Source organism: Gobio gobio (genome assembly GCF_949357685.1).
Source record: "Gobio gobio genome assembly, chromosome: 23".
NCBI classification, from domain to species: domain Eukaryota; kingdom Metazoa; phylum Chordata; class Actinopteri; order Cypriniformes; family Gobionidae; genus Gobio; species Gobio gobio.
This window is the reverse complement of record NC_137119.1, coordinates 13,391,541-13,442,108: the sequence shown is the minus strand read 5'-3', so window position 1 is coordinate 13,442,108 and position 50,568 is coordinate 13,391,541. Positions and strand designations below refer to the sequence as shown.

Here is a 50,568-nt window from a genome sequence, read left to right as displayed (position 1 = left end):
CATGAGTAAATTATGACAGAATTTTCATTTTTTGGGTGAACTATGGGGACTAATAGCATACTTTTAAAAATAACCAAGCATGGTGCGGCATCTAAAGGTATTAGTCAATTGCCTCTGTCTAATGACCAAGACTGATGAGTTTGTGATTTTGAGATCCGTATATTCGTCTGGTTCAAGACTCAAAAGTGTTATAGGAACCTGAATGAATGAGTGTAATTTGAAAAAAGAGAATAATCGAATAATAGAATAATCAAATGTGTAGTTAAACTATTACACAAATTACCAATAGTCAATTAGTTTTTTAACCTAAATTCGAAGTTGTGATAAAATGGAATCATAAAAAAAGTTTAATTGGAATTAAATTACTTTGCCACACTGAAAAGACAGAACGCACAGGACACCTTCACCCGCTCTATTGGAAACTGTCAATGGGCCATTTGGATGGGCTTTGCACTATTAATACCCTATATAAAAGTGTGAAAAATGTTGACTAAACCAATTGACAGAGCCAGAGGCAGCTCATTTTCCACAAAAGGAAGTTTGTTCACAACAGTCTGGAGAGGCTGAGCTAAAGACCGCCTATAATACACCAAAATAAAAATCTTTTATCATACCCAGGCTGCTGTTTTCAAGGGAACACACTATATTTTAAGGTTTATGAAATTATATGATGAAGCTGGCACACACCATTGGAGCACAATGACTGGTTGTTGATTGAACACAAACTGTACTCGATCCAATCATGATGCTGGTCGAGAGTATGTGAACGTGAAAAACATTGCCACACACATGTGAGTTCCACCCTGAATACTTGACCATGCCTTAGATGACCAAGATGACTGAATGGCTTTTTTGCCCATTTTAGACTGGACACAAGAACTCGTATCACTCCACTGTCAATGAGAATGAGAAAACCAGACATTGGTAGAATCTCCTACTACAGCTCTTGCCATATTCCTGGCTATTGTAGAACTTGCTGCTAAATTATTTTCATTTGCCTGCCTTCTTTGAAAACATACGGTCAGCATACTATGGACTGCTGACTGATGTTGCGTAAATCAGACAAACACAAGCCTATTTACCTGAGTAGTTTATCATTCATGACGATGATTCAAGAGTGAAACAGCTGGAAACCAATCCAAAGGATTTCAAATAAACTATATAAATTTAATTACAAGCATACAATATATCCAAATAAAATGGTGGTTCTACCATCTGCTTCAAACTTCACAATTAAGCACCATTCTTCTGCTTTCAGTAAAGTAGAATGGAACACAATTATCAGCTCATGAGGGAAAGGGAAATCAATTAACTTCCCTATTTGTACCAGCCACATATTCAAGTCTAGATATTTTTATCCTGCACCACCAAGTCAAGTCAAGTCACCTTTATTCATATAGCGCTTTTTACAACGCCGATTGTTTAAAAGCAGCTTCACAGTGTTAAAAAGGAAAATAATGCAATATAATTTGACTCGGCTGTACAGACGCTCTGGTGTGAACGGTGATGTCATCAGCTCATTTCAATTATCATATAGTGACAATGCAGGCAGGGGTGCATTTCCCGAAAGAGGCGTTAGCCAACTATGGTCGCAAGTTCCGTCGTTAGCAGCATAGTTCAACGAGTCAGTGTTTCCCGAAACCATAGTTCCAACGAACGTTCGCAAACAGCATCGCAAAGTTGTGTGGTTGGAACGACAGCTCTCGACCTGTGGTTAGAAGCATAGTTTCTTGTTTGCAGGACATGTGGACTTCATAAATCCTTATCTTGAGCAAAATAAGCAAGCTGACATTATTTATAATACAAACAAATGTCATTAACATCTTTTAGTTTGTCAAGAGATTTAAAGCACCGTTTTTAAAGAGTGCGCATGCCGCATGTGCTTGCTCTACTACGTAAGGATGAGACAATGATTGAATCTGGATATAAAGCTAAATAACTGAGAAAAATTAGAATTACTCCACAGATGACGTTCATAATTTATAGCAAAAAATCTAGCATTAATTCAACCTCAAACAGATCCATTAAAAGAAGTTATTACTCCACCACCTGCGTGACATCATCAACCAACGTGGTTGAACGACAAATTTGCGACAATACAGTTTCGGGAAACAGTCGTAACTAGCTAGTTGATTTCTTCAACGATGCATCGTACTATGGAAGTTAAGCAGTGAGTTACGTCGTTGTACGGGAAACGCACCCCAGATCAGTAATTTAGTTGAACATTTATTTGAATATTTAGTTGAAAATGTAGTGCCCCCCAACTGAGCAAGCCAAGCCAAAGGCGACAATGGCAAGGAACCAAAACTCCATCAGGTGGCATAAAGGAGAAAAAAAAAACTTGGGAGAAACCAGGCTCAGTCGGGGTGCCAGTTCTCCTCTGGCCAACGAACAAACAGTGTATGATTATGATTCTGGCAACATTACAGGTCAGAAGTCATATTAGATCGGAATATTCGAAAGATTGGAGTCATCACGCTGGAGACGGGTTTATTGAGGATGCCATGTTAATGAGGCAATTATTAGATAGGAATATTCAAAAGATCCGAGTCCTCACGCCAGAGACAGGTTAATTGAGGATGCAGTGTCGATGAGGCAATTATTAGATAGGAATATTCAAATAATCGGAGTCTTCACGCCAGAGACGGGTTTATTGAGGATGCGGTGTCAATGAGGCAATTATTAGATAGGAATATTCAAATGATTGGCGTCATCACGCCAGAGATGGGTTTATTGAGGATGTCGTGTTGATGAGGCAATGTCAGTGTGGAGTCTAATTCAGGGGGGTCACCAAAATGTCCCTTTTTTAAAAATGAAATATATGTTTTATATTGTTTTGTTGTTATGTGATATGTTATGTTATATGTTATATGTTGTGTTATGTTGTGAAGACATTTTTGCGGCTGAAGCCACTTCCATGTTTTGATGAGTTGAGAATGAGTATGAGTTGAGAATGAGGTTAAAATGTCACAAGAGCAACATTTTTGAGGAGGTTAAAAAAAAACAAAAAAATCCAGTGATGTTCCTTATAAAATTGGCCTGGTTTGTGCATAACCTCCGACTGTAGAGCTTTGTTAAAAATCACTGTCTTCATCAACTTCAAAATCGAGCACATGCAACTCATTGTTCTTCTGTATCGCTTCTTCCTCCTCCTCCTCTGTGCTGTTTTTGGTTTCTCTTCCATCCCTCTTCACAATCTGATGATATTCCTGATAGATTCCAGTCAGAGCCTGTGCTGCATCGACAGATACTTTCAGCTTTCCAACCACATCCTGCTCTTCATCTGCACTGACAACTGAAAGATAAAAACAGATATTAATGCATGCATTTCTTATGCATATATTTCAAGTATATTTTCATCTCCTTTAAATGGCTGAATATTACCATTGATCTGTTCTTCAATAACATCATTTCCAGTCAGAAGAAGTTCTCTTAAATCTAAGTAGGCATAGCCAACATCTTCACATTCTTCTTGCTCATTCATGGGCTCACTGACTACTGTGAACTTTAACCTAGATGATTGGAGGAAAGACACCTAGAGGTTAGAAGATCTTCTTTATAAATCTTTCATTTTATTGCCATGTGAAATTACTATTATTAATAATTAATCATTTGTTACATTTATATAGCGCTTTTCTGGATACTCAAAGCGCTTTACATGGAAGGGGGGTGGGTCTCCTCAACCACCACCAATGTGCAGAATCCACCTGGATGATGCGACGGCAGCCATATTGCGCCAGAACGCCCACCACACACCAGCTTATTGGTGGAGAGGAGACCAAGATTGTTACATCTATCAGTATCATGTTTTCTCTGTTTACCTGCCCTGGTTGGGGTCAGTGCCTTCCAGCATGGTGTAGAGGTAATGTCTCAGAGGAGCTGCTTCCAATGAATCCACATGAATAACTGACAACAAATAAGGGAACATATACATTATGTTGATTATGTGTTAGTTTTGTTTTTATCACTTTTTAAAAAATGTATCATACCAAGTTAAAGTTACATTGACAGCCCTACAATATATATAATGTACTTGTAGATAAGATAGACCTAATATAAATTAAATAAGTGGCCACTTAAGTGTACTTAAAGAGAGATCACTTTCGTGAGTATGTTTCCTAACACACTTTGGAAACAAAGTGCACAATGTGCGCACAAAAAATGCACTACAATCCTGTCAAAAGTAACGTTTTATTTTAAAGTGCCTTTTTAATAATTACGTCTTAATAATATTTTGTCATGCTTTAAAAAAGTACATTCATTCTGATGATGTGTTGACTTGCACTAAACTTGTGACTAAAGCAGATGTTAAGCAATTGATTAGAATTTTAACTTGTGTTATTTAATATTACATTTAAAAGTTAATACATTTTATTTGGAGCTTCATCTTTACAGGTGTGTAATTATGTGTAAATATAATATGTAAATACATTTAAATTCATACAACATATATATATTCTATTTTCCTCTATTCCCTCCCTATTCTAGCTTATGCTACTCTAAGTAATGTCCAAAACGTAGTATTTCAGCCACTTTCTGTGTTTCTTCGCCTCTTCATGACGGATCGCTTCCTGTATTCCATTGTAAGTCGCTTTGGATAAAAGCATCTGCTAAATGCATAAATGTAAATGTACATATAAGCTTCAATAGAAATTACATTCAATTATTTAGTTTACCATAAATGCAGTACATTCAGATTTACACTTTGACCATATTTTAAAGACAACAGAAATAATTATTAAATCAAAATATAAGGATGTACATAAGTCCTACTTCAGTAGGTGGTCAAAAAAACACTCTAAAGTTAAGCTAATTGAGTTTAATATAAATGTAAACTATAAAACTAATAACATGCAATCAGTGTCCAAAAACACAATATTCAGTTTGTAATATAGTTTTTGTGTATTATTGTATTATTTTTGTGTATTATTGTTTATAAGTTTTTATTGTTTATTATTTCTGTTATAAACACTCTTTTTAAAGGTATGCTAAAGTGTATTTAATTTTTACAAGGGTGGGTCAATAGCATCTCTCTTTGTAAGTGACATTTTTATTCCTACTACTCAAATCTGCCGCACATCATGCTAAACCTGCTATCCGTTTGTCCTAATCGAGTGTTCTGTTATTCCATGCTGAAAGTTCAAAAATCACAGTCTATTAAAACATATGTGATGTTTAAATTAAACAGTTTAATATACAGCTACTGCATGTTGAACGGAAGTTTGGGCCAATGAGACGTCAGTGTGGGTGGGGCTACACAGAGTGATGTTAAAGGTTTAGTTCACCCAAAAATGAAAATTCTGTCATTAATTACTCACCCTCATGTCATTCGACACCCGTAAGACCTCCGTTCATATTCGGAACACAAATGAAGATTTTTTTGTTGAAAGCTGATGGCTGAGAAAGGCTTCAGATAGGCCTCCATTGGCATTCAGTACATTTACACTCCCAAGACCCATAAAAGGCACTTAAAACGTCGTTACAAAGTCCATCTCACCACAGTGGCTCTACAATAATTTTACGATGCGACGACAATAGTTTTTGTGCGCAAAAAAAAATCAAAATAACACCTTTATCCAACTTGTTCTTGTCTTCCGTGTGTGCCTCCACGACTCATGCTTTTATGGGTCTTGGGAGTGTAAATGTACTGAATGCCAATGGAGGCCTATCTGCCTTTCTCAGCCATCAGCTTTCAACAAAAAATATCTTCATTTGTGTTCCGAATATGAACGGAGGTCTTACGGGTGTCGAACGACATGAGGGTGAGTAATTAATGACAGAATTTTCATTTTTGGGTGAACTAACCCTTTAAAGGTAGCAGATGGTTAGGACCAAGGCTTTTACCATGGAAGAGCATCCGATCAAGACACATAAAGGTAATTCATTTAATTTCAGTGACCTTACCTCGTGTAAAGTTATAGTGTATTTCCTCCCCGTCTATTGGTTTACGCAGGGACATGGGCGTTTCTGTTGTCTCCATGGGAATACCTAGAAGGCGGTATTCTACATACACCTGGTGCACTGAATGGTCAAGTGCAACACTGGAAGAAGGGTTAAAAGAGAGTGACAGGATTTCCACTCTGAGTCTGTCTCCCTGTAAGACACAAAGACAAATGTTAGATTTTACAATGTTAATAAAGAGCTGACTCTTCCCATTTAAGACCAGATGCAAGAACATACCCTATGCACGTACATGAAAACAAATGTTTCAGCTACGCCAGCTTGATTTCATGAAATATTGCTCTGATGCTCTGGCAAACACCTAAGCATTCAAACGTAATTAAGTGATTTAGATAATAGAGATTTCTTCCAAGCGACAGTGTACAGTACTCAAAAAAAAAAATCAATGAAGATAATGATTGGCTGTCTGAAACATAGCTGGATGTCAAAGAAAATGATGTCAAGTCACCTTTATTTATATAGCGCTTTTTACAATGCAGATTGTTTCAAAGCAGCTTCACAGTGTTAAACAGGAAAATAAAGCAACAGAATTTGATTGGCTGTACAGCCGCTCTGGAGAAAACAGTGATGTCATCAGTTCATTTCAATTATCCTACAGTGAAAATGTGGGCAGATCAGTAATTTAGTTGATATAGTTAATTTAGTTTAGTAATTAGATTTAGATTTAAATGTGAGTTTAACATTTTCCAATTCTAATTAGCAGTCATTTAAGTAGGGATGTTGAGAAATATAGTGTATAGGTTTCATTTCAATTAGTAGTGTCTCTGATTTCAGGTAGAATGACTATAATGTGATGTCATTCCTTAATGTGTTAAAATGACTTGTATCTTGGGAAAGATTTAGTTTAAAAATGACTTATATTGTGATAAAGATTTTGGTTGTAAATGACTTGTACCGTGGTAGGGATTTTGGTTGAAAGTGAATTATTTTGTGGTAAAGATTTTGGTTGAAAATTAATTAGGGGTGTAAGAGTCGGTTTTGGTGCTAAGACAAAAGCTGAGCTACACACCTCAGTAATTGAACAATAAAAGTCACTAATCTTGAGGAAAAGATCTCACAGAAACTGTGACAACACCCTGACAAACATTCCTCCCCCCTCCCCATTTTGCCCTCTCCTTGTCCTGGTTTCAAGTCACCAAATGCAGATATATCAGTGATGATGTTATTTGTAAATCTATTGTTTAATCCTTTTCATGTTTGATGTCTTTTTAAAGGTCTCAGTGCGAATGGTAAAATGGTCTCAGTTTCACTGCAGTCACTGGTAGTATTAGAAAGATTGGAAAACTAATGAGAATTCAGTTCTCCTTTGAGTAGTCTCTTCAAAGATATCTGATCCACTCCCCCAAAACCAGGTGGGGGTGTTGCAAATATTTACAGCCCTTTTGTTCTGGTTGGAGTATTTAAGGCTGGATGTTCTAACTCTCTGGGGGAATATTCTGCAATCAGACCCCCCGTGCAAACTGCATGTAGATGTGCCAGACATGATGACTCCTTTAAATTGTTTTCATATTGCTTTGCAATTGTGTTTTATGTTTTTACGCTGATCAGTTGTGTACCATGGATTCTTGCTTACGTATTTACTTTTCCTGTCTGGCCAAATAAATGTTAACCTTGATTTCTCTTGTATGGTTCCGAAATCGTTATTCTAGTATGGATCGATGTAGAGTCCTTTATTACCGCAAAATCTAGGGTTATGATAGATCACACCGATGACGCCACGACTGAAGCATGGAGCGCAGCGTGCGCGATATTCCGATTTCTGACTATCGCTGGGTTAGCAAGTTGTAGTCCGTAGATATTACTAAAATTACACTTTTTGTTGAGTGAGCATGTGCAACCACTTAAAGGTAAAATATTCACCCTACATCCTCTGACTAATCACAGAAGTAACCGTTTTGTGTCCGTGAGCGCGCGAACCGGACGCGTCATGTCTCTGTGCGATTTAGGGTCTCTCGATGAACGAATATAAAAACTAGGAAGATATAAAGAAAATCAACGATCTAAATTAAATCGCGACTAATCGTAAAATCAGCTGATAAACTCTAAATGTAGCACACTTTATGGAGTCACTTAGAATTGGAGTCAGATAAAATTATTAATGGAGTCAGATTTAAAATGAGATATCAATAAATTAAAAGAACTTCACCGAAAGGCTGAAAAGGCTTACACGCAGAATTCCTTTTGACCACGTCATTAGTTTTCGGTTTTTGGGCTAATGGATGGAGTTTTACAGTTGGTGACCTCGACGTGATCTCCCGGTGGCGGCGAGTGTCTTTTCAGCTAAATATTGGGATGCCACAAGCGAGAGGTTTGATCTTCTTCTCTTTCTTCAGCTGTTATGGTAAGTCCATTCTTATTTGCCTTTTATAAATGTTGGGAGTGTATAGTACTGAATACTGTATAAATCTGATGGGGCGTGAAAAGAAGACAACCATATTGCTTATCAGGGACATGAAAGCAACAGCGTAGAGTAGAAATGATATCCCTTGCTTTAAAATTCTCCTTGTTTGCACACGCAGCAAGAGAGGAAATTTTATTTCTGTACTCAAGAGAGCTCTGTAAATTAAAACCTTGAATTCTGAGGAAAATGTCCAGTTACATTTGTTAATTTGCTTTGCTGCAACAACGCGACAAAGAAAAAGAACAAATGGTCACGTTAACTTGTGAATGAAATCTTGTGAGTAGATGAGCTAAAATAACATTGACACGATCTCACTGGAATCCTTTGTGTGTAAAATGTGAAGGTGGACAAAACTGGTTCAGGTCTGATGTCACAATTATAAATGTCTTATAAAATATAGCGTTTTACTATGGTCTTACTTCAGACTTTGCAATCACTGCACTTTTGTGTGTTTATTAATGTCTCAGAAGAGACTGAGAAAATTAACAGACCAAAGATAATCTTTGGCTTTCTCCATCAGACCTGTGTTTGTCAAACCTTCCTTTTCATATGCAAATAGATTCCCCAAAGAATGCAATTGATAACTTCTCAGCCCAAAACAAGAAAATTGTGCCCAATTCTATATTGTGTGGTCACAAAAATCTTTGAATTGAACAATTATTTGGTCTATGCTCTCAGTGTTTGCAGTTTATTGAGCGTTCACAGCAACTAAGTTTATAACTGGCGTCCAGTTTGGTCTTATTGCTGTGCACCCAATGATCAGGCCAGCACAGCAGCAGCTGCAGGGCCAATCTAAAGATCAGTGAGATGATAACAAATTATTCTGGACAAATGACTCAGCAGAGATCCTCTTGAGACCAGCAAATAAAATGATTATTTAATTCATACTATTTTAATATAATATGATTTATATTATGATTATAATGTAAATTATATTATAAATGCCAGAAATGGTTTTAATCTCAGGATAAATTCAGCATTATTTAGAAGAGGAAAGAAGGTTGGGAAAGTATGAGAAGGATTAGAATGTAGAAAGATGGGATGTGCAAGTAGGGAGGCAAGAGCATTATTAGTGTTGAAATGATGGGAAGGAGAATATAAATGGTTAAGGAAAGAATTGTGAAGGAAGAAACTGAAGAGGGAAAAAACCTAAAGAGAAAGAACTTCTGTACCTTCTATTTGTGCAATAATTTAAATGAGAAAAATTACAATGCCCAGTTAAATGAGTAACCTGATTGTTGTAACTTGAATAGGCTGAATTCAGGCAAGGCCTAAAAATTTACATTTCATTGATCTCAACCCAATGAGAAAGGGGAGGTACAAGTTTTCCATTGCAAAGAAACTCGCAAGTGTTAGCAAATTCCCCTCTGGGTGCGTCAGATTACATGGAACCTGATTGGGGAAGTCATTTTACTGGGAATGTGATGAAAGTTGTGTGTTATGTTAACTAAAGGCATTCACTCTACAGGGGACACACAGAGATCCAAAGGGTCAAGAGTTCAAATGACACCATAAACACCTGGTGACGAATGCTCTAAACAACAGATCTGACTTGTATAAACAGCATCATTTAATGAGATTGCCCCAGGGGACCTGGGTGTGATAAAAGCACAATGCAGCAGATTGTGTAAACACAACTGCAACAGCAACTTAAGGTGCAACTGGTCTGACTGCATTTACACGTAGTCAGATCTGACCATTATAAATCAGTTTATCTAACCTTTTCTTCACAGAAACATGATCAAGATAATGATACATGTCTTTGTAAACTACAACAAATTTTCTCCTAATGGCATAAAACCGTAACAGGTTAAAGCCATCTACAACAATCTATCTGGCTAAGACCAGTAAAGAAAAATAAGATAGCCTCATCTATCTTAATTAAATTTGTGTAAAGGTTCAAGATTAAACTGTATTTTCGCTCTGTGCTTGTTTTCCTTTCAGGTGAATGGCTGCCACCCTTCAGATCCAGATTCCACTGGGTCTGAAGTCAGGACACACACACACAACTTAACATCTAGGAGATGGGTGAGACTTCATGAAGCCATTCACACTTCACAGCACACATAGTTACATGGCTTCCCAGTATGAAAACTGGAATAAAATTATACAACACAGATTATGGTAGGATAGACACCACCCATCTCCTATACACATCCATACACAACACACATCCTTAATTCTATCCCCGCACAACACATTTTTCCTGGCATAGATTATGGGACTATCCAGGCCAAAATCATACACATAATGCAAATTTATCATACACTATTAATCTTCATACATACAGGACAAAATGAATTATTTTTTATAATTCCCTTTTTATTTGGTTTGAACAATTTTATTTTCATAATTACCTTTTATTTGGTTTGAATAATTTTATGGCTTACAGCCATGTCAACTTCCTGTATGTAAACACTGCAAGATGCATAAAACATGTGCATGGCTTTGTCACACATTAATTAATGGACAATTAATTGATCAGTAAACTGATGGACAAAATGTTTAATATGTCCAGTCCTTAGCATTGTTGAAAACTGGAAGGGCCCCTAGTTTCCAACATATGGCTAATGACAATAAAATATATCTAAAGACTTAGATCTGGGATGCAGGCATTTCTATAAATTAAGTAAACAATTCTCAGTCAGATCTGCATCATTGAGTGTGACTCCGCCTGTACATCAAATGCGCAGAAGATGAGTACAAAAGTTTAACTAAAGATTTTAAATCTCTTTTTCTGTAAATCTCATTCTCTAAGGAATCTGATTGAAACATAAGAATTGAATAATGATTTGCATTCAAAACAACTGATACAAACAATTTTATAATGGCAATTATCCAATTGTGTATTTCCATGTTTAATTATGTGATATATTTTAATTATGCATTACTGCTGGTAAATATACTGTTCTATTGACGGTTTTGATACCCTTCCTTCAATTCATCCAGACCATGTATAAATTCCACTTCAATATCACTAATGGTATTGAAGAATCTGGCGGGCAAATGAGACTTGCTCACTAAATATATGACACTGAGAAATGAGACCGTTTTTACCACTCGCACTTCTGACAGGAGTTTATCATGTGTTGTTATTTTGATGTTCTTGTGATTATCCAGCAACTCTCTTTTTCCATCTCACAATAACCACAAAGTCATCGGTGTTCAATTATTGCATGGTTATTCAGAATTTGTTCAGGTGTCTAGCACAGGATGGAGCATCATCAGTGAAATGATTCCTTCACCCATGGAGATCTGACCTGCCCGGCAAACCAAACCTTCTGCTTGAAGGTGACCGAGGATTTCTCTAAGGGTCAGCTATTGATAAGAATCCTGGGGAGGACACAGATGTTTCCTCAAAGTGTCACTTTGACACTTTCCACTGACACTTTCTGCTCATGCTTACTATCGCAACTGACTTGGGACAACAAGTCATTCTACAGACTGAAAACCCTCACAATCATCGGCAGGTGGAAACAAACCTGACCAACGGGATAATAGATATCCTGCCTAATTGCTACAGCATCCAATCAGCACAGTACGCCTACATCTAAAGGGACTGTGCCACTGAGGTGTATTTCAGCAGTGTTTTCATCTTCATGTTCAGCCTGTCTTAATGTTGTTATTTCAGGTGACTGCTTGACTCCGGCACTCATTGATTTGTGCTGTTAATTCCAGGATCAGCACCATGAACACTTCGGAAAGTACATCCAAAATATGGAAACAAGGAATGTCCAAGTATGTCCCCTTGGGAACTAATCTGAATTTGTCCCAATGGGCCAGGGGCCGTCTGTAAGAGTCGGTTTTGGTGCTAAGACAAAAGCTGAGCTACACACCTCAGTAATTGAACAATAAAAGTCACTAATCTTGAGGAAAAGATCTCACAGAAACTGTGACAACACCCTGACAAACATTCCTCCCCCCTCCCCATTTTGCCCTCTCCTTGTCCTGGTTTCAAGTCACCAAATGCAGATATATCAGTGATGATGTTATTTGTAAATCTATTGTTTAATCCTTTTCATGTTTGATGTCTTTTTAAAGGTCTCAGTGCGAATGGTAAAATGGTCTCAGTTTCACTGCAGTCACTGGTAGTATTAGAAAGATTGGAAAACTAATGAGAATTCAGTTCTCCTTTGAGTAGTCTCTTCAAAGATATCTGATCCACTCCCCCAAAACCAGGTGGGGGTGTTGCAAATATTTACAGCCCTTTTGTTCTGGTTGGAGTATTTAAGGCTGGATGTTCTAACTCTCTGGGGGAATATTCTGCAATCAGACCCCCCGTGCAAACTGCATGTAGATGTGCCAGACATGATGACTCCTTTAAATTGTTTTCATATTGCTTTGCAATTGTGTTTTATGTTTTTACGCTGATCAGTTGTGTACCATGGATTCTTGCTTACGTATTTACTTTTCCTGTCTGGCCAAATAAATGTTAACCTTGATTTCTCTTGTATGGTTCCGAAATCGTTATTCTAGTATGGATCGATGTAGAGTCCTTTATTACCGCAAAATCTAGGGTTATGATAGATCACACCGATGACGCCACGACTGAAGCATGGAGCGCAGCGTGCGCGATATTCCGATTTCTGACTATCGCTGGGTTAGCAAGTTGTAGTCCGTAGATATTACTAAAATTACACTTTTTGTTGAGTGAGCATGTGCAACCACTTAAAGGTAAAATATTCACCCTACATCCTCTGACTAATCACAGAAGTAACCGTTTTGTGTCCGTGAGCGCGCGAACCGGACGCGTCATGTCTCTGTGCGATTTAGGGTCTCTCGATGAACGAATATAAAAACTAGGAAGATATAAAGAAAATCAACGATCTAAATTAAATCGCGACTAATCGTAAAATCAGCTGATAAACTCTAAATGTAGCACACTTTATGGAGTCACTTAGAATTGGAGTCAGATAAAATTATTAATGGAGTCAGATTTAAAATGAGATATCAATAAATTAAAAGAACTTCACCGAAAGGCTGAAAAGGCTTACACGCAGAATTCCTTTTGACCACGTCATTAGTTTTCGGTTTTTGGGCTAATGGATGGAGTTTTACAGGGGGATAGTGAATTTTTTTTTTAATTAGCCCATGATACACTCAACCTCAAGCCATCCTAGGTGTATATGACATTCTTCTTTTAGACAAATACAATCGGAGTATAAAAAAATGTCCAGGCTCTTCCAAGCTTTATAATGGCAGTGAATGGCTAATATGTTTTGAAGTCCATTAAAGTGCAACGATCCATCATAAAACTGCTCCACATAGCTCCGGGGCTTTAATAAAGTCCTTCTGAAGCGAAGCGATGCGTTTATGTAAGGAAAAATATCCATATTTAAAACATTAAAAACTAAAATAACTAGCTTTCGGCAGACAGCCTACGCATGTCGACTTACGGCAAAAGAATAATATAGGACACAGGATGTAGGAATACATCCCGCCTCTCGCAGTTCACACAAATTGGGCTGGGAAACTAACTCAAGCCCCTCTTCTCTTACATCAAAATCCTCTAGCATTTCTATTTAAAAATTCTCGTTTTAGACTTCTAATTCATGCCCAGTGTTTCAATACGTCATGCGTCAGGTCAGGGGTTACTCTTTCGCCGTAAATCGATGCGTACGACCGTCTGTCGGAAGCTAGTTATTTAAGTTTCAAATATCACAGTTTATAAAGTTTAAAATATCTGATTGTATTCGTCTGAAAAAGGAATGTCATATAGACCTAGGATGTCTTGAGGGTGAGTAAATCATGGGGTAATTTTCCTTTTTGGGTGAACTAACCCTTTAAAATAGTGGTAAAGATTTTGGTTGAAAATGACATATTGTGGAAAAGATTTTGTTTAAAAATGACATATTGTGGAAAAGATTTTTGTTGAAAATGACTTAAATCTTGATAAAGTTTTTGGTTGAAAATTACTTATGTTGTAGTAAAGATTTTGATCATATTGCCCACCTCTAAGTAGTCAAAATATAGGAACCTATAAAGTCAACACATAATGCTTTAATCCACCTTACAGTAAGCAAGCCAGAGGTGACAGTGGGAAGGAAAGAAAATAATCATTTTGGTGTTAGCATGAAGAAAAGAAAAGAAAAACTGGGAAAAAACAGAGCCAGTTCTATAAAGTATGTTTTTGCTTTTTCAATTCTTTTAGATTCCGTTTTATGTAACATGTCCATTAGTCAACTGTGTGATCATCATCACCTTTTTACATGGCTTTGGAGGGTGAGGAATTATGATGACATCACTTCCATTTGAATCTCTTGATTCATCAGACTGAAGGGCGTCTACGTCACTTTGTGCTGTTTTGGACAAACAAAGTTTAATAAGTAATAAGTACTTTATTACTTGTGTAATGAATAAGTGACTAAAAATCTCACTTCTATCTTCTGTGTCTTCCTCTTGTTCATCTTCCTGATCCTGCTCCTCCATTTTTATTTGCTTCAAAAGAAACATATTGAAGACATGTTTGAACTGACATATAAATCTTCCTGTTACATTTCCTGTCACCTTCGCAGTTCCTTACCTGTGCTGAGTCGCTCCGATAGCCCTTGTGTCTACGAGGGGTGCTCAGCTCTGAGTCAGAGGGTCTGAAGTCCATTAATTGATTGGACTTAGTTGGCTTAATAGACATGGCAGGTGTTGTAGGTTTGGTTTTGTCCTGAATGGGTAAAGATGCAGTGCGTCGTTGCTTCCTTCTAATTGACCTTGATGGTTGACCTGCAGTAGATAGAGGTTTCTGATGATTCGAAGTGGGTTCAGACACCCGAATGGTTGGAGACTGAAGGGGTAAGAATGAACCTCTTTGAGGGTTTCTAATGGCCGTCGATTGGTGAATGTCAGTGGTCTTGGCTCCATCGTCTAGTCGAGGCCGAAGCTGAGACTGAAATTAAGTTGAAAGATTGAATTTTTACTGTTGTTGAATTACTCTGGGCAGTTATTGGCATTCACAGACACTCACCCTGGGCTTTGCGATGGGTCTCTGTGACACCTCAGCACTCGGCACAATCCTCTCTTTCTCTGCTCCTTCTCTTTGCTTTGACGGTGTCTCGGGTGACTGAAAGGGGTACTTCCACCTGAGAGTGACCCTCACCATTCCTCTTGGACTGCCAGCAGGGTCTCTAAGCACATAATCACCTGACAGCAGGGAACAGAGTAAACATTATTCACCAGTTAACCTTTGCCTTAGTGAATATTGCAAAAAGGTTCTAAATTTGACTCCCAGGGTAATATAATGTTTGTGTTACTTTTATTTAGTTCTCTTGGATGAATCTTGGATATTTGGTTTCAAAAATATGAACTTACTAAATATACAAAAGTTAAAAATAATTGAGATTTTAATAATGAAGAAAGTCTCTTATTTATCTTAATACGTCACAGAGACAGCATTTATTTGATCAACAATATAGTAAAAACAGTAATATTGTGATTAATATTGTGAATATTATTTTTTTTTAAATTACATTTAATATATTTATTTTTAAATATATTTAAAAATATAACTTATTCCTGTTGTGGCAAAGCTGAATTTCCAGCAGCCATTAGTCCTGTCGTCAGTGATTATTCAGAAATCATTATAATTGGCTGATTTTATGCTCAAATATTAATATTGTTTCTTATTATCAATGTTAAAACAGTTTTTGTTGCTGAAATTTCTGTGGAAATCATGATACAATTTTTTCAGGATTCCTCAATGAATAGAAAGTTCAAAAGAACGTTTATTTGAAATATATATTTTTTTATATTATAATTATTATAATTATTTTTATTTATATTATAAATGTACTGTCTTTTTTTAATCAATTTAATACATCCTTACTGAATAAAAGTAGCCTATTAATTTATTTAAATATAAAAGTCTTACAAACCCCAAACTTTTAAATGGTAGCATGACACAAATATTAAGCAGCAAAAACAATCAACATTGATAATTGTAGGGAAGCAAATTTTTAGAATGATTTCTGAAGGATCATGTGACTCTGAAGACTGGTGTAAACGATGCTGAAAATTCAGCTTTGCCATCATATAAATAAATTAAATTTTAAAATATATTAAAATAGAAAACTGCTTTAAATCGTAATTTTTTTTTCCACAATATTACTGTTTTTACAGTATTTTTCATCAAATAAATGTAGCCTTGATGAACATAAGATACTTATTTCAAAAACAATAAAAATATCTTAATTATTCCAAACTTTTGACAGGTAGTGTATGCACAGAATTAAATACCTACGTGTTTAATTAAGATTCTGTTTAATTGCATTGTGATCGTAATGATTACCTCTGATTGGTCTGCCTGCAGCAAGAGCTCGTAGTGGAATTGGTGTCTTTGCCAAATAAGTGTGAGGAGTCTGACTTTCGCTGTCATCAAACACATACACCCACAGACTGCCCACATTCAGGTACTCTAATACATCCGTGGTAACAGCTAACGGATAGCTCGCTGAGTCTTCAAAGACAGGATCCATGCAGCACTGAATTATGGGGGTAGAATGAGGTTGTAGGTCATAAAGGCGATACGTTAAGTATGCATCAGGAAGTAGTCCTGGCCAACGGGTACTGAGGCCCACACAGCGCTCCAGTACCACCTCAAGCTCATTGGGTATCCCTACGCCATAATCATGCATCTCCTAAAACACACAAAAATAAAAAATGTTAACAGTTTGAGGTAATAAATTCAGTCAAATTAAGCAGTTCTGCACATACTGAATTCATATTACAGAAGACTGAAATTAGCTTGATACAACATGTGTATGTCGGCTACATAATATGGACGTTCAAATGTAATCAGTCAACTTAAATAGAAAACATTTCAACATTTACTCGAACTATGAGTTTCGTTCTACCTGCAATACAACTGAAAATGTTTAGAAACTCTAAGCTGCTCTTTCCATTCAGTAAAAGGGGCTGTTGAGTTTAAAAAATGATAAAGCACAAAAAGTTAAAAACTTATCAAAGTAGTCCATATGTCAATATTAAATATTCCAGGTTATCTGTAGCCATGTGATAAACATGTAAATGTATTAAATATGTACATGTGTGAATGATAGTTTAAAGCTACAATGGAGGGCATCATTTAAACAATGCCTTTTGAAGTGAAGTGAAGTGACGTGTGGCCAAGAATTTGTGCTCTGCATTTAACCCATCCAAGTGCACACACACAGTAGTGAACACACACCCAGAGCAGTGGGCAGCCATATTGCTGCGGCGCCCGGGGAGCAGTTGGGGGTTCGGTGGGTCTCACCTCAGTCATGGTATTGAGGGTGGAGGAGGGCGCTGGTTATTCACTCCCCAGTTTTTCCCCCCAAACCAGCGGAAATCCCGCCCTGCAGCTAACACTGTGTCTACACCGGATGTAAGCGGTGCTATGCGACGCAACAACAGACATTATTAAAGGATTAGTTCACTTTTAAATAAACTTTTGCTAATAATTTACTCACCCCCATGTCATCCAAGATGTCCATGTCTTTCTTTCTGCAGTCGAAAAGAAATTAAGGTTTTGGATGAAAACAGTCCAGGTTTTTTCTCCATATAATGCACTTCAGTGGGACCCAAACGGTTCAAGGTCCAAATGACAGTTTCAGTGCAGCTTCAAAGGGCTTTAAACGATACGAGACGAGGAATAAGGGTCTTATCTAGCGAAACGATCAGTTTCTGCGAGAAACCGAGCAGTATTTATGCTATTATTTTACCTCTTAACAGAGGAACGCGATCGTCTCTGAGCTCCGCCATTACTTCCGACATGGGGGTGAGTAAATTATCAGCAAAAGTTTATTTAAAAGTGAACTAATCCTTTAATTCTATTTATGACGTGCTGACATGAAGGGCAAATGCAACGGTCGCGTTGTCGCGTCCAGTATAGACTTCTAGCTGTTGCTGCAGTGTCACTTCAGAATCTCACCAAAAGTAGTAGGTCATCCGGGGACTTTTTGCCTACTCTTTTTTACGAGTACTGTGAATTTGGACATACTATTCGTGTCACATAATGTTTTTCGCCTACTATATACATAGTAGGGAAGTATGCGATTTCAATTGCAACCCTACACTCTTGTGAAAAAGAAGTGTGTCTAATGGTAGTGAAGGTGCACTTTTAGTCTTCTTCAAATCTTAAAAGTATATTTTTAAAAAGTTGTACATGCAGATAATATAATATTAATGAAATAATAGGCCATTACTTAAATATATATTATATAATGATTGTTCTTAACAGACTTAGTACACTTTTTAAAAGCGCACTTTGTAATAATGTCAAAATAAAAGTTGATTTAACTTTTGTTAAGTTTAACTATTGAGTTTTAATAATCTTTTGTTTGTTCTTGAAAGATGTACACAACATTTTGTACAACTGTACATTTTGATGTTTTGACTAATATTTATTTGACTAATACTGTTATTTGATATTACAAATAATACACCCCCACCCCCCGTAGCAGATATTATCTAGGCAGGTGGTGCTGGGGAGGGAGAGGGGCTAAGAAAATTCCTGTGGTGTGCTGCTCTGAGTTGAGCCATTACATTTAGTTCCCATTTACTGTAAGTATATTCTTTTAAAGTATATTATTTCCATAATAAGCATACTAAAGTGTACTTTTCCACAAGGGCAGGTTTGAAACTCAATAAGTGTGAATAAGAATTTTTATTTTTGGGTGCACTAGTTATCAAGGCTTTCCTAAAAATTGTTCTCCTCATTATGTGGTACTGTATATGGTGGCTTTTACCTCTGTATCCCCATGAGCCCATTCCAAACCTCTGGTGTGTCTTACAGCTGTTCTGCTTGTGGCTCTTTCCATTTGAGGTTCTGTGAGTTCCACCTGAGGGTGTAAACATACCCAAAACTCAAGGAATCCTATAACTTCTCCTTCAGCCCCTGTAGGACAAAGAACAATGTACAAAATGCAGCGGCAAATATTATTGCAATAAAAAGCTGCAACAACAAAAAGAATGTGGAATTGAACCCTCGTACATAAGTATTATTTATATGCTATTTTAATTTCAAAGTTCATGTGACCTCATTTTTCTTACCTGTGATGTTGGTTCTGTTTTTCATTCGTTCACCTCTGCACTGTAGCGCCCCTACCAGAGTGATGCTCGCTCTCCCACGGGTTATAAATTTTACCCCTCCAAGTGCTTGGTGCAGTTCAACAGTGATGGACCCACCTTGAACCCTGAGCTTCTCCAGGTCAAAGGCCGAAAGGGCGTAATGTGACGTGAAGCCATAATTCGGCTGACCACCTGACATTAATGAAGTTGAGAGGGTTTCAAAGTCAAGAAAGCCACAGGTGCAAAATGTTGCAACCCCTTGGTGATCTCCTGTGCCTTGTCCCATGAGTCTCAGTCCCAGCGGCGTAAAGGTGGCTCCTGCGAGATGGATCTCCAGAAGGGATTCTCCTCCACGCAGATGTGTGACTATGGCGCCCTCTGCTGTGAGCTGGACTGATTCTTGTGCCAGTCCTGTCCAGGTGTACTGCATGGGTATGGTCCGTTTATTGTTTCTAGGGCTGTATGCAAACTCTTTGAGTTGAGCTAAAACAATGGAGGAAAAATATGGTCATCATATGTGGATTGTTAATTGAAAATAGGGGAGAACGGGGCTAGTTGTCACTTTTTACTCTCATGTATTCAGTGTTTCTCAGTGTAAGTTTATGTTTAAAAGTCATATAGATTTTTGACTTCTATAGATTTCTATATAGACATATGCATAGAGAGTTGATTATGGTTACTTGTTTATCCAATGACAATGTATAATTCAGAATTATTATTAATATAATTGATTTAAAATAATTTAAATTCTGATACTTATTAAATGTGTAATCATTTTATAAAAAAAATAAAATAATAATACAATTAATAATACATAAAGGTTTTATTTAAAGGAACACACCGACTTTTGGGGACTTTAGCTTATCCACCGTGTCCCCCAGAGTTAGATAAGTCCATACATACCATTCTCATCTCCGTGCGTGCCATAACTCTGTCTGACGCACACCCACCACTAGCCTAGCTTAGCACAAAGACTGGAGGTAAATGGCTCCATCTAGCCTACTGCTCAAAAAGTGACAAAATAACGCCAACATGTTCCTATTTACATGTTGTGATGCTGTCGTACCATGGGTGCAGCAGGCATAATGATAATACGCAGAGCCTGCTGCACCCATGGTACGGCACAAAGTTCCTTGATTATTACGCAGGAATGAGGGAATAGTTCCAAGCCATATCGGTCTAGAAAATTGCAACTTTTCATTTTCCGTCTGTCTTAGTACACAATGTAACTATACACATCACAACATGTAAATAGGAAAATGTTGGCGTTATTTTGTCACTTATTGAGCAGTAGACTAGCTGGAGCCGTTTACCAACAGTCTTTGTGCTAAGCTAGGCTAGCGGTGGGTGCGTCAGACAGTTATGGCATGCACAGAGATGAGAATGGTATGAATGGAGTGGACTTATCTAACTCTGGGGGATACGGTGAATAAGCTAAAGTCCCAAAAAGTCGGCGTATAACTGAATACAGGTGCTGGTCATATAATTAGAATATCATCAAAAAGTTGATTTATTTCACTAATTCCATTCAAAAAGTGAAACTTGTATATTATATTCATTCATTACACACAGACTGATACATTTCAAATGATTATTTCTTTTAATTTTGATGATTATAACTGACAACTAAGGAAAATCCCAAATTCAGTATCTCAGAAAATTAGAATATTGTGAAAAGGTTCAATATTGAAGACACCTGGTGCCACACTCTAATCAGCTAATGAACTCAAAACACCTGCAAAGGCCTTTAAATGATCTCTCAGTCTAGTTCTGTAGACTACACAATCATAGGGAAGACTGCTGACTTGACAGTTGTCCAAAAGACGACCATTGATACCTTGCACAAGGAGGACAAGACACAAAAGGTCATTGCAAAAGAGGCTGGCTGTTCACAGAGCACATTAATAGAGAGGCGAAGGGAAGGAAAAGATGTGGTAGAAAAAAGTGTACAAGCAATAGGGATAACCGCACCCTGGAGAGGATTGTGAAACAAAACCCATTCAAAAATGTTGGGGAGATTCACAAAGAGTGGACTGCAGCTGGAGTCAGAGCTTTAAGAACCACTACGCACAGACGTATGCAAGACATGGGTTTCGCATTCCTTGTGAATATTGTGAAGAGGAAGATGCAAAATGCCAGACCCAACAATGCAGAAGAACTGAAGGCCACTATCAGAGCAACCTGGGCTCTCATAACACCTGAGCAGTGCCACAGACTGATCGACTCCATGCCACGCTGCATTGCTGCAGTAATTCAGGCAAAAGGAGCCCCGACTAAGTATTGAGTGCTGTACATGCTCATACTTTTCATGTTCATACTTTTCAGTTGGCCAAGATTTCTAAAAATCCTCTCTTTGTATTTGGTCTTAAGTAATATTCTAATTTTCTGAGATACTGAATTTGGGATTTTCCTTAGTTGTCAGTTATAATCATCAAAATTAAAAGAAATAAACATTTGAAATATATCAGTCTGTGTGTAATGAATGAATATAATATTCACTTTTTGAATGGAATTAGTGAAATAAATCAACTTTTTGATGATATTCTAATTATATGACCAGCACCTGTATCACTGATTTTTTTTTTAAACTAGATATTTGAAACCAACATACAAAACAACTGCTAGAAAAAAATAAGAAAAAAACATTGGTACAATCAGATTTTTAACTTAAAACTTGTGACAACTAGCCTCAATCTTTTGTATACTGTATATGCAGCAACATCAGTTTCTCTAACCTTGTAAATTGGTGATTTGAAGGCCTCTGCTTTTCAACAATTTGTCTTTTTCACCTGCCCTCCTCCTATTCTCCTCCCTCTCTCTGTCAGACTTCTCCATAACTGTCTTCATCTCATTCTATAAAAGAAAATACTGTAGGTGTAAAGGTTGATGTTTTGTTTTTTATGTGGAGTGCAAAGACACATTCTGATCAATATATGTTGAGTTGTAATATACTGCATTTGTATTCTCAGTGTGAGTGTGTGTACCTGGAGGTCAGCATTTAGGCGATGCTGCAGTAATAATAAGTCCCTAGTTTTCTGGAGTTCTAAAACAGTTTCTGCATATGAGGCTTGTACTGCAGTCAAATCCCTTGATGTGTCTTCTAACTTTCCATCTGTTTTCAAGAAGCACATCACCCCTTGAGTCTCTTGCTGCATTCTGAAGGCCTATAGAGAACAAGAATGAAGAGATGGAGTGAAACAAGCAAAGCAAAATTGTTCTTACATAGCTCTGCTTAAAAGTTAAGAAAAATCAGCAAGTTTTAAAAATAAACACCTTACCTTAATCTGCAGCAGAGTCTCACTTAGATCGTCCACACTCATATCAAACTCCTGATAGAGAATGAAAAACAGAATATGAACTCTAATTCTAATGAACTGAATATCTGGCTTCAGTTTCTCATTGCGAAGGACATTTTAGCATAATATAGGAAACTTTACTTTTGTAACCGAGTCCAGTTTCCCTTGCAAAGATGTGACTTCCTGTCTGTGCTGCAGGACTTCTTGCTCCAAGCAGTCATGTTTTTCTCTGAGGAACATAACCATATCTGAAGACAGAAAAATGCATTCAATTTGTTGTGGAGATGTATGCATTAGCACTGAAAACATGAACGTCAGATGTATTTTGTATATTGACAATTATAAGCTCTGATATACACAATTTCCAGAAGAACATTGTGCACAGTTTCAAGTTTTCAGACTGCTATAATGAGCACTTCCAGAATAAGATGAGATGTGGTCCAGAATTAATTGATTGATAGACAAAAATCTGACAATGCAAGAGCCTTACCTCTATCTCGCTGATCCTCCTTCTGAACACGATCATTCTCGTGTCTCATCTGCTCCTTCTCCTGCATCAGCATGTTCTTTTCTCTCCTTTCTTCCACCAGTTTTTCTTCAAGCTTCTGTACCTCCTCTCTCCACCTATCTTCTCTAAACTGGTCCCTTGTTTTCTCTGGTTCCTCATGTTGTCCTTCTTGATGGCTTTGGGCTGACATAGTGCTATGGAGGAACCGATGAATTATAACTTGGCTTTTTCACAACAGATTTTTCCCATCACTTATTTACAGGATGGTTTGGGGGTTATAAAGACACAAACCTAAAACCAGTTACATAGCTTGAATAGCCAGTAACAAAGTTGTATTGATGGGCCCAATTGACCTTATAACAGATAAATGACTGACAGCCCAAATAGCCAATCAAATCGCTGCACTGAGAAGCCTTGTTGGTATCTGTCATTTTGTCTGTCAAGCTTGAAAGCTTAATGAGTTGTCAGACACAGACCTCTTTTTTTTTTTTGGCAAATTCCATTAACTATGGTAAAAAGGTGTTATGACACATGTTACTAGGTACCCAGAGTGGCTATGGAGTTTTATTCATCGGTTCTAGAAATTATCCAGTGATCATGAAAAGTGCGTGTTGAATCAAACTTCCATCCATCCATCCATCTTCTTCCGCTTATCCGGGGCCGGGTCGCGGGGGCAGCAGTCTAAGCCGAGATGCCCAGACTTCCCTCTCCCTAGACACTTCCCCTAGCTCTTCCGGGGGGACACCGAGGCGTTCCAAGGCCAGACGGGAGACATAGTCCCTCCAGCGTGTCCTCGGTCTTCCCCGTTGGACATGCCCGAAACACCTTCCCGGGAAGGCGTTCAGGAGGCATCCGGAACAGATGCCCGAGCCACCTCAGCTGTCCCCTCTCGATGTGGAGGAGCAGCGGCTCTACTCCGAGTTCCTCCCGAGTGACTGAGCTCCTCACCCTATCTCTAAGGGAGCGCCCAGCCACCCTGCGGAGAAAGCTCATTTCGGCCGCCTGTATCCGGGATCTTGTCCTTTCGGTCATGACCCAAAGCTCATGACCATAGGTGAGAGTAGGAACGTAGATTGACCGGTAAATCGAGAGCTTCGCCTTACGGCTTAGCTCCTTCTTCACCACGACAGACCGGTACATCGACCGCATTACTGCAGAAGCTGCACCGATCCGTCTGTCAATCTCCCGTTCCATCCTCCCCTCACTCGTGAACAAGACCCCTAGATACTTAAACTCCTCCACTTGGGGCAGGAACTCTCCACCAACCTGGAGTGGGCAAGCCACCCTTTTCCGACTGAGGACCATGGCCTCGGATTTGGAGGTGCTGATCCCCATCCCAGCCGCTTCACACTCGGCTGCAAACCGTCCCAATGCATGCTGAAGGTCTTGGTTAGAAGGGGCCAACACGACAACGTCATCCGCAAAGAGCAGAGACGAAACCGTGTGGTCCCCAAACCTGACACCCTCCGGCCCTTGGCTGCGCCTAGAAATTCTGTCCATAAAAATTATGAACAGAACCGGCGACAAAGGGCAGCCCTGCCGGAGTCCAACATGCACCGGGAACAAGTCTGACTTACTGCCGGCAATGCGGACCAAACTCCTGCTTCGGTCATACAGGGACCGGACAGCCCTCAGCAAAGGACCCCGGACCCCATACTCCCCCAGCACCCTCCACAGGATGCCGCGAGGGACACAGTCGAATGCCTTCTCCAAATCCACAAAACAAATGTGGACTGGTTGGGCAAACTCCCATGAACCCTCCAGCACCCTGTAGAGGGTATAGAGCTGGTCCAGTGTTCCGCGACCAGGACGAAAACCACACTGTTCCTCCTGAATCCGAGGTTCCACTATCGGCCGGATTCTCCTCTCCAGTACCCTGGCATAGACTTTCCCGGGGAGGCTGAGAATCAAACTTGTTGTATGATATTGACTTTTGTTCATGTTACACTTCCATGATTAACATTTTCTCCATTAAATAAAAAGACAAAAATTATATATAAAATTTACACCGATCAGGCATAACATTATGACACATAATAACACTGATTATCTCTTCATCACAGCACCTGTTAGTGGGTGGGATATATTAGGCAGCAAGTGAACATTTTGTTCTCAAAGTTGATGTGTTAGAAGCAGGAAAAATGGGCAAGCGTAAGGATTTAAGCGAGTTCGACAAGGGACAAATTGTGATGGATAGACGACTGGGTCAGAGCATCTCCAAAAATGCACCTCTTTTTGCGTATGGGGCTGCATAGCCGCAGACCAGTCAGGGTGCCCATGTTGACCTCTTTCCACCGCCGAAAGTGCCAACAGTGGGCATGTGAGCATCAGAACTAGATCACAGAGCAATGGAAGAAGGTGGTCTAGTCTGATGAAAAAGGGGGACTAACTTTGGATGTATAAAGCAGTATGCTTCATCGTCCAAAAATTTTAAGAGGATATTTGGTTTATTTCCTCCGTAAATCTCTACCCAGTTTACAAATGTTTACTCTAACTGTGGATAAACTTGCTTCATCCAAGATACATCTGTTGACTTCAACTTATTTGTGGATTATTTGTTTTTATTTGAAAAACAGAAACATGCCGAATGGACACCAGTGTCTATAGTTTGAACATCCCTGAGCTCTGAGCTATTTTAATGTATTTGAAGAAACACACACGCACAAACGTCTCGGTTACGACTGTAACCTTAGTTCCCTGATAGGGAACGAGACGCTGCGTCACCGCTCTGGGAACGCCTCTGCGTGATTGCGTCGTGAAGCACGTATGTCATCAGTCCAATAGAGAGACGGAACGTCATAGGCGGGTGACGTCATAGACCCGGAAGCTATAAAGCACACCGGCAAACACACGCCATTAGCTTCTGAAGAAGGCCTGAAACAAGGCGCTTGCGGGCATGCGAGGAGTATGGCCGGGTGACGCAGCGTCTCGTTCCCTATCAGGGAACTAAGGTTACAGTCGTAACCGAGACGTTCCCTTTCAAGGGAACTCGCGCTGCGTCACCGCTCTGGGAACGAGAATACCCACGTCCCCATGCGAGTCTGAATGCCCGCCTGAGACAGCTACGAGGCGAGCACCCGAGACCCCGGAGTAGCAGAAACATCTAGTTCATAGAACCTGACAAAGGTATGCGGCGAGGACCACCCCGCCGCATCACACACTTCCTGCAGGGAGGCCCCTGCCAAGAGAGCTTGAGAAGCAGCCATACTCCTAGTGGAGTGGGACCGAACAGCCAAAGGAGAGGGCTGTCCGGCCGCCACATAAGCCAGTGAGATAGCCTCGACTACCCACTTGCTCATCCTCTGCTTTGACACCGGACCCCCACGGGATGGAGGTCCGTAGCAAACAAATAACTGATCAGTTTTCCTCCACAGGGCAGCTCTGTGGACATAGGCGTCTAAAGCGCGAACTGGACAAAGCAGATTTAACTTTTCCTGGTCTGACGTCACAAAGGGAGGAGGACAGAAGGCCTGGAGCACAATAGGTCTCACAGGATTAGTGAGGACCTTAGGAATATACCCGGGCCTCGGAGAGAGAAAGGCCTTAGCCATACCCGGGGCAAACTCCAAGCACGAGGGTGCGACAGAGAGGGCTTGCAAGTCCCCAATTCTTTTAAGAGAAGAAATAGCAAGAAGAAACATTTTTTGAAAGTGAGAAATTTTTCAGAAACTTCCTCGAGCGGCTCGAAGGGAGCCTCGGAAAGGCCTTGAAGGACGATGGATAAGTCCCAGGCCGGCACCCTGGTGCGTGTCACAGGTCTCAGCCTCAAGGTTCCACGGAGGAAACGAGTTACTAGAGGGTGTCGCCCTAATGAAACTCCACTCAAAGGAGTGTGGTAAGCAGCTATGGCCGCCACGTACACCTTTAGTGTGGAGGGGGCTAACCCAGCAGAGAATCTCTCCTGCAGGAACTCCAGCACCACGCTCGCAGGGCAGTTAACTGGATCCCGCAGGTGATCTCGACACCATAAGGTGAAGAGTCTCCACTTTAGGTAGTAAAGTTTCCTCGTAGAAGGAGCTCTGGAGTGTAGAATGGTCTCAACAACCTCAGTTGAGAGACCGGAACTTATGAGTTGGGCCCCCTCAGAGGCCAAGCCCACAGTTTCCACAACTCCGGGTGGGGGTGAACAAAAACTCTGCCCGCCTGAGAGAGAAGGTCCCTCCTGAACGGGATCTCCAGGGGAGAGCCGTCGAGAAGAGACACCAGATCCGAGAACCATACCCGGCCCGGCCAGAACGGGGCTACTAGCAGGAGACGGGCCCCGTCCCGGCGCACTCTCTCTAGAACTCCCGGAAGCAGAGCGATCGGGGGGGAAGCGTACAGGGGCAGCCTCGGCCACTCCTGTACCATCGCATCCAAAACGAGAGGAGCTGGAGGCGACAGGGAGAACCACAGACGACAATGAGAGTTCTCGTGAGTGGCGAACAGGTCCACTTGGGCCCTGCCGAACTTCTCCCAAAGGAGCTCCACCACATCGGTGTGGAGTCTCCACTCCCTGGGCCTTGGCCCCTGCCTCGACAGGATATCTGCTTCCACATTCAACCGCCAAGGAATGTACATAGCCCTGACTGACAGCAATTTTCCCTGAGCCCAGAGGAGGATAAGGTGCGCCAGCTTGTATAAGCGACGGGACCTCAAACCCCCCTGATGGTTGATGTAGGAGACCACCGATGTGCTGTCTGTGCGCACAAGCACATGATGGCCCCTGAGATGCGGCAGGAAGTGCTTCAGAGCCTGAAACACCGCCAACATTTCCAGGCAATTTATATGCCACGAACGCTGGTGCTCCTGCCACAGACCCTGGGCCGAGCGACCACTCATGGTCGCCCCCCAGCCCGTCAGGGAGGCATCCGTGGTCAGAGAAGTACGCTGACACGGTGCCCCCAGCGACGGGCCCTGGGTCAGGAACCTGGGGTCCTTCCACATAACCAAGGTGCGGAGACACCGCCGCGTTGCCTTGATTACGCGAAAGGGGTTCCCCCTCGGGGAAAAACCCCTGGTCTTGAGCCACCACTGTAGCGGCCTCATGAACAGCAGGCCTGAAGGAATAACGTTGGACGCGGCTGCCATCAGACCCAACAGTCTCTGAAACTGCTTTACAGTGAGCGGCTGGTCTAGCTTCACCCCTTTCACGGCTGAGAGGATCGACCCCACGCGAGGTTCCGACAGACGAGCCTGCATAGCAACCGAATCACAACTCACCCCGAGATAAGTGATCTTCTGCACAGGAGAGAGAACACTCTTCTTGGAGTTGAGCCTCAGCCCCAACCTCCTCATATGAGCGAGAACAACATCTCGATGCTGAACCGCGAGACGCGCTGACTGTGCTAGTATCAGCCAGTCGTCGATGTAATTGAGAATGCGGATCCCCTGCAAACGCAAGGGGACCAGAGCAGCGTCCACACACTTCGTGAACGTGCGGGGTGAAAGGGCTAAACCGAAAGGAAGCACTCGATATTGGTACGCTTCTCCCCTGAAAGCGAACCTCAGGAACTTCCTGTGCTGCGGAAGGATGGAGACATGGAAATATGCATCTTTGAGATCTATCGTGACAAACCAGTCCTCGGACCTGATCTGAGACACGATCTGTTTGAGTGTCAGCATCCTGAACTTGAGCTTTGCCACGGCTCGGTTCAGGACGCGAAGATCCAAGATGGGGCGCAGCCCACCATCCTTCTTTGGCACTATGAAGTACCGGCTGTAAAAGCCTGACTCCCTGTCCGGGGGGGGGGACCCTCTCTATAGCCCCCTTTTGCAGCAGAGTCTGTACTTCTTGAGTCATCACCAGAGCCTGCACCGGGTCCACCACAGTGGAGAGGACCCCATTGAAGCTGGGGGGACGGCATCTGAACTGAATCGCCCCGGCACTCGGGCGGGGTTGGCGGACTGACCCCGTGAGGGTACCGCGGACGCACGGGTACCGTGTACAGCGGTAAGCACCGTGCGCCCGCGGAGGGGATCACCCTCACTTTCCTGGGCCCAGAGGCGTCAGGACTTCTTTGACGCAGCCTTCCTCGCCACAATGACTGTCCTCAGATCAGCCCTGGGGTTAGAAGGCTGTGCCTGTGAGCGCCGTGCACCCGACGACCCTTTCTGCGGGGGTGTACGAGTGGCGACACTCACTTAGTTCATTAATAGTATCGACTCCGATCTCATGGCTTTCCCCCAGGTCCCTTAGCAGATCAGCCTGGTATGCCTGCACGATAGACATCGTGTGCAGACACGCGGCGGCTTGACCTGCTGCCGAGTATGCTTTGCCCACAAAAGAAGATGTCACTTTAAGAGGTTTTGTGGGCAAAGTCGGAGCCTTTACGGTCGACGCAGACTCGGGTGACAGATGGCTCGCAAGCGTCTGTTCAACCTGAGGCAGCTGACCATAACCGTGTCTTTTCCACCCCGAGATATTACTATAAACTGACGTCTGCGGGGTGAAAATGCGTGCAGACACGGGCCGCTTCCAAGACCTCGACACCTCGGTATGGAGGTCCGGGAAAAACGGCAGACTCCTACGAGGAGGCTGAACAGAGCGCGCGGGGAGAACGCGCTCGTCGAGTCTGCTTTTTATGGCAGCTCGCTCATGATGTTCATGTGGCCAGTCAATGTGTAGTCTGGCCACCGCTCTGCTCAGCACCTCCATGAGCTCCTCACTTGCAGGGGAATGAAGTGACGAGTCTCCACCCCCTGCATCGATGCTACAGACATCAACCTCCTCGGAGGAAGATAGCTGCAGCATCGCGGCCGCTCCCCGGGCGGGAGAAGCCGCAGAGCGGGCTCCCGATCCCAGAGAGGCAGCGCTGGATCTGGCGGGTGAAGGAAGAGATAGGGCGGGGCCCGTCTCCATCCCCTCCGTCAGATCCTTTTGCGAACCCCACGACATGAGTCGCCGCTGAGCCTCAGCAGCAGCGGGACCCGTGCCGTGGGGAGCGCTAGCCGGGACGCCCTCCTCGAAGAGAGCCCGGCGGGATCGCAGCACGCGAAGAGGCAGAGTCTCACAATGCTCGCAGCCGGCACCCTCGAGTGCCGACTGCGCGTGCTGCTCTCCCAAACAAACAACGCACATCAAGTGTGTATCCCCGCTCGTGATGTAGCGTGAGCAGGGAGGAACACACTGTCTGTAACGCTGTTCGCTCGTCATACTTTTTTTCTCTTATCAATGTGGTGAGAGTGCAAACGAAACAAAACAGTCTGAACTCAGACACAACACAAAGACACTTTGGACAGATTTTACACAGAGCGCTTGTTGAAGGCAACAGAAGCTAACGGCGTGTGTTTGCCGGTGTGCTTTATAGCTTCCGGGTCTATGACGTCACCCGCCTATGACGTTCCGTCTCTCTATTGGACTGATGACATACGTGCTTCACGACGCAATCACGCAGAGGCGTTCCCAGAGCGGTGACGCAGCGCGAGTTCCCTTGAAAGGGAACATATTATTTACCCGTTTGCATCTTCCAAGTGTCTGATAGACATTTTTCCTGTATGACATCAACTGTCCGACTTTTTGACACTTGGGAAGATTTCCTTGTAATTTTAGTATTTTTCAGTATTCCATACCGTTATATTTAGAGTTACATAACCCCATATAAAAGCTTATGCTTTCTAATTTTTGTACAATGATAAAATATATGATAAACTGAATTTTAAGTATTTTTTTTAAATCATCAGGTACATCAGCGAGTAAGTGATTCGCGTTGCCATTTTGTTTGACATACATGGAGTACCCACCCTTGAAAAGCAACAGCTGTCATAAGGTCAATTCAGGCTGTCAAGTGGCCAATAGCCTATAGGCCAGGGGATTTCCTTTGTCTGCGGGGTGAAAATGCGTGCAGACACGGGCCGCTTCCAAGACCTCGACACCTCGGTATGGAGGTCCGGGAAAAACGGCAGACTCCTACGAGGAGGCTGAACAGAGCGCGCGGGGAGAACGCGCTCGTCGAGTCTGCTTTTTATGGCAGCTCGCTCATGATGTTCATGTGGCCAGTCAATGTGTAGTCTGGCCACCGCTCTGCTCAGCACCTCCATGAGCTCCTCACTTGCAGGGGAATGAAGTGACGAGTCTCCACCCCCTGCATCGATGCTACAGACATCAACCTCCTCGGAGGAAGATAGCTGCAGCATCGCGGCCGCTCCCCGGGCGGGAGAAGCCGCAGAGCGGGCTCCCGATCCCAGAGAGGCAGCGCTGGATCTGGCGGGTGAAGGAAGAGATAGGGCGGGGCCCGTCTCCATCCCCTCCGTCAGATCCTTTTGCGAACCCCACGACATGAGTCGCCGCTGAGCCTCAGCAGCAGCGGGACCCGTGCCGTGGGGAGCGCTAGCCGGGACGCCCTCCTCGAAGAGCGCCCGGCGGGATCGCAGCACACGAAGAGGCAGAGCCTCACAATGCTCGCAGCCGGCACCCTCGAGTGCCGACTGCGCGTGCTGCTCTCCCAAACAAACAACGCACATCAAGTGTGTATCCCCGCTCGTGATGTAGCGTGAGCAGGGAGGAAAACACTGTCTGTAACGCTGTTCGCTCGTCATACTTTTTTTCTCTTATCAATGTGGTGAGAGTGCAAACGAAACAAAACAGTCTGAACTCAGACACAACACAAAGACACTTTGGACAGATTTTACACAGAGCGCTTGTTGAAGGCAACAGAAGCTAACGGCGTGTGTTTGCCGGTGTGCTTTATAGCTTCCGGGTCTATGACGTCACCCGCCTATGACGTTCCGTCTCTCTATTGGACTGATGACATACGTGCTTCACGACGCAATCACGCAGAGGCGTTCCCAGAGCGGTGACACAGCGCGAGTTCCCTTGAAAGGGAACATATTATTTACCCGTTTGCATCTTCCAAGTGTCTGATAGACATTTTTCCTGTATGACATCAACTGTCCGACTTTTTGACACTTGGGAAGATTTCCTTGTAATTTTAGTATTTTTCAGTATTCCATACCGTTATATTTAGAGTTACATAACCCCATATAAAAGCTTATGCTTTCTAATTTTTGTACAATGATAAAATATATGATAAACTGAATTTTAAGTATTTTTTTTAAATCATCAGGTACATCAGCGAGTAAGTGATTCGCGTTGCCATTTTGTTTGACATACATGGAGTACCCACCCTTGAAAAGCAACAGCTGTCATAAGGTCAATTCAGGCTGTCAAGTGGCCAATAGCCTATAGGCCAGGGGATTTCCTTTGTCCCACAGTCCATGAAAATATCCTTGGTTGTCCCTCACTATCGATGTCCCTACCTTACATCCTATGAAATACTGACCTCTCCAGAAGTGAATCATAGCTTTTCTTCAAGAGGTTCCTCTCCCCCTCCAGGTCTGAAACCCTCTCTTGAAGCTGAGGAACAGATGTTTGTATAAGATTGCAAATAATAAAACTTGGAATAAAAGTGCCAAAACTTCAACTGTAATAACTCAAGCATACCTCCCCCAGAGTTTGCAGTGAAAGTGTGGCAGCATTGAGCTGGCCCTCGAGTGTTAGCACTCTCTGCTTCTCCTGTTTCAGCTGCTCGCTCAGTTCCTCCACCTTCTCCAGCAGTGCTACTTGGTTCTCTTTTAAAGACCTTTGACCCTACATAGTATTTACCCATATATATATATATATATAATAGAACCCTATTTATTCAATGGCATTTATCAAAATGAACTGTGTCTGACTTTTCAAGATTCTTGATTCAATGTTTAATTTTATTCTCAGGCCATGTAAATGTTTGTATTATAAAGAAAAGGCTGATAATGATGAAAATTGGAAATGTTTCTTTTCAGGTTAAGCTCACCTCCTCCAGCTGGTTCTCGTAAGCCTTAAGAAAGAGCACAAAGAGAGGAGGTAATGAGGATGATTTGTTTTAATGCCGAAATGTAATTTGGAAGACATTATACCAATTCTTTTAGTGGAAGCCCCATCTAAAATTCAATTCACCAAATACACTGAAATGTGTATGTATATATATATATATATATATATATATATATATATATATATATATATATATATATATATATATATATATATATATATATATATATATATATATATATATAATATGATAATTGAAATGTACCAATATAAAAACTAAACACATGCTGTGAATCAATGTTTTTATTTAGTTTGCTTACTATAAATAAAGACAACTTCAAAAGACTTCAATGTTTATTGTAATGTGTTTTTAAAACATGCATCATATTTTCTGTTATGTACTAAAAAAAGACAAACTGAACAAAATGGGTTTAAACTGTAAACCATGATTTTCGATTAGACCAACTTTATCAATAAAAAAAAAAGAAAAAAACACAAATGTGCTGTTTATCCAAAGTAATTTTTGCTTATTATGGTTGAAGTGGATCATTAAAGGTCAGCAGCAAAAACATTGGTTAATAAATTGAGATTAAACACATTAAGTATATTTGTATTATTTAACCATTAATAGCAGGTTTGTGTAATACTCTGATTTTGCATTTCATTGTTTTTATTCATTTTAAGGAATACTGAATCTATTTTTGTGTAAGTAAGATGAGTAATACCTGCTCACATTATTCTATAACTACAATAACCACACAGCGCACACAATGGATGCACTCTCAGCATGGGGACAGGAGGGGTGTGTAATGTGTATGAGTGTTTATTATTTTACATGAAGACTTTATTTAGTGAACTCTACCGTTGTGCTTGCTGCAAACCATAGTTAGACAGGGTGTTAGTCAATAAATGGTCAATAAAATAAATTAATAAAATAATAGTCAATACAAACAAAGAAACTTGAATTACTTATTTGAAAAAGAAATGTTGTTGTAAATGTAAATGTAAAAGTAATACCTTACTTTATTTGTTATTTGAAAAAAGTCATCTGATTACGTAACTTGTGTTACTTATAATGCCACCAAACCAATATCTCGTCAATATACTGGGGTGTTAATAGTTCAGTGAACCCGAAAGCGGAGCCAGGCAATAGTAAAGTGGATGGACTATCCCAAATGAACCCAAACCTTAAATATTATTTAAATGTTTTGCCTGGTTTGGTATTAAAGCTCACCTCCTGAAGTGCTGCAAACTTTTCTTGAATGACCAGAAGGGCAGAGCTCTTTTCAGAGAGCTGCTTCTGCAGTCTGATCACATCTACATTATCTTTTATAGTGAGTCTGTGAAGAAAAATAAAAAATGTCACATGCACATTGTTTTTGTGCAAGTGTTCAAAATATTTATTGACTGAATTTGAATAGCAATTGAATGACTGTTAACAGGTATTGTTCATTTGATTATTGATGAATAAACACAGACACACACACATATACATATACACTATTTTGCCAAAAGTTTTGGGACACCTGCCATTACATGCACATGAACTTTAATGACATCCCATTCTTAATCCGTAGGGTTTAATATGGAGTTGGCCCGCCCTTTGTAGCTATAACAGCTTCAGCGCCTTTCCACAAGGTTTAGGAGTGCGTTTATGGGAATCTTTGACCATTCTTCAAGAAGAGCATTTGTGAGGTCAGGCACTGATGATGGACGTGAAGGCCTGGCTCGCAGTCTCCGCTCTAATTCATCCCAAAGGTGTTCTATAGGGCTGAGGTCAGGACTCTGACTCAGGACACACCAAACTTGTGAAAAACCTCACACAAAAACTTAATGGATCAGTCATGTTGGAACAGGAAGGGGCCATCCCCAAACTGTTCCCACAAAGTTGGGAGCATGAAATATGTCCAAAATGTATTGGTGTGCTGAAGCATTAAGAGATCCTTTCACTGGAACTAAGGGGACAAGCCCAACCCCTGAAAAACAACCATAATCCCCCCTCCACCAAACTTTACACTTGGCACAATGCAGTCAGGCAAGTACCGTTCTCCTGGCAACGCCAAACCCAGACTCGTCCATCAGATTTCCAGACAGAGAAGCGTGATTTGTCACTCCAGAGAACACGTCTCCACTGCTCTAGAGTCCAGTGGCGGTGTGCTTTACACCACTGCATCCGACGCTTTGCATTGCACTTGGCAGCTGCTTGGCCATGGAAACCCATTCCATGAAGCTCTCTACGCACTGTTCTTGAGCTAACCTGAAGGCCACACAAAGTTTGGAGGTCTGTAGCTATTGACTCTATAAGAAGTTGGTGACTTCTTCACACTGTGCGCCTCAGCATGCGCTGACCCTGCTCTGTGATTTTACGTCGCCTACCACTTTATGGCTGAGTTGCTGTTGTTCCCAATTGCTTTTACTTTGTTATATAACTAGCAGTTGTCCATGGAATATTTAGTAGAGAGGAAATTTCACGAATGGACAGGTGGCAACCTATCACAGTACCACGCTTGAATTCACTGAGCTCCTGAGAGCGACCCATTCTTTCACAAATGTTTGTAGAAGCATTCTGCGTGCCTAGGTGCTTGATTGTATACACCTGTGGCCATGGAAGTGATTGGAACACCTGAATTCATTTAAAGGGGTGTCCCAATAACTTTTGGCAATATATAAATATATATACACACACACTATACATATAAATCCTATACATATACATACATATACTATACACTATCTAACTATCTAACTATCTATATATATATATATATATATATATATATATATATATATATATATATATATATATATATATATATATATATATATATATATATATATATATATATATATATATATATATACACTATATATTATATATATATACTGATTTTGCATTGCATTGCATTCATTTTAAGGAATATTAAAGCTGTTTTTGTGCAAGTGCTGCTTCTGCAATCTGATTCCATCTATTTATACACACACAAACATAAACGTTTCATACCTGTGTCCGTCAGCTTGTTGTTTGCGCAGGTCTTTCACAATACCCTCAATTTCTTTCTCTTTGTCTCGGAGTATTTCTCTTAGAGACTGAGCTGTCAACTCCTGCTCTGCCACCCTCCCTTGCTGGGTTTCTATGATGGCAGATCTGCTGAGAGAGAAAACAAGCCAGACAATTAGAAACCAGAAGGCCGATAATGCAGATAAATATGCCATTTAAATAGCTAATTAACAGCATGGAAGCAGTGACCTACCATATGAATATGGATTATCAAGATGCATTACAATTAAGTATCAAACAAAATATACTAGCAAAGTGTTTAAGGGTGAAAGCAGAACTATATAGCTGAAGTCTCTATGAATGCTAGGATGCAATGAGCAGATTGTCATAAGAAAGCAAATGCTTTCAGTGCAGTCCTAGATTTTCAATTACATTAAAAGTGTTTCTTCCTTTCTTTCTTTCTTTCTTTCTTTCTTCCTTCCTTTGTTTGTTTGTTTCTTTCTTTGTCTCAGCTGATGCAGGTATTAAGCACAGCACTGTGTTTTGCAGAATTGCAAGTTATGTAAACATAAAAACATCCAACAAACCTGAGTAATGCAATTCTGCTTATATAGAGGAGAAAGAGACAGAAAGATTGAGGACAATAATTTTGTTTTGTTTTGTACTGACCATGGCTATTACATATATGTAATACTGTTTAGACATACATTAATTATTTAAGCATGATTGAATAATGATGATCAGTGGTGCGTTTCCCAAAAGCACTGTTAACCAATATGCACACAAGTGCACCACAAATAATGCACCAATGAAATGTGTTGGTAACAGAACTTGCGACCATAGCTGACTTTGGGAAACGCCCCATATCATATTATGTCTTTATATGTATTAGTGTATGTATTTTTCTGTCTATTCTCCATAGTAACTTGAAAGTAAAAACATAAACAAGGACACAACCAACTTACAATCTGTCTATCTCTCCTCTGGTATCGTCCAGTGAACTGATGCCACAGCGAGCAGGAGCGGTTTGGGCAGCCCGTCTGACACCTCCATACCCATCCACACCTCGCCCTGAGACAGAGAGAGAGTAGATACTGAACAAAATCTTGACTGCAACACCAAATAAACACTCCTTCAGAAAAAGTATGTGGTGGTACCATAATGCATTATTAAGTAAAAGTACCATAGACCTTGTATATGGAAAAAATAGGCTTCAGAAATATTAGTATTACTATGTCCAAAAACACACACAGTGAAACCAACATTTTTTTAAGTGACTCACCTGTCCGTGGCCTATTATGTGTTCTGACACCCAGGTCTAAGATGTGTTGCTTGGCTACATTTAATTTACTCTGTAGCGCCCCCTTCTGGCTCTCTAGAGTCGCTACACGAGCCTCTAGCTCTTGAATAGTGTCCTCCAGCTCTCCATCCCTCCCTGCAGACGAAGGTCCGCGCTTTAATCGCAGCAGTTTAGTAGACAACCTGAACAGCCAAGACAACAGACTGTCTTACATTTAAGCAATACTTCTTTTGAGGCAGTGTATTTTTGGGCATAAAAACATGATAAAAGTGTCCATAAAGCATATTCAACAGTGTCCAGGTTGCTTGCTGGCATTCACCAGCTATAACTGCCATTGAGATGAATGGAAATGATAACGGAAAAGGGAAAACTTTCTTCAAGTATTATGGATCTGTTTGTTAGTGTGCGTTTCTGTACCTGCGTAGTTTTTGGTCTTGTGTCCGGCTGTGTTGTTTGAGAAGCGTGTTCTCCTCCTGTAGACGGAGACATTGGTCTTCCAGCTGCTCGCGTGGTACTCTGAACAATCGCTGACGATCTGTATTAACACAGAAATACTGTACTTAGAAAACAACCCAGAGTTGCTACTATTTACAGTGCTTGCACAGAAGTTGCTATTTTATAGCACAGGCTACTGGATAAATAAGTTCACATTTCATTGTCCATTTTGTCTCGAATGTTTCTTCTCAAAATAAAAAATAATCACAAATTAGATCATTGCTGATATACAGTAAGAGTATAGAGCTTTAAAATGTGAAAAGCATGGTTGGACAAGTAATAAATAATAACGAAACAAGTTAAATCTTGAAATTCTCAAGGAGACGCTTGTGAGATTACTGAGGCATTTTTCTCAGTTCAGAAAATGTCTCCATTTGCTCTTCATTTGAATCTAATTGCCGTTAAGAATAAAACAACCGAGATATTGTAAAGAAAAAATGTTCTTTCCGAAAGTAATACATAAAACTTTTATATATTTCCATAAGAAAAGGAAATTAAACCTATAGAAATAGTAGTGCTTGTAGGACTGTGTTGACACGTCTTACCCTTTATCTTGAGCACCTGTGGTGGTCTTCTCCAGCTTCTGGTGTCTTGATCTGTGTCTGAAATAAAGCATACATCGATCTTGAACAGATCCACTCATTTAAACAAACCAGAAATAAAAATGCATATGATCTTTCCACCTAAATAAACACAGTTCTATACACACCTGTGAGAACAGTCAGTCCTGTCAGTCCTGCTCTCAAGCCCACATCCCTCACAGGGAGGTCACCTGCTGTCTCATCCACCGTCAATGACATTATGAGACCTAACCAAGGGTCTCATAACCTTGGCTCCAACCAATCACTGCCTTTATGAGTATGTTCAAATACTTATTTGCAGCTGTATCATACAAATAAATAGTTAAAAAATCATACATTGTGATTTCTGGATTTTTTTTTTTTAGATTATGTCTCTCACAGTGGACATGCACCTACGATGACAATTTCAGACCCCTCCATGATTTCTAAGTGGGAGAACTTGCAAAATAGCAGGGTGTTCAAATACTTATTTTCCTCACTGTATCTAAATGAACTTCTAATTTCATTTGACATTACATATTACATTTCTTTGCTTTACAGTTTTTAAAATCCTAAAACGTTCAGTGTAATACCATTCAAAAGACTGGGATCAAGAATTTTTGTATGTATGTATGTATGTATGTAGTGTATATATACAGTATGTATGCATTTATGTATTTCTATCATGACAACTCTCTGAAGAGTTTAGCATGGTAATGGATATGACAATGTTAATGTATTTGGTCTTGGTGGAATAGATCTGCTACGCTGCTGATGATTATTGCTGCTGCTGCAGAGCAATTTTAGAGACTTCCTTTACTGCAAATACATAAACAGACACGCTGCTGTGAGCATGTATGTCCCAGGGCGTAATTGTTTTTTTCTATTTATTATTATATGTGCAATGTTTTGCTGTTTTTTTTTTTCTCTCAATACAAAGTTTAATGGAGACCAACTGACAATAGTTACCATCAGCTTCTGGTTCCACTGATTGGCAGCTGGGTTGGAGAGCTTGTGGATAAAGCTGAAGAGGAAACTCAGTTTGGAGAGGCCTTTTTGTCTCCAGGCTGCTAAGACTGTTTTCTTCTGCCTCAGACTTTAGCATGTATGCAAGGATTGACTTTATATCTCCTTGCTGGTTGTTGCGTAATTTATTGTTAAATTAAGTACCAGTTTATCAGAAAGTGAAAACTCTTTGACTAACTGAATGGAAACACTGCTTTATTCGCAATTTTTTACGCAATATTCTAAATGTACACACAAGTTAAACTCACAGCTTTGGATGCAAACATAGCTATTGAGGCAGGCATAAAATACCTTTCTACGTGTTTAAAAAAAAAAAAAAAAAATTGTGTATTGATATGTGTTGCTGTGATTTTCATTGGTCATAATTTTAGTCTAAATCAAATTTAATTTACAAATGAATATAGTAATGCAATTAATACTGATTAAAGCAGCAACCAACTAAAGTAAAGTTTTCAGGACTATAACATTTAAGTTTAGTAGATAACTAAAGTGTTTTAGTAAGTTTTCCTTACTAAATTTTATCAGCTCAGTTAACTTATCCAAATAAGGAAGATAAACTACAAAAATAAAAATAAAAACATGCAAAAAGATAACTAAATATATTGAGTTGGGTCAACAAAAGATTTTTTTACAGTTTTGGTTAATTGTTGCTAATCGATTTTCTTAAGTTCCTTGACACTCCTAACATATAGCTGTAAGTTGAAACTTTAAGTTTCTAATTTATTTTGTTTAAGTATATTCAGATTTTTAGGAAGCAATAGGGAAGGGGATGCCATTTTTCGTTTATACCCATGTTTTTATGTGTTTGGCGAGAAGGGAGTAAGATAAAAACTTTGTTATTCATTTGTTTTCAATTTTATTTTGAAAGTTTAGAAAGTGTTCCATTCAAAGTCTGAACATTGTTTATTACTTTGGCCATATCTCCTCCTGAAGTCTTTTGATGCTTCCATTATTGTACTTGGGACCTACCAAATAAAATGTCCCTTTTGTGTGAACTACTGGGACAGGAGAGGGGAGCTCTTGGTTGTCTGTTAACATTCATTGTTATGGGAGGTATCTATCAACATAATTCTGGCTTCCACTTTTTCGCTGTTGTGAAAAGTATCTTCCCAGAACAGATATTGTGTCCATTGTCTCAAGTTCAGGAAGTGGTGTTAAAATAGAATATAAAAAAAAATAACTAAAAAGTTAAGAGCTTGATCTAGCATTAAAGAAGCAGAAGCATGAGTCCCAGCTGCTTCGTCTGAGAGCTCTTGAAATTAAAGCTGATCATGACAATTAAACTGCATAAGCTTGAGCTCGAGGCGTAAACCTTATGTGGTCGACCAGTTCCTACTCTAATGCCTTCCAAGTTGTTACCACCTTTTCGTGAAGCAGAAGTAGACTCTTTTTATTGCTTTTGAGTGTGTCACCTTTAAACTGAATTAGCCAGAGAACGTGGGCTCTGCTGTTTCTGTGTAACCTGGTTGGCAAAGCATAGTCAGTGGACAATGACACAATGAAAACAGCAGTTTTAAGAGCAAATGAGTTGGTGCCGGAGGCATATCGACAAAAATTCAGAGCGTGTTCAAAGCAAGCCAAACAAACTTATGTCGAGTTCGCCAGAGAAAAGAAACTGCTTTTTTGAAAAGTGGTGTCTTGCCAGTAAGTGGAGTTGCCAATGAGGAGTTGCAAGAGTTGGTCCTACGGGAAGATTTTAAAACGTGTGTACCGGAAAGTATTGTAGTTCATTTAAGTGAACAAAAAGTGTCAAAGCTTTCTGATGCAGCGGTACTAGCAGATGAATTTTAGGGATGGCAGACGCGAAACAGGCGTTTCGGGGCTTTGCCGAGATCCCGAAGCGCAGATGTTTCGAAACACTGCTCCGAACTGTGGTTCGAAACACCCATGTCACGTGACTATGGCTAAATGAAGCTTCAAAGTGTTTCATCAGGTGGCGCCTTCCGAAACTGCGTTGATTAAAGGGGGCGGGAACAAGCCACACAGTCACACATCTGTATAAACCTAATTCACCACAGTTTAAAAGTGAAGTAAATCCATCTTCACCTCGTGGGTTTTTGTGAGAGGAGAGTGATTTTGTGATAGCAGTGATTTTGTGATAGCAGTGAGATTTATAGTGCGCTTTGGTTAGTTATATTTAGGCTAGATTTAAATTAGATATATTGACTGATAGGCATAGACAGTGACATATAGTATAGATATAGTGACACATTCATATAGGCTAAGTTAGATAGTGACAGATAGATAGCACAGCATAAGTTAGATATATAGAATTGTATTGATATAGATTCATAGGTGATATATAGATAGATATATTAATAGAATATATAAAAATGGAGGCTGCACGCAAGAGATGCCGTACATCTGTGGTGTGGGAGCATTTCCATTTGGAAGCACCAAATAAAGTGAGATGTGTGTATTGTGATAGGCAGCTAGCCTTCTGCAACAATACATCATCCATGTATTTACATCATCCAAAAATATTTGTGCATGCCAGCAACAAGTGTCCCTTGTGAGAGGATTTTTTCAAAGGCTGGAGAAATTATATGTAAAAAAAGAAGTCAGCTGAGTCCTTCAACAGCAGAGCAATTCATATTTTTGAATAAAAATGTTTTGTGACAAATGTGACACATTGTGGCTTTATTTATTTTATTAATGTTCATTTTGTATAACAAACAAAATATATATAGTTCTTTACAATGACGAGGCTACAGGTTACAAAACCAAGATCATGTAGTTGTCAGACAGATGGTAATTTTTTTTTTTTACATGGATCATTGTCAAGGTATTTCAGATCAACACATGGAAATGACCACTAGATGGCGCCGTAGAGACGGGTGTCAGATTGATTCGAAGCTTCGAAACAATATGACACATTTGCTTCAACTGCTTCAGTGCTTCACGAAGCCTCGGTCTGCCCATCACTAATGAATTTACGCTTACCCACCGAACCATCTTTTCCCCTGGTTGTCAAATAAAGACCTCCTTAGCTACAGAATCCACGGTTCAGGTCACAACCCCCCGCGTTAATGTCAAGTGAGCCTAGTGGAGGTAACGTTTTCTCAAAAAACGTGGAAAGAAAGAGACATACTGCTACAGGAAATAATGACCAACTATTTAAATGTTGAGCATCAAGCTCATAAGCTGCAGCTGTAACAGTAACCAATCAACTTGTGCTGTGCAGTTAATTATGTAATTTTCAGCAGGTTATGTTTAAGACCCATTAGCCTACACTATAAAGGGTGCTTCTCATTTCTTATTTGTGCATCCTCGTTTCCTTTCCTCGCGTCTCAGCTCCACACTCTTTAGGATGCAAGGGAAGGATGCAAGGAAAGAAAACGAGGATGGAGGAATCAAAGGAAGTCTTATTTGTATATTGGAAAATTGGTAACACTTTACAATAAGGTTGTATTAGTTAACATTAGTTAATGCATTAGTTAACATGAACTAACCATGAACAACACCTCTGTTCAGCATTAGTTAATCTTTGTTAACGTTAGTTAACAAAAATCCAGCTGTTCATGGTTTGTTCATGTTAGTTCACAGTGCATTAACTAATGTTAACAAGATTTTAATAAGACATTAGTAAATGCTGAAATTAACATTAACAAAGATAAACAAGGAATCAGAGGAAAAAAGAATTTTGTTTCTAGCCCTTATGGTTCAAAAGTTATTAGCATAAACATGAGTCAAATTTTGGACTGATGGTGGCGCTGGAGGGATTGAGTTAGAGACTCCAAATTTGCTATGGTGACTTTTCAGACTGTCTTCTATGAGTGTGCCAAATTTCACAACTTTTTACCATACGGTTCTATGGGCTGCCATAGACTTCGTGGCGGAAGAAGAAGAAGAAGAAGAAGAAGAAGAAGAAGAAGAAGAAGAAGAAGAAGAAGAAGAAGAAGAAGATGAAATATAGCTGCAAGCAGCAATACCGGGGCCAAGCGCAAAGAAGAAGACAAGACATGCCAAAATGGCTGGCAGTGTCAGATCAACTGGAGCAATAAGCAATTAATCACGTTTTAAGATTATTTTAGGCAAAATGGCTGATATATTATATAAAGATTCACTGATAATATAAGTTAATGGTTTATCACTTTTGACCAATAGGTGGCACAGTTACAAAATTGATGTGGTGTGGTCAGAATAAGGGAACAATGACACATGCAAAGTTTGATGCCAATATGTCAAAGCATTGCAGAGATACAGCCTCTAGAGTCATTTTGGCATCATGTCTCAACTTCGTCGCTGCGGTTTACAAAAACGGTTTCATCTATTGATGCAAAATCCCTAACTTTTTGTTGACACAGTCTGAAGATGATACGATTCGATTTTGGTGGAAATTGGACAACCGGTCTAGGATGAGTTTGAAAAAGTAGATTTTGATCAAATAAGAACATTGAGGACAGTATGTTTGACCAAATATGGCAAAATTAGTATCTATATTCTTGGCATGAGCCAATAAATGTATTTTGACCCGTTTCATTAAACTAGGCTAATTTAATCAAAAGTTATTAGCATTTTTGTTAATTTTGTTATAACCTTTGACCACAAGGTGGCACTACCCCAAAACTTTTTGAGTACCTTCAAAGCATGGTGCGGAAGACCCATACCAAGTTTCGTAACGATAGACTAATGCGTTTGTAAAATATAGTATTTTAGCACATAATTCAAAATGGCCGAGAGCCAAAATGGCCGATATGGTAAAATTGAAAATCAGACAACTCTGAATACCGTCCTGAATCTAACGAGACAACTTTTATGATTTTTGGACAAACGGTTCAAAAGTTATAAGCAAAAATAGCCATTTTTTTGTATCTCCGGACCAGTAGGTGGCGCTGCGCCGAAACGCTGCAAGTTGCCTCAAGTCATGCTTGTGATGACATGTACCAAGTTTGGATTGAACACGATAAAGCGTTGCGGAGATATAGCCTTATGAGTGTTTTTGCAACCGCTACGTAAAATTTGTGTGCACGTTTATTAAAAATGATTTGACGAATCAACTTGATTTTTTGTCAGCATGGTCTGAAGATGATCTGGTTCAATTTTCGTGCAAATCGGATGAACCGTCTAGGACGAGTTCGCAAAAGTAGGTTTTTCGGTTAATTAAAAATGGCGGGAAAATTATTATGACGGAAAATGACGTCATATGGTGCAATCGAATTGTCTTGAGCCAAGGAATCAGAGGAAAAAAGAATTTTGTTTCTAGCCCTTATGGTTCAAAAGTTATTAGCATAAACATGAGTCTAATTTGGTGGCGCTAGAGGGATTGAGTTAGAGACTCAAAATTTGCTATGGTGACATTTCAGACTGTCCTATATTAGTTTGCCAAATTTCACAACTTTTTACCATACGGTTCTATGGGCTGCCATAGACTTCGTGGCGGAAGAAGAATCGGAGGAATAATAATAATAGGAAAGGGAACGGTTTCAATAGGTGCCTTCGCACCTTCGGTGCTTGGCCCCTAATAATAATAGGAACGGGAACGGTTTCAATAGGTGCCTTCGCACCTTCGGTGCTTGGCCCCTAATAAATGCTTTATAAGTGCAGTTCATTATTAGTTCATGTTAACTAATGTAGTTAACTAATGTTAAATAATGAACCTTATTGTAAAGTGTTACCGGAAAATTCTTGATCACTCAAGTGTCACTTCAATGTGTCATCAGCTGCGCTGAAGGGATCTGCCCTCGTGTTGTTAAAGTTTAAATATTTAAGAAATTCATAATAAATAATACTAAAGCAAGATGCCCTGTTGAAATAGGTGAGATATGATTTAAACTGTAAAGGTTAACTTAAGGGCCTTACCATACAGGATGGAGAGGCGACAGGCGAGGAAACGAGGAAGCATCAATTTGAGAATTGAGAAGCATGACAGAACTTGGTATTTATGGTGCATCTATTTAGGATGCATTAAATAAATCATAAGTGACAGTAAATATATTTATAATCTTACAAAGAATTTTTAAATAAAGTATATGCCATTCTTTCTAACTTTCTAAAAGTTTAAATTAACACAATAACATTAAACAGCAGAGATGTTTTCAACACTGATATCAAGAAATGTGAAAAAAAATAAATAAATTAAAAAAAAAAAAAAAATATATATATATATATATATAAGTCTTACCGTCCCCAAATTGGTCCATCTTAAACTACTTTAAAAAAAGAAAAATTCTATTTATTTTATTATTCTTATGCATGCTTTCATGACCACATATTGAGAGACATATTGCATCAATTATATATACAATTAAGTACTTGATAAATGATTTTGTCACAGGAGAACCATTTCTCATTAACTAGTGAAGGCAAACAGGTACAGGACGACAAGCTTTTTTGACTTAATATTATTACAACTTCCTTTAATAAACGAAAACATCCTAATCTGAAAATTATAATGATGCTGATGCAGATATTAAAAAGTAAGACATAGATAAACTGCGTAAAGTATTTTCAGTCACATACCTGTAGGAGTGTGTGTCTCCTGCACTTTAGAGTTCAGTCCTCTCAGCAGCAGTCTGTGTCATTCAAATTCGCTCAGCAGGTCTGTCCTCTGCACTGCTGTCTTCCTCATAGTCAACTCACCATCAGCAGCAGCGTAAAAAAGCATGTTTTTAGGTCTGATTGTTAGTTTCTCTTTTTCTTGGAAAGACGCTGTCTCATCAATCCAGCTTTAATCTGCTTAATCTCTCTCTGCACCTCCTCCTGTCAAATGTGTTCCTTCCAGTCTCACAGCATTTCTCAATTACAAATACACTGTGCATAAATGCAAATATTTAATATGTTCCTCAGGAACAAACAACTTTAAACATTGATCATTGGCTGTCTGATGCACTAACAAATGCCAAAAGATGGTAGATATTATTATTAACAGCAGCATATGGTTTAAGAACCCTTGTCTAGTGTGATTGGCTGTAGTTGGTAAATGTCTAACAATCTGATTGGCTGTTGTGTTTGTAGTAAAGACAAGAACAGGAGGTCACTGGAGAAAATCAGATTACAAGACAAGGATGAAAGGGAGCTTTAGTGTGTGTGTGTGTGTGTGTGTGTGTGTGTGTGTGTGTGTGTGTGTGCGTGTGTGTGTGTGTGTGTGTGTGTGTGTGTGTGTGTGTGTGTGTGTGTGTGTAGCATTTCCTATGTTATGGGGACCACAAAAGGATAGTAGGATAGTAATGTCCCCAAAAGGATATTAATACCAGTAAATTTTGACCTATGGGGACATTTCTTTTTTGGAAAACAGCTTATAAGTCATACTAAATAAAGTTTTTTTTTTTTATCTAAAAATGCAGAAGGTTTTCTGTGATGGGTAGGTTTAGGGGTAGGGTTAGTGTAGGCGGATAGTGCAGCGGCTTTGTGCAGTTTGCAGTTTGTAATTATAATATTATCATAAATCTGCTTAAACAGTGGAATTGTTTTGATTTACTGTATTTAAATAATTAAATGCTAAATAGCCTACACAGAGGCAGTTCATGTGGAAATGGGAGGCTGATATGAAAATAAATACTGGTCAAACTAGTTTTTTTATATTTTCACTGATCACTGACAAATAGCAGATCTGATGACACATTGAAGTGACACTGAAAGCTGATTGGCCTTAAGCTGATTCGTGTAGTCGATAAAATTTGCCATAATAGAAAATATTTATTTAAAACACCATACAATTCACAAAAATTGGGCTGCACACAGAAGTCCGTGGACCTTCAGATGACAAAAATTGCAGAACGCAGACAACAAAAGTATACATTGGGCTTAAGACAATAAGCTTTCAGGTTCTTATACAGTATGCTTCTCAGATGCAACACTGAAGACTATAAAGCAGTGGAGGCAGAAGACAATGCAGGGAGCACACTTTTCTGCCAGATCCACACATGGAGCACCTGTGCCCACCAGGTCCAAACAGGGAGCACCTGTGCCTGCCAGTTCTGAGAAGGGGGGCCTCAAACTCATCCCTGGTCTTCTGCAGACCACAAAGCAGTGGAGGCAGAAGGCAGAGAAAACACCTATGACTGACGGGTCCGCACAGGGAGAATGTCTACTTGCCAGGTCCCAACAGAATTCTGCCAGTTCTAAAAAAGGGGACCTCACTTCATCCCTGGTCATCAATGATGCATCTGAGAAAGCCTAGCACTTAAGTTTCTCAGATGCAACACTGAAGACCACAGACCAGAGGAGAAAGTAGAGGCAGAAAAAGACACAGATAACACCTGTGCCTGCTGGGTCCTCCCGGGAACCACCTAAGCTTGTTGTGTCCCAACAAAAAGGAAAATTCAGGTCCCCTGAGAATTTGACTTAGTATCTGCAAAAGGCTTCTTTTGAAACACCCATGCCTGCGAAGTCTGCCCCAAAGGTGCCTACATGCTCCCCCCATGGAGCACCCATGCCAGACAAGATCGCAGATAGGCAAAAACTAAAGATCACTGAGCCAGGGGCTGCTGCAGCAGAAGCCTCAAGCTGTTCTTCAGGTAGCACACATGCCTGACAAGATCTCAAAGAGGCAAAAACTATAGATCCCTGAGCCGTTGAGATCTTCTGCAGCAGAAGACTCTTGCCCCTTCAGACAGCACCTGTCTGGTGGGCACAGGGAGCACCCTTTATTGACAAGATCTCTGAGAGGAGAAATCTTAAAAACCCTGACCTTCTGAGAAAGAAGCTGCTGGAACAGAAGTCTCAAGCCTCTTCACTACAGAGAGCACTCATTTCAGCCAAGTCTAAACTTTACCCGACAGGACCCCAGTGTGAGAGCCTGTGCATGCTGGGACCCAACAGGGAGCAGCAGTGCCTGCCAGGTCTCCACATGCAACTGTTGTGTCCACAGGGTCTCCGAAGGGTGTAGCAATGCCTGCCCGTAACACAAAGAGAGGAAAACAGAGGCTTGATGAGCATGTGACGCAGCATTGGAGTAAAAAAGCTTCTGTAAGTTCCTTCCATCTCTTGATTTTACTTATTTTAAGAGTTATTCAAAAAAGTAAACATTGCATTAAACTATGCTACTATGTTCCCTTTCGAGGGAACTCACACTGCATCGGAACGACGAATTTGGGGGACACTCCCTAAGCAACAGCGTGTCTGAAGTATGAATGAAACCAAGCCAATCCTGATTGGTGTTGCGTCATGACGTAACTATGACGGCATACCCGGAAGATACATAAAGGGGAGCCCGTGCATAGTAATGGCAGTTATCGCTCTTCAGCATAGCGCTCTGTGTGAAATCGTCTCGGGTTATGACTATAACCCTTGTTCCCCGAGAAGGGAACGAGACACTGCGTCATCGAGTGATGACACTCTGGGAACGCCCTCAGCGTTACGCATCTGAAGCATGAATGAAATCAAGCCAATCTGATTGGTGTTGCGTCGTGACGTAGTAGATGACGGCATACCCGGAAGATACAAAAAGGAAGCTGATGCAAACACACACTAGCTCTTTTGCGATGAAGCAAGCGCTCTAGTCGTGATAGGTGTGGCGATGAGACGCAGTGTCTCGTTCCCTTCTCGGGGAACAAGGGTTATAGTCATAACCCGAGACGTTCCCCTTCGAGGGAACTCGCACTGCGTCATCGAGTGATGACACTCTGGGAACGTTAATACCCACTAGGCCACACCAAATCACCCCACGTCCCAGTGTGAAGCTGGGTAGCCAGGCACACTTAGGACGCAAGAACTCGAGCACCAGGCGTCACCGGGAGGTGCAGACTGTAGAATCTTATGAAGGTGTGCGGGGTGGCCCACCCGGCCGCCTCGCATACTTCTTGAAGCGAGACGCCAGAAAGGAGGGCCACTGAGGAAGCCATGCTCCTGGTGGAATGGGCCCTCACGGCCATGGGTGAAGGCAAATTGCGCACCCTATAAGCCGTGGCTATAGCCTGGACGATCCAGTTACTGATCGTCTGAGTTGACGCAGGCAGCCCCTTCTTGGGTGAGCCAAAGCACACCAACAACTGGTCTGACCTTCTCCAATGGGAAGACTTCTCCAGATAAATACTCAGGGCTCTGACCGGGCAGAGCAGATGAAGTCTCCCCTCTTCCGCCGTCAGGTGGGGAGGGGGATGGAAAGCCTGAAGAACCAGAGACCGGGCTCCCTGAGATGGAACCTTGGGAATGTAACCCGGTCTAGGGTAAAGGATGGCCCTAACTCTGCCGGGGGCAAACTCCAGGCAGGTTGGCGTGACCGCCAAGGCCTGGAGATCTCCCACTCTCCTCAGAGAGGTAATGGCGAGTAGAAAGGCCACCTTCAGGGTCAGGTTCTTAGGCTCAGCCAGCTCCAGTGGCTCGAAGGGGGCCTCAGCCAGCCCTTCCAGAACCACCGCCAGGTCCCAGGTTGGTACTCTGGAGCGAGCTACCGGCCTCATCCTCCGAGCCCCACAGAGGAACTGTACAACCAGGTGGTGCTTCCCCAAAGGTCCATTACCTAGAGGTGGGTGGAAAGCCCCAAAGGCAGCCACGTACACCTTCAGGGTGGACGGGGTAAGACCAGCGGAGAAGCGATCTTGGAGGAACTCCAGCACTGAAGCCACTGGGCAGTTAAGTGGATCCACCTCACGCTCTCTACACCAAGTGGAAAACACATTCCACTTGAGGCTGTACAGTCTCCTGGTAGAAGGAGCCCTGGAGCTGAGTAAGGTCTCGACTACCTCTGCTGACAGGCCCGCCTCTAGGTACTGAGCCCCCTCAGGGGCCAGACCCAGAGGCTCCACAACTCTGGCCGGGGGTGATGTATTGTGCCCCCTGCCTGAGAGAGCAGATCCCTCCTCAGAGGAACCTGCCATGTAGGGCCGTCTAGCAGAGCTATGATGTCCGAGAACCATACTCGAGTGGGCCACCGGGGTGCTACTAAGAGCAGGCTGATGCCCTCCCGGCGGACCCGCTCCAGAACTCCCGGGAGCAGAGCGATCGGGGGAAATGCGTACAGACGCAGTCTCAGCCACGTCTGCATCATGGCATCCAGCCCTAACGGAGCTGGATGCCTGAGAGAAAACCACAGTGGACCGTGGGATGTCTCTCGAGACGCGAAAAGGTCCACTTCCACTGGGCCGAATCTCTCGCACATGGCCTCCACCAACTCTGGGTGGAGTCGCCACTCCCCGGGCCTCAGCCCCTGCCTCGACAGGATGTCTGCTCTCTGATTTTGGTCCCCGGGAATGTATATCGCCCTGAGGGACAATAACTTCCCCTGGGACCACAGGAGGATTTGATGCGCCA

The 50,568-nt window shown here is 40.9% G+C and overlaps 1 protein-coding gene across 1 annotated transcript; it reads right to left on the bottom strand.

The window, feature by feature from the left end:
- Positions 1-1,080: 1,080 nt before the first annotated feature.
- On the bottom strand, positions 1,081-46,208 carry rpgrip1 (RPGR interacting protein 1). The gene is made up of 27 exons (XM_079806800.1): positions 45,838-46,208; positions 38,499-38,671; positions 38,335-38,391; positions 37,712-37,829; positions 37,277-37,476; positions 36,960-37,065; positions 35,998-36,144; positions 34,231-34,336; positions 32,977-33,000; positions 32,625-32,771; positions 32,464-32,537; positions 23,186-23,397; positions 22,837-22,943; positions 22,678-22,728; positions 22,384-22,563; positions 22,135-22,252; positions 19,382-19,882; positions 19,078-19,226; positions 16,641-16,989; positions 15,321-15,496; positions 14,886-15,242; positions 14,740-14,800; positions 14,564-14,661; positions 5,905-6,094; positions 3,822-3,906; positions 3,385-3,512; positions 1,081-3,295 (listed from the first exon to the last, which is right to left on the bottom strand). Exons 2-27 carry the CDS (start codon positions 38,587-38,589, stop codon positions 3,075-3,077), a joined length of 4,053 nt encoding a protein of 1,350 aa, XP_079662926.1. The 5' UTR covers positions 38,590-38,671; positions 45,838-46,208; the 3' UTR covers positions 1,081-3,074.
- Between the last annotated feature and the right edge of the window lie 4,360 nt (positions 46,209-50,568).

Bases quoted from the DNA above. Each gene is read 5' to 3' on its own strand.
- rpgrip1 (XM_079806800.1), bottom strand. From the start codon at position 38,589: ATGTCATTGACGGTGGATGAGACAGCAGGTGACCTCCCTGTGAGGGAT. The intron at 37,830-38,334 runs GTAAGACGTGTC...GTGTTAATACAG, and splicing joins ACAGGTGCTCAAGATAAAGG to ATCGTCAGCGATTGTTCAGA. The intron at 19,227-19,381 runs GTAAGAAAAATG...TTTGTCCTACAG, and splicing joins AAACAGAACCAACATCACAG to GGGCTGAAGGAGAAGTTATA.